A 70365-nucleotide genomic window follows, 5' to 3' on the forward strand; every position below is an offset into this window, starting at 1 on the left:
CTAAGGCTTAAGGCGTGGGCACAAGTGCTGGCTAAGGCTTAAGGCGTGGGCACAAGTGCTGGCTAAGGCTTAAGGCGTGGGCACAAGTGCTGGCTAAGGCTTAAGGCGTGGGCACAAGTGCTGGCTAAGGCTTAAGGCGTGGGCACAAGTGCTGAGTAAGGCTTAAGGCGTGGGCACAAGTGCTGGCTAAGGCTTAAGGCGTGGGCACAAGTGCTGGCTAAGGCTTAAGGCGTGGGCACGAGTGCTGGCTAGGCTTAAGGCAACGGCACGATTGCTGGCTAGGCTTAAGGCAACGGCACGAGTGCTGGCTAGGCTTAAGGCATGGGCACGAGTGCCGGCTAGGCTTAAGGCATGGGCACAAGTGTCGGCTAGGCATAAGGCATGGGCACAAGTGCTGGCTAGGCATGGGCACAAGTGCTGGCTAGGCATAAGGCATGGGCACAAGTGCTGGCTAGGCATAAGGCATGGGCACAAGTGCTGGCTAAGGCTTAAGGCGTGGGCACAAGTGCTGGCTAAGGCTTAAGGCATGGGCACAAGTGCTGGCTAAGGCTTAAGGCATGGGCACAAGTGCTGGCTAAGGCTTAAGGCATGGGCACAAGTGCTGGCTAAGGCTTAAGGCATGGGCACAAGTGCTGGCTAAGGCTTAAGGCATGGGCAAAAATGCTGGCTAAGGCTTAAGGCATGGGCACAAGTGCTGGCTATGGCTTAAGGCATGGGCACAAGTGCTGGCTAAGGCTTAAGGCATGGGCACAAGTGCTGGCTAAGGCTTAAGGCATGGGCACAAGTGCTGGCTAAGGCTTAAGGCATGGGCACGAGTGCCGGCTAGGCATAAGGCATGGGCATAAGTGCTGGCTAGGCATGGGCACAAGTGCTGGCTAGGCATAAGGCATGGGCACAAGTGCTGGCTAGGCATAAGGCATGGGCACAAGTGCTGGCTAAGGCTTAAGGCGTGGGCACAAGTGCTGGCTAAGGCTTAAGGCGTGGGCACAAGTGCTGGCTAAGGCTTAAGGCGTGGGCACAAGTGCTGGCTAAGGCTTAAGGCGTGGGCACAAGTGCTGGCTAAGGCTTAAGGCGTGGGCACAAGTGCTGGCTAAGGCTTAAGGCGCGGGCACAAGTGCTGGCTAAGGCTTAAGGCGTGGGCACAAGTGCTGGCTAAGGCTTAAGGCGTGGGCACAAGTGCTGGCTAAGGCTTAAGGCGTGGGCACAAGTGCTGGCTAAGGCTTACGGCGTTGGCACAACTGCTGGCTAAGGCTTAAGGCGTGGGCACAAGTGCTGGCTAAGGCTTAAGGCGTGGGCACAAGTGCTGGCTAAGGCTTAAGGCGTGGGCACAACTGCTGGCTAAGGCTTAAGGCGTGGGCACAACTGCTGGCTAAGGCTTAAGGCGTGGGCACAAGTGCTGGCTAAGGCTTAAGGCGTGGGCACAAGTGCTGGCTAAGGCTTAAGGCGTGGGCACAAGTGCTGGCTAAGGCTTAAGGCGTGGGCACAAGTGCTGGCTAAGGCTTAAGGCGTGGGCACAAGTGCTGGCTAAGGCTTAAGGCGTGGGCACAACTGCTGGCTAAGGCTTAAGGCGTGGGCACAAGTGCTGGCTAAGGCTTAAGGCGTGGGCACAAGTGCTGGCTAAGGCTTAAGGCGTGGGCACGAGTGCTGGCTAGGCTTAAGGCAACGGCACGATTGCTGGCTAGGCTTAAGGCAACGGCACGAGTGCTGGCTAGGCTTAAGGCATGGGCACGAGTGCCGGCTAGGCTTAAGGCATGGGCACAAGTGTCGGCTAGGCATAAGGCATGGGCACAAGTGCTGGCTAGGCATGGGCACAAGTGCTGGCTAGGCATAAGGCATGGGCACAAGTGCTGGCTAGGCATAAGGCATGGGCACAAGTGCTGGCTAAGGCTTAAGGCGTGGGCACAAGTGCTGGCTAAGGCTTAAGGTGTGGGCACAAGTGCTGGCTAAGGCTTAAGGCGTGGGCACAAGTGCTGGCTAAGGCTTAAGGCGTGGACACAAGTGCTGGCTAAGGCTTAAGGCGTGGGCACAAGTGCTGGCTAAGGCTTACGGCGTGGGCACAAGTGCTGGCTAAGGCTTACGGCGTGGGCACAAGTGCTGGCTAAGGCTTAAGGCATGGGCACGAGTGCTGGCTAGGCTTAAGGCATGGGCACGAGTGCTGGCTAGGCTTAAGGTAACGGCACGAGTGCCGGCTAGGCTTAAGGCATGGGCACGAGTGCCGGCTAGGCATAAGGCATGGGCATAAGTGCTGGCTAGGCATGGGCACAAGTGCTGGCTAGGCATAAGGCATGGGCACAAGTGCTGGCTAGGCATAAGGCATGGGCACAAGTGCTGGCTAAGGCTTAAGGCATGGGCACAAGTGCTGGCTAAGGCTTAAGGCATGGGCACAAGTGCTGGCTAAGGCTTAAGGCATGGGCACAAGTGCTGGCTAAGGCTTAAGGCATGGGCAAAAATGCTGGCTAAGGCTTAAGGCATGGGCACAAGTGCTGGCTATGGCTTAAGGCACGGGCACAAGTGCTGGCTAAGGCTTAAGGCATGGGCACAAGTGCTGGCTAAGGCTTAAGGCATGGGCACAAGTGCTGGCTAAGGATTAAGGCATGGGCACAAGTGCTGGCTAAGGCTTAAGGCATGGGCACAAGTACTGGCTAGGCATAAGGCATGGGCACAAGTGCTGGCTAGGCATAAAGCATGGGCACAAGTGCTGGCTAGGCATAAGACATGGGCCACAAGTGCTGGCTAGGCATAAAGCATGGGCACAAGTGCTGGCTAGGCATAAGGCATGGGCCACAAGTGCTGGCTAGGGATTAAGGCATGGGCACAAGTGCTGGCTAAGGCTTAAGGCATGGGCAAAAATGCTGGCTAAGGCTTAAGGCATGGGCACAAGTGCTGGCTATGGCTTAAGGCATGGGCACAAGTGCTGGCTAAGGCATGGGCACAAGTGCTGGCTAAGGCTTAAGGCATGGGCACAAGTGCTGGCTAAGGCTTAAGGCATGGGCACAAGTGCATGGCTTAAGGCATGGGCACAAGTGCTGGCTAAAGCTTAAGGCATGGGCAAAAGTGCTGGCTAGGCTTAAGGCATGGGCACAAGTGCTGGCTAAGGCTTAAGGCATGGGCACAAGTAATGGCTAGGCATAAGGCATGGGCACAAGTGCTGGCTAGGCATAAAGCATGGGCAGAAGTGCTGGCTAGGCATGAGGCATGGGCCACAAGTGCTGGCTAGGCATAAAGCATGGGCACAAGTGCTGGCTAGGCATAAGGCATGGGCCACAAGTGCTGGCTAGGCATAAAGCATGTGCACAAGTGCTGGCTAGGTATAAGGCATGGGCACAAGTGCTGGCTAAGGCTTAAGGCATGGGCACAAGTGCTTGCTAAGGCTTAAGGCATGGGCACAAGTGCAGGCTAAGGCTTAGGGCATGGGCACAAGTGCTGGCTAAGGCTTAAGGCATGGGCACAAGTGCTGGCTAAGGCTTAAGGCATGGGCACAAGTGCTGGCTAAGGCTTAAGGCATGGGCACAAGTGCTGGCTAAGGCTTAAGGCATGGGCACAAGTGCTGGCTAAGGTTTAAGGCATGGGCAGAAGTGCTGGCTAGGCTTAAGGCATGGGCACAAGTGCTGGCTAGGCTTAAGGCATGGGCACAAGTGCTGGCTAGGCTTAAGGCATGGGCACAAGTGCTGGCTAGGCATAAGGCATGGGCACAAGTGCTGGCTAGGCATAAGGCATGGGCACAAGTGCTGGCTAAGGCTTAAGGCATGGGCACAAGTGCTGGCTAAGGCTAAAGGCATGGGCACAAGTGCTGGCAAAGGCTTGAGGCATGGGCACAAGTGCTTGCTAAGGCTTAAGGCATGGGCACAAGTGCTGGCTAAGGCTAAAGGCATGGGCACAAGTGCTGGCTAGGCTTAAGGCATGGGCACAAGTGCTGGCTATGCTTAAGGCATACGGCTTACTCTTTGCACTCTTTGCATAAAGGGTTAGTGCTGGCTAAGGCTTAAGGCGTGGGCACAAGTGCTGGCTAAGGCTTAAGGCATGGGCACAAGTGCTGGCTAAGGCTTAAGGCATGGGCACAAGTGCTGGCTAAGGCTTAAGGCATGGGCACAAGTGCTGGCTAAGGCTTAAGGCATGGGCACAAGTGCTGGCTAAGGCTTAAGGCATGGGCAAAAATGCTGGCTAAGGCTTAAGGCATGGGCACAAGTGCTGGCTATGGCTTAAGGCATGGGCACAAGTGCTGGCTAAGGCTTAAGGCATGGGCACAAGTGCTGGCTAAGGCTTAAGGCATGGGCACAAGTGCTGGCTAAAGCTTAAGGCATGGGCACAAGTACTGGCTAAGGCTTAAGGCATGGGCACAAGTGCTGGCTAAGGCTTAAGGCATGGGCACAAGTACTGGCTAGGCATAAGGCATGGGCACAAGTGCTGGCTAGGCATAAAGCATGGGCACAAGTGCTGGCTAGGCATAAGACATGGGCCACAAGTGCTGGCTAGGCATAAAGCATGGGCACAAGTGCTGGCTAGGCATAAGGCATGGGCCACAAGTGCTGGCTAAGGATTAAGGCATGGGCACAAGTGCTGGCTAGGCTTAAGGCATGGGCACAAGTGCTGGCTAGGCATAAGGCATGGGCACAAGTGCTGGCTAGGCATAAGGCATGGGCACAAGTGCTGGCTAAGGCTTAAGGCATGGGCACAAGTGCTGGCTAAGGCTTAAGGCATGGGCACAAGTGCTGGCTAAGGCTTAAGGCACGGGCACAAGTGCTTGCTAAGGCTTAAGGCATGGGCACAAGTGCTGGCTAAGGCTAAAGGCATGGGCACAAGTGCTGGCTAGGCTTAAGGCATGGGCACAAGTGCTAGCTATGCTTAAGGCATACGGCTTACTCTTTGCACTCTTTGCATAAAGGGTTAGTGCTGGCTAAGGCTTAAGGCGTGGGCACAAGTGCTGGCTAAGGCTTAAGGCGTGGGCACAAGTGCTGGCTAAGGCTTAAGGCGTGGGCACAAGTGCTGGCTAAGGCTTAAGGCGTGGGCACAAGTGCTGGCTAAGGCTTAAGGCGTGGGCACAAGTGCTGGCTAAGGCTTAAGGCGTGGGCACAAGTGCTGGCTAAGGCTTAAGGCGTGGGCACAAGTGCTGGCTAAGGCTTAAGGCGTGGGCACAAGTGCTGGCTAAGGCTTAAGGCGTGGGCACAAGTGCTGGCTAAGGCTTAAGGCGTGGGCACGAGTGCTGGCTAGGCTTAAGGCAGTGGCACGAGTGCCGGCTAAGCTTAAGACATGGGCACGAGTGTCGGCTAGGCATAAGGCATGGGCACAAGTGCTGGCTAGGCATGGGCACAAGTGCTGGCTAGGCATAAGGCATGGGCACAAGTGCTGGCTTGGCATAAGGCATGGGCACAAGTGCTGGCTAGGCATAAGGCATGGGCACAAGTGCTGGCTAAGGCTTAAGGCGTGGGCACAAGTGCTGGCTAAGGCTTAAGGCGTGGGCACAAGTGCTGGCTAAGGCTTAAGGCGTGGACACAAGTGCTGGCTAAGGCTTAAGGCGTGGGCACAAGTGCTGGCTAAGGCTTACGGCATGGGCACAAGTGCTGGCTAAGGCTTACGGCGTGGGCACAAGTGCTGGCTAAGGCTTAAGGCATGGGCACAAGTGCTGGCTAGGCTTAAGGCATGGGCACGAGTGCTGGCTAGGCTTAAGGCAATGGCACGAGTGCCGGCTAGGCTTAAGGCATGGGCACGAGTGCTGGCTAAGCATAAGGCATGGGCACAAGTGCTGGCTAGGCATAAGGCATGGGCACAAGTGCTGGCTAGGCATAAGGCATGGGCACAAGTGCTGGCTAAGGCTTAAGGCGTGGGCACAAGTGCTGGCTAAGGCTTAAGGCGTGGGCACAAGTGCTGGCTAAGGCTTAAGGCGTGGGCACAAGTGCTGGCTAAGGCTTAAGGCGTGGGCACAAGTGCTGGCTAAGGCTTAAGGCGTGGGCACAACTGCTGGCTAAGGCTTAAGGCGTGGGCACAAGTGCTGGCTAAGGCTTAAGGCGTGGGCACAAGTGCTGGCTAAGGCTTAAGGCGTGGGCACAACTGCTGGCTAAGGCTTAAGGCGTGGGCACAAGTGCTGGCTAAGGCTTAAGGCGTGGGCACAAGTGCTGGCTAAGGCTTAAGGCGTGGGCACAAGTGCTGGCTAAGGCTTAAGGCGTGGGCACAAGTGCTGGCTAAGGCTTAAGGCGTGGGCACAAGTGCTGGCTAAGGCTTAAGGCGTGGGCACAAGTGCTGGCTAAGGCTTAAGGCGTGGGCACAAGTGCTGGCTAAGGCTTAAGGCGTGGGCACAAGTGCTGGCTAAGGCTTAAGGCGTGGGCACAAGTGCTGGCTAAGGCTTAAGGCGTGGGCACAAGTGCTGGCTAAGGCTTAAGGCGTGGGCACAAGTGCTGGCTAAGGCTTAAGGCGTGGGCACGAGTGCTGGCTAGGCTTAAGGCAACGGCACGAGTGCTGGCTAGGCTTAAGGCAACGGCACGAGTGCTGGCTAGGCTTAAGGCATGGGCACGAGTGCCGGCTAGGCTTAAGGCATTGGCACAAGTGCCGGCTAGGCATAAGGCACGGGCACAAGTGCTGGCTAGGCATGGGCACAAGTGCTGGCTAGGCATAAGGCATGGGCACAAGTGCTGGCTAGGCATAAGGCATGGGCACAAGTGCTGGCTAAGGCTTAAGGCATGGGCACAAGTGCCGGCTAGGCTTAAGGCATGGGCATAAGTGCTGGCTAGGCATGGGCACAAGTGCTGGCTAGGCATAAGGCATGGGCACAAGTGCTGGCTAGGCATAAGGCATGGGCACAAGTGCTGGCTAAGGCTTAAGGCATGGGCACAAGTGCTGGCTAAGGCTTAAGGCATGGGCACAAGTGCTGGCTAAGGCTTAAGGCATGGGCACAAGTGCTGGCTAAGGCTTAAGGCATGGGCACAAGTGCTGGCTAAGGCTTATGGCATGGGCAAAAATGCTGGCTAAGGCTTAAGGCATGGGCACAAGTGCTGGCTATGGCTTAAGGCATGGGCACAAGTGCTGGCTAAGGCATGGGCACAAGTGCTGGCTAAGGCTTAATGCATGGGCACAAGTGCTGGCTAAGGCTTAAGGCATGGGCACAAGTGCTGGCTAAGGCTTAAGGCATGGGCACAAGTGCTGGCTAAAGCTAAAGGCATGGGCAAAAGCGCTGGCTAGGCTTAAGGCATGGGCACAAGTGCTGGCTAAGGCTTAAGGCATGGGCACAAGTACTGGCTAGGCATAAGGCATGGGCACAAGTGCTGGCTAGGCATAAAGCATGGGCTTAAGTGCTGGCTAGGCATAAGACATGGGCCACAAGTGCTGGCTAAGGCTTAAGGCGTGGGCACAAGTGCTGGCTAAGGCTTAAGGCGTGGGCACAAGTGCTGGCTAAGGCTTAAGGCGTGGGCACAAGTGCTGGCTAAGGCTTAAGGCGTGGGCACAAGTGCTGGCTAAGGCTTAAGGCGTGGGCACAAGTGCTGGCTAAGGCTTAAGGCGTGGGCACAAGTGCTGGCTAAGGCTTAAGGCGTGGGCACGAGTGCTAGCTAAGGCTTAAGGCGTGGGCACGAGTGCTGGCTAGGCTTAAGGCAACGGCACGAGTGCTGGCTAGGCTTAAGGCAACGGCACGAGTGCTGGCTAGGCTTAAGGCATGGGCACGAGTGCCGGCTAGGCTTAAGGCATTGGCACAAGTGCCGGCTAGGCATAAGGCATGGGCACAAGTGCTGGCTAGGCATGGGCACAAGTGCTGGCTAGGCATAAGGCATGGGCACAAGTGCTGGCTAGGCATAAGGCATGGGCACAAGTGCTGGCTAGGCATAAGGCATGGGCACAAGTGCTGGCTAAGGCGTAAGGCGTGGGCACAAGTGCTGGCTAAGGCTTAAGGCATGGGCACATGTGCTGGCTAAGGCGTAAGGCGTGGGCACAAGTGCTGGCTAAGGCTTAAGGCATGGGCACATGTGCTGGCTAAGGCGTAAGGTGTGGGCACAAGTGCTGCCTAAGGCTTAAGGCGTGGGCACAAGTGCTGGCTAAGGCTTAAGGCATGGGCACAAGTGCTGGCTAAGGCTTAAGGCGTGGGCACAAGTGCTGGCTAAGGCTTAAGGCGTGGGCACAAGTGCTGGCTAAGGCTTAAGGCGTGGGCACAAGTGCTGGCTAAGGCTTAAGGCGTGGGCACAAGTGCTGGCTAAGGCTTAAGGCGTGGGCACAAGTGCTGGCTAAGGCTTAAGGCGTGGGCACAAGTGCTGGCTAAGGCTTAAGGCGTGGGCACAAGTGCTGGCTAAGGCTTAAGGCGTGGGCACAAGTGCTGGCTAAGGCTTAAGGCGTGGGCACGAGTGCTGGCTAGGCTTAAGGCAACGGCATGAGTGCTGGCTAGGCTTAAGGCAACGGCACGAGTGCTGGCTAGGCTTAAGGCATGGGCACGAGTGCCGGCTAGGCTTAAGGCATTGGCACAAGTGCCGGCTAGGCATAAGGCATGGGCACAAGTGCTGGCTAGGCATGGGCACAAGTGCTGGCTAGGCATAAGGCATGGGCACAAGTGCTGGCTAGGCATAAGGCATGGGCACAAGTGCTGGCTAGGCATAAGGCATGGGCACAAGTGCTGGCTAAGGCTTAAGGCATGGGCACAAGTGCCGGCTAGGCTTAAGGCATGGGCATAAGTGCTGGCTAGGCATGGGCACAAGTGCTGGCTAGGCATAAGGCATGGGCACAAGTGCTGGCTAGGCATAAGGCATGGGCACAAGTGCTGGCTAAGGCTTAAGGCATGGGCACAAGTGCTGGCTAAGGCTTAAGGCATGGGCACAAGTGCTGGCTAAGGCTTAAGGCATGGGCACAAGTGCTGGCTAAGGCTTAAGGCATGGGCACAAGTGCTGGCTAAGGCTTAAGGCATGGGCACAAGTGCTGGCTAAGGCTTAAGGCATGGGCACAAGTGCTGGCTAAGGCTTAAGGCATGGGCAAAAATGCTGGCTAAGGCTTAAGGCATGGGCACAAGTGCTGGCTATGGCTTAAGGCATGGGCACAAGTGCTGGCTAAGGCATGGGCACAAGTGCTGGCTAAGGCTTAATGCATGGGCACAAGTGCTGGCTAAGGCTTAAGGCATGGGCACAAGTGCTGGCTAAGGCTTAAGGCATGGGCACAAGTGCTGGCTAAAGCTAAAGGCATGGGCAAAAGCGCTGGCTAGGCTTAAGGCATGGGCACAAGTGCTGGCTAAGGCTTAAGGCATGGGCACAAGTACTGGCTAGGCATAAGGCATGGGCACAAGTGCTGGCTAGGCATAAAGCATGGGCTTAAGTGCTGGCTAGGCATAAGACATGGGCCACAAGTGCTGGCTAGGCATAAAGCATGGGCACAAGTGCTGGCTAGGCATAAGGCATGGGCCACAAGTGCTGGCTAAGGCTTAAGGCATGGGCACAAGTGCTGGCTAAGGCATAAGGCATGGGCACAAGTGCTGGCTAAGGCTTAAGGCATGGGCACAAGTGCTGGCTAGGCATGGGCACAAGTGCTGGCTAGGCATAAGGCATGGGCACAAGTGCTGGCTAAGGCTTAAGGCATGGGCACAAGTGCTGACTACGGCTTAAGGCATGGGCACAAGTGCTGGCTAAGGCTTAAGGCATGGGCACAAGTGCTGGCTAAGGCTTAAGGCATGGGCACAAGTGCTGGCTAAGGCTTAAGGCATGGGCACAAGTGCTGGTTAAGGCTTAAGGCATGGGCACATGTGCTGGCTAAGGCGTAAGGCGTGGGCACAAGTGCTGGCTAAGGCTTAAGGCATGGGCACATGTGCTGGCTAAGGCGTAAGGCGTGGTCACAAGTGCTGCCTAAGGCTTAAGGCGTGGGCACAAGTGCTGGCTAAGGCTTAAGGCATGGGCACAAGTGCTGGCTAAGGCTTAAGGCATGTGCACAAGTGCTGGCTAAGGCTTAAGGCATGGGCACAAGTGCTGGCTAAGGCTTAAGGCATGGGCACAAGTGCTGGCTAAGGCTTAAGGCATGGGCACAAGTGCTGGCTAAGGCTCAAGGCATGGGCAGAAGTGCTGGCTAGGCTTAAGGCATGGGCACAAGTGCTGGCTAGGCTTAAGGCATGGGCACAAGTGCTGGCTAGGCATAAGGCATGGGCACAAGTGCTGGCTAAGGCTTAAGGCATGGGCACAAGTGCTGGCTAAGGCTTAAGGCATGGGCACAAGTGCTGGCTAAGGCTTAAGGCATGGGCACAAGTGCTGGCTAAGGCTTAAGGCATGGGCACAAGTGCTGGCTAAGGCTAAAGGCATGGGCACAAGTGCTGGCTAGGCTTAAGGCATGGGCACAAGTGCTGGCTATGCTTAAGGCATACGGCTTACTCTTTGCACTCTTTGCATAAAGGGTTAGGCACCCATAGGGGTGAAGAGCTAGCTTTCACCCCTCTACTCTGTACTTGGACATTTAGGACTAGATCCTTTGTTGTACAGGGCGGAGCCTCTCCATAACCCCATGCTCCAAGCGACCAGGCACTTCTTGTCTGTCCTCCGTAAATGGGTAATGCCTTCTTCCCCAATTACAGTCGTGCATGCGCATTCAGACGGGACAAGAGCGAAGAGCGTAAAGCCTGCCCTGTGTGCATAACCATCATGTAAATGTAACTAAAGACAGAAAAACAAACATGCAAGGGGCTCAAAAGTGCTGGCTAAGGCTTAAGGCGTGGGCACAAGTGCTGGCTAAGGCTTAAGGCGTGGGCACAAGTGCTGGCTAAGGCTTAAGGCGTGGGCACAAGTGCTGGCTAAGGCTTAAGGCGTGGGCACAAGTGCTGGCTAAGGCTTAAGGCATGGGCACAAGTGCTGGGTAGGCATAAGGCATGGGCACAAGTGCTGGCTAGGCTTAAGGCATGGGCACGAGTGCTGGCTAGGCATGGGCACAAGTGCTGGCTAAGGCTTAAGGCGTGGACACAAGTGCCGGCTAAGCTTAAGACATGGGCACGAGTGCCGGCTAGGCATAAGGCATGGGCACAAGTGCTGGCTAGGCATTGGCACAAGTGCTGGCTAGGCATAAGGCATGGGCACAAGTGCTGGCTAAGGCATGGGCACAAGTGCTGGCTAAGGCTTAAGGCATGGGCACAAGTGCTGGCTAAGGCTTAAGGCATGGGCACAAGTGCTGGCTAAGGCTTAAGGCATGGGCACAAGTGCTGGCTAAGGCTTAAGGCATGGGCACAAGTACTGGCTAGGCATAAGGCATGGGCACAAGTGCTGGCTAGGCATAAAGCATGGGCACAAGTGCTGGCTAGGCATAAGACATGGGCCACAAGTGCTGGCTAGGCATAAAGCATGGGCACAAGTGCTGGCTAGGCATAAGGCATGGGCCACAAGTGCTGGCTAAGGCTTAAGGCATGGGCACAAGTGCTGGCTAAGGCATAAGGCATGGGCACAAGTGCTGGCTAAGGCTTAAGGCATGGGCACAAGTGCTGGCTAGGCATGGGCACAAGTGCTGGCTAGGCATAAAGCATGGGCACAAGTGCTGGCTAGGCATAAGGCATGGGCACAAGTGCTGGCTAAGGCTTATGGCATGGGCACAAGTGCTGACTACGGCTTAAGGCATGGGCACAAGTGCTGGCTAAGGCTTAAGGCATGGGCACAAGTGCTGGCTAAGGCTTAAGGCATGGGCACAAGTGCTGGCTAAGGCTTAAGGCATGGGCACAAGTGCTGGTTAAGGCTTAAGGCATGGGCACATGTGCTGGCTAAGGCGTAAGGCGTGGGCACAAGTGCTGGCTAAGGCTTAAGGCATGGGCACATGTGCTGGCTAAGGCGTAGGGCGTGGGCACAAGTGCTGCCTAAGGCTTAAGGCGTGGGCACAAGTGCTGGCTAAGGCTTAAGGCGTGGGCACAAGTGCTGGCTAAGGCTTAAGGCGTGGGCACAAGTGCTGGCTAAGGCTTAAGGCGTGGGCACAAGTGCTGGCTAAGGCTTAAGGCGTGGGCACAAGTGCTGGCTAAGGCTTAAGGCGTGGGCACAAGTGCTGGCTAAGGCTTAAGGCGTGGGCACAAGTGCTGGCTAAGGCTTAAGGCGTGGGCACAAGTGCTGGCTAAGGCTTAAGGCGTGGGCACAAGTGCTGGCTAAGGCTTAAGGCGTGGGCACGAGTGCTGGCTAGGCTTAAGGCAACGGCACGAGTGCTGGCTAGGCTTAAGGCAACGGCACGAGTGCTGGCTAGGCTTAAGGCATGGGCACGAGTGCCGGCTAGGCTTAAGGCATTGGCACAAGTGCCGGCTAGGCATAAGGCATGGACACAAGTGCTGGCTAGGCATGGGCACAAGTGCTGGCTAGGCATAAGGCATGGGCACAAGTGCTGGCTAGGCATAAGGCATGGGCACAAGTGCTGGCTAGGCATAAGGCATGGGCACAAGTGCTGGCTAAGGCGTAAGGCGTGGGCACAAGTGCTGGCTAAGGCTTAAGGCATGGGCACATGTGCTGGCTAAGGCGTAAGGCGTGGGCACAAGTGCTGGCTAAGGCTTAAGGCATGGGCACATGTGCTGGCTAAGGCGTAAGGCGTGGGCACAAGTGCTGCCTAAGGCTTAAGGCGTGGGCACAAGTGCTGGCTAAGGCTTAAGGCATGGGCACAAGTGCTGGCTAAGGCTTAAGGCGTGGGCACAAGTGCTGGCTAAGGCTTAAGGCGTGGGCACAAGTGCTGGCTAAGGCTTAAGGCGTGGGCACAAGTGCTGGCTAAGGCTTAAGGCGTGGGCACAAGTGCTGGCTAAGGCTTAAGGCGTGGGCACAAGTGCTGGCTAAGGCTTAAGGCGTGGGCACAAGTGCTGGCTAAGGCTTAAGGCGTGGGCACAAGTGCTGGCTAAGGCTTAAGGCGTGGGCACAAGTGCTGGCTAAGGCTTAAGGCGTGGGCACGAGTGCTGGCTAGGCTTAAGGCAACGGCACGAGTGCTGGCTAGGCTTAAGGCAACGGCACGAGTGCTGGCTAGGCTTAAGGCATGGGCACGAGTGCCGGCTAGGCTTAAGGCATTGGCACAAGTGCCGGCTAGGCATAAGGCATGGGCACAAGTGCTGGCTAGGCATGGGCACAAGTGCTGGCTAGGCATAAGGCATGGGCACAAGTGCTGGCTAGGCATAAGGCATGGGCACAAGTGCTGGCTAGGCATAAGGCATGGGCACAAGTGCTGGCTAAGGCTTAAGGCATGGGCACAAGTGCCGGCTAGGCTTAAGGCATGGGCATAAGTGCTGGCTAGGCATGGGCACAAGTGCTGGCTAGGCATAAGGCATGGGCACAAGTGCTGGCTAGGCATAAGGCATGGGCACAAGTGCTGGCTAAGGCTTAAGGCATGGGCACAAGTGCTGGCTAAGGCTTAAGGCATGGGCACAAGTGCTGGCTAAGGCTTAAGGCATGGGCACAAGTGCTGGCTAAGGCTTAAGGCATGGGCACAAGTGCTGGCTAAGGCTTAAGGCATGGGCAAAAATGCTGGCTAAGGCTTAAGGCATGGGCACAAGTGCTGGCTATGGCTTAAGGCATGGGCACAAGTGCTGGCTAAGGCATGGGCACAAGTGCTGGCTAAGGCTTAATGCATGGGCACAAGTGCTGGCTAAGCCTTAAGGCATGGGCACAAGTGCTGGCTAAGGCTTAAGGCATGGGCACAAGTGCTGGCTAAAGCTAAAGGCATGGGCAAAAGCGCTGGCTAGGCTTAAGGCATGGGCACAAGTGCTGGCTAGGCATAAAGCATGGGCTTAAGTGCTGGCTAGGCATAAGACATGGGCCACAAGTGCTGGCTAGGCATAAAGCATGGGCACAAGTGCTGGCTAGGCATAAGGCATGGGCCACAAGTGCTGGCTAAGGCTTAAGGCATGGGCACAAGTGCTGGCTAAGGCATAAGGCATGGGCACAAGTGCTGGCTAGGCATGGGCACAAGTGCTGGCTAGGCATAAGGCATGGGCACAAGTGCTGGCTAAGGCTTAAGGCATGGGCACAAGTGCTGACTACGGCTTAAGGCATGGGCACAAGTGCTGGCTAAGGCTTAAGGCATGGGCACAAGTGCTGGCTAAGGCTTAAGGCATGGGCACAAGTGCTGGCTAAGGCTTAAGGCATGGGCACAAGTGCTGGTTAAGGCTTAAGGCGTGGGCACATGTGCTGGCTAAGGCGTAAGGCGTGGGCACAAGTGCTGGCTAAGGCTTAAGGCATGGGCACATGTGCTGGCTAAGGCGTAAGGCGTGGTCACAAGTGCTGCCTAAGGCTTAAGGCGTGGGCACAAGTGCTGGCTAAGGCTTAAGGCATGGGCACAAGTGCTGGCTAAGGCTTAAGGCATGTGCACAAGTGCTGGCTAAGGCTTAAGGCATGGGCACAAGTGCTGGCTAAGGCTTAAGGCATGGGCACAAGTGCTGGCTAAGGCTTAAGGCATGGGCACAAGTGCTGGCTAAGGCTCAAGGCATGGGCAGAAGTGCTGGCTAGGCTTAAGGCATGGGCACAAGTGCTGGCTAGGCTTAAGGCATGGGCACAAGTGCTGGCTAGGCATAAGGCATGGGCACAAGTGCTGGCTAAGGCTTAAGGCATGGGCACAAGTGCTGGCTAAGGCTTAAGGCATGGGCACAAGTGCTGGCTAAGGCTTAAGGCATGGGCACAAGTGCTGGCTAAGGCTTAAGGCATGGGCACAAGTGCTGGCTAAGGCTAAAGGCATGGGCACAAGTGCTGGCTAGGCTTAAGGCATGGGCACAAGTGCTGGCTATGCTTAAGGCATACGGCTTACTCTTTGCACTCTTTGCATAAAGGGTTAGGCACCCATAGGGGTGAAGAGCTAGCTTTCACCCCTCTACTCTGTACTTGGACATTTAGGACTAGATCCTTTGTTGTACAGGGCGGAGCCTCTCCATAACCCCATGCTCCAAGCGACCAGGCACTTCTTGTCTGTCCTCCGTAAATGGGTAATGCCTTCTTCCCCAATTACAGTCGTGCATGCGCATTCAGACGGGACAAGAGCGAAGAGCGTAAAGCCTGCCCTGTGTGCATAACCATCATGTAAATGTAACTAAAGACAGAAAAACAAACATGCAAGGGGCTCAAAAGTGCTGGCTAAGGCTTAAGGCGTGGGCACAAGTGCTGGCTAAGGCTTAAGGCGTGGGCACAAGTGCTGGCTAAGGCTTAAGGCGTGGGCACAAGTGCTGGCTAAGGCTTAAGGCGTGGGCACAAGTGCTGGCTAAGGCTTAAGGCATGGGCACAAGTGCTGGGTAGGCATAAGGCATGGGCACAAGTGCTGGCTAGGCTTAAGGCATGGGCACGAGTGCTGGCTAGGCATGGGCACAAGTGCTGGCTAAGGCTTAAGGCGTGGACACAAGTGCCGGCTAAGCTTAAGACATGGGCACGAGTGCCGGCTAGGCATAAGGCATGGGCACAAGTGCTGGCTAGGCATGGGCACAAGTGCTGGCTAGGCATAAGGCATGGGCACAAGTGCTGGCTAAGGCATGGGCACAAGTGCTGGCTAAGGCTTAAGGCATGGGCACAAGTGCTGGCTAAGGCTTAAGGCATGGGCACAAGTGCTGGCTAAGGCTTAAGGCATGGGCACAAGTGCTGGCTAAGGCTTAAGGCATGGGCACAAGTACTGGCTAGGCATAAGGCATGGGCACAAGTACTGGCTAGGCATAAAGCATGGGCACAAGTGCTGGCTAGGCATAAGACATGGGCCACAAGTGCTGGCTAGGCATAAAGCATGGGCACAAGTGCTGGCTAGGCATAAGGCATGGGCCACAAGTGCTGGCTAAGGCTTAAGGCATGGGCACAAGTGCTGGCTAGGCATGGGCACAAGTGCTGGCTAGGCATAAAGCATGGGCACAAGTGCTGGCTAGGCATAAGGCATGGGCACAAGTGCTGGCTAAGGCTTAAGGCATGGGCACAAGTGCTGACTACGGCTTAAGGCATGGGCACAAGTGCTGGCTAAGACTTAAGGCATGGGCACAAGTGCTGGCTAAGGCTTAAGGCATGGGCACAAGTGCTGGCTAAGGCTTAAGGCGTGGGCACAAGTGCTGGCTAAGGCTTAAGGCGTGGGCACAAGTGCTGGCTAAGGCTTAAGGCGTGGGCACAAGTGCTGGCTAAGGCTTAAGGCGTGGGCACAAGTGCTGGCTAAGGCTTAAGGCGTGGGCACAAGTGCTGGCTAAGGCTTAAGGCGTGGGCACAAGTGCTGGCTAAGGCTTAAGGCGTGGGCACAAGTGCTGGCTAAGGCTTAAGGCGTGGGCACGAGTGCTGGCTAGGCTTAAGGCAACGGCACGAGTGCTGGCTAGGCTTAAGGCAACGGCACGAGTGCTGGCTAGGCTTAAGGCATGGGCACGAGTGCCGGCTAGGCTTAAGGCATTGGCACAAGTGCCGGCTAGGCATAAGGCATGGGCACAAGTGCTGGCTAGGCATGGGCACAAGTGCTGGCTAGGCATAAGGCATGGGCACAAGTGCTGGCTAGGCATAAGGCATGGGCACAAGTGCTGGCTAGGCATAAGGCATGGGCACAAGTGCTGGCTAAGGCGTAAGGCGTGGGCACAAGTGCTGGCTAAGGCTTAAGGCATGGGCACATGTGCTGGCTAAGGCGTAAGGCGTGGGCACAAGTGCTGGCTAAGGCTTAAGGCATGGGCACATGTGCTGGCTAAGGCGTAAGGCGTGGGCACAAGTGCTGCCTAAGGCTTAAGGCGTGGGCACAAGTGCTGGCTAAGGCTTAAGGCGTGGGCACAAGTGCTGGCTAAGGCTTAAGGCGTGGGCACAAGTGCTGGCTAAGGCTTAAGGCGTGGGCACAAGTGCTGGCTAAGGCTTAAGGCGTGGGCACAAGTGCTGGCTAAGGCTTAAGGCGTGGGCACAAGTGCTGGCTAAGGCTTAAGGCGTGGGCACAAGTGCTGGCTAAGGCTTAAGGCGTGGGCACAAGTGCTGGCTAAGGCTTAAGGCGTGGGCACAAGTGCTGGCTAAGGCTTAAGGCGTGGGCACAAGTGCTGGCTAAGGCTTAAGGCGTGGGCACGAGTGCTGGCTAGGCTTAAGGCAACGGCACGAGTGCTGGCTAGGCTTAAGGCAACGGCACGAGTGCTGGCTAGGCTTAAGGCATGGGCACGAGTGCCGGCTAGGCTTAAGGCATTGGCACAAGTGCCGGCTAGGCATAAGGCATGGGCACAAGTGCTGGCTAGGCATGGGCACAAGTGCTGGCTAGGCATAAGGCATGGGCACAAGTGCTGGCTAGGCATAAGGCATGGGCACAAGTGCTGGCTAGGCATAAGGCATGGGCACAAGTGCTGGCTAAGGCTTAAGGCATGGGCACAAGTGCCGGCTAGGCTTAAGGCATGGGCATAAGTGCTGGCTAGGCATGGGCACAAGTGCTGGCTAGGCATAAGGCATGGGCACAAGTGCTGGCTAGGCATAAGGCATGGGCACAAGTGCTGGCTAAGGCTTAAGGCATGGGCACAAGTGCTGGCTAAGGCTTAAGGCATGGGCACAAGTGCTGGCTAAGGCTTAAGGCATGGGCACAAGTGCTGGCTAAGGCTTATGGCATGGGCACAAGTGCTGGCTAAGGCTTAAGGCATGGGCAAAAATGCTGGCTAAGGCTTAAGGCATGGGCACAAGTGCTGGCTATGGCTTAAGGCATGGGCACAAGTGCTGGCTAAGGCATGGGCACAAGTGCTGGCTAAGGCTTAATGCATGGGCACAAGTGCTGGCTAAGGCTTAAGGCATGGGCACAAGTGCTGGCTAAGGCTTAAGGCATGGGCACAAGTGCTGGCTAAAGCTAAAGGCATGGGCAAAAGCGCTGGCTAGGCTTAAGGCATGGGCACAAGTGCTGGCTAAGGCTTAAGGCATGGGCACAAGTACTGGCTAGGCATAAGGCATGGGCACAAGTGCTGGCTAGGCATAAAGCATGGGCTTAAGTGCTGGCTAGGCATAAGACATGGGCCACAAGTGCTGGCTAGGCATAAAGCATGGGCACAAGTGCTGGCTAGGCATAAGGCATGGGCCACAAGTGCTGGCTAAGGCTTAAGGCATGGGCACAAGTGCTGGCTAAGGCATAAGGCATGGGCACAAGTGCTGGCTAAGGCTTAAGGCATGGGCACAAGTGCTGGCTAGGCATGGGCACAAGTGCTGGCTAGGCATAAGGCATGGGCACAAGTGCTGGCTAAGGCTTAAGGCATGGGCACAAGTGCTGACTACGGCTTAAGGCATGGGCACAAGTGCTGGCTAAGGCTTAAGGCATGGGCACAAGTGCTGGCTAAGGCTTAAGGCATGGGCACAAGTGCTGGCTAAGGCTTAAGGCATGGGCACAAGTGCTGGTTAAGGCTTAAGGCATGGGCACATGTGCTGGCTAAGGCGTAAGGCGTGGGCACAAGTGCTGGCTAAGGCTTAAGGCATGGGCACATGTGCTGGCTAAGGCGTAAGGCATGGGCACAAGTGCTGGCTAAGGCTTAAGGCATGGGCACAAGTGCTGGCTAAGGCTTAAGGCATGGGCACAAGTGCTGGCTAAGGCTCAAGGCATGGGCAGAAGTGCTGGCTAGGCTTAAGGCATGGGCACAAGTGCTGGCTAGGCTTAAGGCATGGGCACAAGTGCTGGCTAGGCATAAGGCATGGGCACAAGTGCTGGCTAAGGCTTAAGGCATGGGCACAAGTGCTGGCTAAGGCTTAAGGCATGGGCACAAGTGCTGGCTAAGGCTTAAGGCATGGGCACAAGTGCTGGCTAAGGCTTAAGGCATGGGCACAAGTGCTGGCTAAGGCTAAAGGCATGGGCACAAGTGCTGGCTAGGCTTAAGGCATGGGCACAAGTGCTGGCTATGCTTAAGGCATACGGCTTACTCTTTGCACTCTTTGCATAAAGGGTTAGGCACCCATAGGGGTGAAGAGCTAGCTTTCACCCCTCTACTCTGTACTTGGACATTTAGGACTAGATCCTTTGTTGTACAGGGCGGAGCCTCTCCATAACCCCATGCTCCAAGCGACCAGGCACTTCTTGTCTGTCCTCCGTAAATGGGTAATGCCTTCTTCCCCAATTACAGTCGTGCATGCGCATTCAGACGGGACAAGAGCGAAGAGCGTAAAGCCTGCCCTGTGTGCATAACCATCATGTAAATGTAACTAAAGACAGAAAAACAAACATGCAAGGGGCTCAAAAGTGCTGGCTAAGGCTTAAGGCGTGGGCACAAGTGCTGGCTAAGGCTTAAGGCGTGGGCACAAGTGCTGGCTAAGGCTTAAGGCGTGGGCACAAGTGCTGGCTAAGGCTTAAGGCGTGGGCACAAGTGCTGGCTAAGGCTTAAGGCATGGGCACAAGTGCTGGGTAGGCATAAGGCATGGGCACAAGTGCTGGCTAGGCTTAAGGCATGGGCACGAGTGCTGGCTAGGTATGGGCACAAGTGCTGGCTAAGGCTTAAGGCGTGGACACAAGTGCCGGCTAAGCTTAAGACATGGGCACGAGTGCCGGCTAGGCATAAGGCATGGGCACAAGTGCTGGCTAGGCATGGGCACAAGTGCTGGCTAGGCATAAGGCATGGGCACAAGTGCTGGCTAAGGCATGGGCACAAGTGCTGGCTAAGGCTTAAGGCATGGGCACAAGTGCTGGCTAAGGCTTAAGGCATGGGCACGAGTGCTGGCTAGGCTTAAGGCAACGGCACGAGTGCTGGCTAGGCTTAAGGCAACGGCACGAGTGCTGGCTAGGCTTAAGGCATGGGCACGAGTGCCGGCTAGGCTTAAGGCATTGGCACAAGTGCCGGCTAGGCATAAGGCATGGGCACAAGTGCTGGCTAGGCATGGGCACAAGTGCTGGCTAGGCATAAGGCATGGGCACAAGTGCTGGCTAGGCATAAGGCATGGGCACAAGTGCTGGCTAGGCATAAGGCATGGGCACAAGTGCTGGCTAAGGCTTAAGGCATGGGCACAAGTGCCGGCTAGGCTTAAGGCATGGGCATAAGTGCTGGCTAGGCATGGGCACAAGTGCTGGCTAGGCATAAGGCATGGGCACAAGTGCTGGCTAGGCATAAGGCATGGGCACAAGTGCTGGCTAAGGCTTAAGGCATGGGCACAAGTGCTGGCTAAGGCTTAAGGCATGGGCACAAGTGCTGGCTAAGGCTTAAGGCATGGGCACAAGTGCTGGCTAAGGCTTAAGGCATGGGCACAAGTGCTGGCTAAGGCTTAAGGCATGGGCAAAAATGCTGGCTAAGGCTTAAGGCATGGGCACAAGTGCTGGCTATGGCTTAAGGCATGGGCACAAGTGCTGGCTAAGGCATGGGCACAAGTGCTGGCTAAGGCTTAATGCATGGGCACAAGTGCTGGCTAAGGCTTAAGGCATGGGCACAAGTGCTGGCTAAGGCTTAAGGCATGGGCACAAGTGCTGGCTAAAGCTAAAGGCATGGGCAAAAGCGCTGGCTAGGCTTAAGGCATGGGCACAAGTGCTGGCTAAGGCTTAAGGCATGGGCACAAGTACTGGCTAGGCATAAGGCATGGGCACAAGTGCTGGCTAGGCATAAAGCATGGGCTTAAGTGCTGGCTAGGCATAAGACATGGGCCACAAGTGCTGGCTAGGCATAAAGCATGGGCACAAGTGCTGGCTAGGCATAAGGCATGGGCCACAAGTGCTGGCTATGGCTTAAGGCATGGGCACAAGTGCTGGCTAAGGCATAAGGCATGGGCACAAGTGCTGGCTAAGGCTTAAGGCATGGGCACAAGTGCTGGCTAGGCATGGGCACAAGTGCTGGCTAGGCATAAGGCATGGGCACAAGTGCTGGCTAAGGCTTAAGGCATGGGCACAAGTGCTGACTACGGCTTAAGGCATGGGCACAAGTGCTGGCTAAGGCTTAAGGCATGGGCACAAGTGCTGGCTAAGGCTTAAGGCATGGGGACAAGTGCTGGCTAAGGCTTAAGGCATGGGCACAAGTGCTGGTTAAGGCTTAAGGCATGGGCACATGTGCTGGCTAAGGCGTAAGGCGTGGGCACAAGTGCTGGCTAAGGCTTAAGGCATGGGCACATGTGCTGGCTAAGGCGTAAGGCATGGGCACAAGTGCTGGCTAAGGCTTAAGGCATGGGCACAAGTGCTGGCTAAGGCTTAAGGCATGGGCACAAGTGCTGGCTAAGGCTCAAGGCATGGGCAGAAGTGCTGGCTAGGCTTAAGGCATGGGCACAAGTGCTGGCTAGGCTTAAGGCATGGGCACAAGTGCTGGCTAGGCATAAGGCATGGGCACAAGTGCTGGCTAAGGCTTAAGGCATGGGCACAAGTGCTGGCTAAGGCTTAAGGCATGGGCACAAGTGCTGGCTAAGGCTTAAGGCATGGGCACAAGTGCTGGCTAAGGCTTAAGGCATGGGCACAAGTGCTGGCTAAGGCTAAAGGCATGGGCACAAGTGCTGGCTAGGCTTAAGGCATGGGCACAAGTGCTGGCTATGCTTAAGGCATACGGCTTACTCTTTGCACTCTTTGCATAAAGGGTTAGGCACCCATAGGGGTGAAGAGCTAGCTTTCACCCCTCTACTCTGTACTTGGACATTTAGGACTAGATCCTTTGTTGTACAGGGCGGAGCCTCTCCATAACCCCATGCTCCAAGCGACCAGGCACTTCTTGTCTGTCCTCCGTAAATGGGTAATGCCTTCTTCCCCAATTACAGTCGTGCATGCGCATTCAGACGGGACAAGAGCGAAGAGCGTAAAGCCTGCCCTGTGTGCATAACCATCATGTAAATGTAACTAAAGACAGAAAAACAAACATGCAAGGGGCTCAAAAGTGCTGGCTAAGGCTTAAGGCGTGGGCACAAGTGCTGGCTAAGGCTTAAGGCGTGGGCACAAGTGCTGGCTAAGGCTTAAGGCGTGGGCACAAGTGCTGGCTAAGGCTTAAGGCGTGGGCACAAGTGCTGGCTAAGGCTTAAGGCGTGGGCACAAGTGCTGGCTAAGGCTTAAGGCATGGGCACAAGTGCTGGGTAGGCATAAGGCATGGGCACAAGTGCTGGCTAGGCTTAAGGCATGGGCACGAGTGCTGGCTAGGCATGGGCACAAGTGCTGGCTAAGGCTTAAGGCGTGGACACAAGTGCCGGCTAAGCTTAAGACATGGGCACGAGTGCCGGCTAGGCATAAGGCATGGGCACAAGTGCTGGCTAGGCATGGGCACAAGTGCTGGCTAGGCATAAGGCATGGGCACAAGTGCTGGCTAAGGCATGGGCACAAGTGCTGGCTAAGGCTTAAGGCATGGGCACAAGTGCTGGCTAAGGCTTAAGGCATGGGCACAAGTGCTGGCTAAGGCTTAAGGCATGGGCACAAGTGCTGGCTAAGGCTTAAGGCATGGGCACAAGTACTGGCTAGGCATAAGGCATGGGCACAAGTACTGGCTAGGCATAAAGCATGGGCACAAGTGCTGGCTAGGCATAAGACATGGGCCACAAGTGCTGGCTAGGCATAAAGCATGGGCACAAGTGCTGGCTAGGCATAAGGCATGGGCCACAAGTGCTGGCTAAGGCTTAAGGCATGGGCACAAGTGCTGGCTAAGGCATAAGGCATGGGCACAAGTGCTGGCTAAGGCTTAAGGCATGGGCACAAGTGCTGGCTAGGCATGGGCACAAGTGCTGGCTAGGCATAAAGCATGGGCACAAGTGCTGGCTAGGCATAAGGCATGGGCACAAGTGCTGGCTAAGGCTTAAGGCATGGGCACAAGTGCTGACTAAGGCTTAAGGCATGGGCACAAGTGCTGGCTAAGGCTTAAGGCATGGGCACAAGTGCTGGCTAAGGCTTAAGGCATGGGCACAAGTGCTGGCTAAGGCTTAAGGCATGGGCACAAGTGCTGGTTAAGGCTTAAGGCATGGGCACATGTGCTGGCTAAGGCGTAAGGCGTGGGCACAAGTGCTGGCTAAGGCTTAAGGCATGGGCACATGTGCTGGCTAAGGCGTAAGGCGTGGGCACAAGTGCTGGCTAAGGCTTAAGGCATGGGCACAAGTGCTGGCTAAGGCTTAAGGCATGGGCACAAGTGCTGGCTAAGGCTTAAGGCATGGGCACAAGTGCTGGCTAAGGCTTAAGGCATGGGCACAAGTGCTGGCTAAGGCTTAAGGCATGGGCACAAGTGCTGGCTAAGGCTTAAGGCATGGGCACAAGTGCTGGCTAAGGCTCAAGGCATGGGCAGAAGTGCTGGCTAGGCTTAAGGCATGGGCACAAGTGCTGGCTAGGCTTAAGGCATGGGCACAAGTGCTGGCTAGGCATAAGGCATGGGCACAAGTGCTGGCTAAGGCTTAAGGCATGGGCACAAGTGCTGGCTAAGGCTTAAGGCATGGGCACAAGTGCTGGCTAAGGCTTAAGGCATGGGCACAAGTGCTGGCTAAGGCTTAAGGCATGGGCACAAGTGCTGGCTAAGGCTTAAGGCATGGGCACAAGTGCTGGCTAAGGCTAAAGGCATGGGCACAAGTGCTGGCTAAGGCTAAAGGCATGGGCACAAGTGCTGGCTAGGCTTAAGGCATGGGCACAAGTGCTGGCTATGCTTCAGGCATACGGCTTACTCTTTGCACTCTTTGCATAAAGGGTTAGGCACCCATAGGGGTGAAGAGCTAGCTTTCACCCCTTACTCTGTACTTGGACATTTAGGACTAGATCCTTTGTAGTACAGGGCGGAGCCTCTCCATAACCCCATGCTCCAAGCGACCAGGCACTTCTTGTCTGTCCTCCGTAAATGGGTAATGCCTTCTTCCCCAATTACAGTCGTGCATGCGCATTCAGACGGGACAAGAGCGAAGAGCGTAAAGCCTGCCCTGTGTGCATAACCATCATGTAAATGTAACTAAAGACAGAAAAACAAACATGCAAGGGGCTCAAAAGTGCTGGCTAAGGCTTAAGGCGTGGGCACAAGTGCTGGCTAAGGCTTAAGGCGTGGGCACAAGTGCTGGCTAAGGCTTAAGGCGTGGGCACAAGCGCTGGCTAAGGCTTAAGGCGTGGGCACAAGTGCTAGCTAAGGCTTAAGGCATGGGCACAAGTGCTGGCTAAGGCTTAAGGCGTGGGCACAAGTGCTGGGTAAGGCTTAAGGCGTGGGCACAAGTGCTGGCTAAGGCTTAAGGCGTGGGCACAAGTGCTGGCTAAGGCTTAAGGCGTGGGCACAAGTGCTGGCTAAGGCTTAAGGCGTGGGCACAAGTGCTGGCTAAGGTTTAAGGCGTGGGCACAAGTGCTGGCTAAGGCTTAAGGCATGGGAACAAGTGCTGGGTAAGGCTTAAGGCATGGGCACAAGTGCTGGCTAAGGTTTAAGGCGTGGGCACAAGTGCTGGCTAAGGATTAAGGCGTGGGCACGAGTGCAGGCTAAGGCTTAAGGCGTGGGCGCGAGTGCAGGGTAAGGCTTAAGGCAACGGCACGAGTGATGGCTAGGCTTAAGGCAACGGCACGAGTGATGGCTAGGCATAAGGCATGGGCACAAGTGCTGGCTAGGCTTAAGGCATGGGCACAAGTGCTGGCTAGGCATGGGCACAAGTGCTGGCTAAGGCTTAAGGCGTGGGCACAAGTGCCGGCTAAGCTTAAGACATGGGCACGAGTGCCGGCTAAGCTTAAGACATGGGCACGAGTGCCGGCTAGGCATAAGGCATGGGCACAAGTGCTGGCTAGGCATGGGCACAAGTGCTGGCTAGGCATAAGGCATGGGCACAAGTGCTGGCTAGGCATAAGGCATGGGCACAAGTGCTGGCTAAGGCATGGGCACAAGTGCTGGCTAAGGCTTAAGGCATGGGCACAAGTGCTGGCTAAGGCTTAAGGCATGGGCACAAGTGCTGGCTAAGGCTTAAGGCATGGGCACAAGTGCTGGCTAAAGCTTAAGGCATGGGCAAAAGTGCTGGCTAGGCTTAAAGCATGGGCACAAGTGCTGGCTAAGGCTTAAGGCATGGGCACAAGTACTGGCTAGGCATAAGGCATGGGCACAAGTGCTGGCTAGGCATAAGGCATGGGCACAAGTGCTGGCTAGGCATAAGACATGGGCCACAAGTGCTGGCTAGGCATAAAGCATGGGCACAAGTGTTGGCTAGGCATAAGGCATGGGCCACAAGTGCTGGCTAAGGCTTAAGGCATGGGCACAAGTGCTGGCTAAGGCATAAGGCATGGGCACAAGTGCTGGCTAAGGCTTAAGGCATGGGCACAATTGCTGGCTAGGCATGGGCACAAGTGCTGGCTAGGCATAAAGCATGGGCACAAGTGCTGGCTAGGCATAAGGCATGGGCACAAGTGCTGGCTAAGGCTTAAGGCATGGGCACAAGTGCTGACTAAGGCTTAAGGCATGGGCACAAGTGCTGGCTAAGGCTTAAGGCATGGGCACAAGTGCTGGCTAAGGCTTAAGGCATGGGCACAAGTGCTGGCTAAGGCTTAAGGCATGGGCACAAGTGCTGGCTAAGGCTTAAGGCATGGGCACAAGTGCTGGCTAAGGCTTAAGGCATGGGCAAAAATGCTGGCTAAGGCTTAAGGCATGGGCACAAGTGCTGGCTATGGCTTAAGGCATGGACACAAGTGCTGGCTAAGGCATGGGCACAAGTGCTGGCTAAGGCTTAATGCATGGGCACAAGTGCTGGCTAAGGCTTAAGGCGTGGGCACAAGTGCTGGCTAAGGCTTAAGGCGTGGGCACAACTGCTGGCTAAGGCTTAAGGCGTGGGCACAAGTGCTGGCTAAGGCTTAAGGCGTGGGCACAAGTGCTGGCTAAGGCTTAAGGCGTGGGCACAAGTGCTGGCTAAGGCTTAAGGCGTGGGCACAAGTGCTGGCTAAGGCTTAAGGCGTGGGCACAAGTGCTGGCTAAGGCTTAAGGCGTGGGCACAAGTGCTGGCTAAGGCTTAAGGCGTGGGCACAAGTGCTGGCTAAGGCTTAAGGCGTGGGCACAAGTGCTGGCTAAGGCTTAAGGCGTGGGCACAAGTGCTGGCTAAGGCTTAAGGCGTGGGCACAAGTGCTGGCTAAGGCTTAAGGCGTGGGCACAAGTGCTGGCTAAGGCTTAAGGCGTGGGCACGAGTGCTGGCTAGGCTTAAGGCAACGGCACGAGTGCTGGCTAGGCTTAAGGCAACAGCACGAGTGCTGGCTAGGCTTAAGGCATGGGCACGAGTGCCGGCTAGGCTTAAGGCATGGGCACAAGTGCCGGCTAGGCATAAGGCATGGGCACAAGTGCTGGCTAGGCATGGGCACAAGTGCTGGCTAGGCATAAGGCATGGGCACAAGTGCTGGCTAGGCATAAGGCATGGGCACAAGTGCTGGCTAAGGCTTAAGGCATGGGCACAAGTTCTGGCTAGGCTTAAGGCATGGGCACGAGTGCCGGCTAGGCATAAGGCATGGGCATAAGTGCTGGCTAGGCATGGGCACAAGTGCTGGCTAGGCATAAGGCATGGGCACAAGTGCTGGCTAGGCATAAGGCATGGGCACAAGTGCTGGCTAAGGCTTAAGGCATGGGCACAAGTGCTGGCTAAGGCTTAAGGCATGGGCACAAGTGCTGGCTAAGGCTTAAGGCATGGGCACAAGTGCTGGCTAAGGCTTAAGGCATGGGCACAAGTGCTGGCTAAGGCTTAAGGCATGGGCAAAAATGCTGGCTAAGGCTTAAGGCATGGGCACAAGTGCTGGCTATGGCTTAAGGCATGGGCACAAGTGCTGGCTAAGGCATGGGCACAAGTGCTGGCTAAGGCTTAATGCATGGGCACAAGTGCTGGCTAAGGCTTAAGGCATGGGCACAAGTGCTGGCTAAGGCTTAAGGCATGGGCACAAGTGCTGGCTAAAGCTAAAGGCATGGGCAAAAGTGCTGGCTAGGCTTAAGGCATGGGCACAAGTGCTGGCTAAGGCTTATGGCATGGGAACAAGTACTGGCTAGGCATAAGGCATGGGCACAAGTGCTGGCTAGGCATAAAGCATGGGCACAAGTGCTGGCTAGGCATAAGACATGGGCCACAAGTGCTGGCTAGGCATAAAGCATGGGCACAAGTGCTGGCTAGGCATAAGGCATGGGCCACAAGTGCTGGCTAAGGCTTAAGGCATGGGCACAAGTGCTGGCTAAGGCATAAGGCATGGGCACAAGTGCTGGCTAAGGCTTAAGGCATGGGCACAAGTGCTGGCTAGGCATGGGCACAAGTGCTGGCTAGGCATAAGGCATGGGCACAAGTGCTGGCTAAGGCTTAAGGCATGGGCACAAGTGCTGACTACGGCTTAAGGCATGGGCACAAGTGCTGGCTAAGGCTTAAGGCATGGGCACAAGTGCTGGCTAAGGCTTAAGGCATGGGCACAAGTGCTGGCTAAGGCTTAAGGCATGGGCACAAGTGCTGGTTAAGGCTTAAGGCATGGGCACATGTGCTGGCTAAGGCGTAAGGCGTGGGCACAAGTGCTGGCTAAGGCTTAAGGCATGGGCACATGTGCTGGCTAAGGCGTAAGGCGTGGGCACAAGTGCTGCCTAAGGCTTAAGGCGTGGGCACAAGTGCTGGCTAAGGTTTAAGGCATGGGCACAAGTGCTGGCTAAGGCTTAAGGCATGTGCACAAGTGCTGGCTAAGGCTTAAGGCATAGGCACAAGTGCTGGCTAAGGCTTAAGGCATGGGCACAAGTGCTGGCTAAGGCTTAAGGCATGGGCACAAGTGCTGGCTAAGGCTCAAGGCATGGGCAGAAGTGCTGGCTAGGCTTAAGGCATGGGCACAAGTGCTGGCTAGGCTTAAGGCATGGGCACAAGTGCTGGCTAGGCATAAGGCATGGGCACAAGTGCTGGCTAAGGCTTAAGGCATGGGCACAAGTGCTGGCTAAGGCTTAAGGCATGGGCACAAGTGCTGGCTAAGGCTTAAGGCATGGGCACAAGTGCTGGCTAAGGCTTAAGGCATGGGCACAAGTGCTGGCTAAGGCTAAAGGCATGGGCACAAGTGCTGGCTAGGCTTAAGGCATGGGCACAAGTGCTGGCTATGCTTAAGGCATACGGCTTACTCTTTGCACTCTTTGCATAAAGGGTTAGGCACCCATAGGGGTGAAGAGCTAGCTTTCACCCCTCTACTCTGTACTTGGACATTTAGGACTAGATCCTTTGTTGTACAGGGCGGAGCCTCTCCATAACCCCATGCTCCAAGCGACCAGGCACTTCTTGTCTGTCCTCCGTAAATGGGTAATGCCTTCTTCCCCAATTACAGTCGTGCATGCGCATTCAGACGGGACAAGAGCGAAGAGCGTAAAGCCTGCCCTGTGTGCATAACCATCATGTAAATGTAACTAAAGACAGAAAAACAAACATGCAAGGGGCTCAAAAGTGCTGGCTAAGGCTTAAGGCGTGGGCACAAGTGCTGGCTAAGGCTTAAGGCGTGGGCACAAGTGCTGGCTAAGGCTTAAGGCGTGGGCACAAGTGCTGGCTAAGGCTTAAGGCGTGGGCACAAGTGCTGGCTAAGGCTTAAGGCATGGGCACAAGTGCTGGGTAGGCATAAGGCATGGGCACAAGTGCTGGCTAGGCTTAAGGCATGGGCACGAGTGCTGGCTAGGCATGGGCACAAGTGCTGGCTAAGGCTTAAGGCGTGGGCACAAGTGCCGGCTAAGCTTAAGACATGGGCACGAGTGCCGGCTAGGCATAAGGCATGGGCACAAGTGCTGGCTAGGCATGGGCACAAGTGCTGGCTAGGCATAAGGCATGGGCACAAGTGCTGGCTAGGCATAAGGCATGGGCACAAGTGCAGGCTAAGGCATGGGCACAAGTGCTGGCTAAGGCTTAAGGCATGGGCACAAGTGCTGGCTAAGGCTTAAGGCATGGGCACAAGTGCTGGCTAAGGCTTAAGGCATGGGCACAAGTGCTGGCTAAGGCTTAAGGCATGGGCACAAGTGCTGGCTAAAGCTTAAGGCATGGGCAAAAGTGCTGGCTAGGCTTAAGGCATGGGCACAAGTGCTGGCTAAGGCTTAAGGCATGGGCACAAGTACTGGCTAGGCATAAGGCATGGGCACAAGTACTGGCTAGGCATAAAGCATGGGCACAAGTGCTGGCTAGGCATAAGACATGGGCCACAAGTGCTGGCTAGGCATAAAGCATGGGCACAAGTGCTGGCTAGGCATAAGGCATGGGCCACAAGTGCTGGCTAAGGCTTAAGGCATGGGCACAAGTGCTGGCTAAGGCATAAGGCATGGGCACAAGTGCTGGCTAAGGCTTAAGGCATGGGCACAAGTGCTGGCTAGGCATGGGCACAAGTGCTGGCTAGGCATAAAGCATGGGCACAAGTGCTGGCTAGGCATAAGGCATGGGCACAAGTGCTGGGTAAGGCTTAAGGCATGGGCACAAGTGCTGGCTAGGCATAAAGCATGGGCACAAGTGCTGGCTAAGGCTTAAGGCATGGGCACAAGTGCTGGGTAAGGCTTAAGGCATGGGCACAAGTGCTGGCTAAGGTTTAAGGCGTGGGCACAAGTGCTGGCTAAGGATTAAGGCGTGGGCACGAGTGCAGGCTAAGGCTTAAGGCGTGGGCAAAAGTGCTGGCTAGGCTTAAGGCATGGGCACAAGTGCTGGCTAAGGCTTAAGGCATGGGCACAAGTACTGGCTAGGCATAAGGCATGGGCACAAGTGCTGGCTAGGCATAAAGCATGGGCACAAGTGCTGGCTAGGCATAAGACATGGGCCACAAGTGCTGGCTAGGCATAAAGCATGGGCACAAGTGTTGGCTAGGCATAAGGCATGGGCCACAAGTGCTGGCTAAGGCTTAAGGCATGGGCACAAGTGCTGGCTAAGGCATAAGGCATGGGCACAAGTGCTGGCTAAGGCTTAAGGCATGGGCACAAGTGCTGGCTAGGCATGGGCACAAGTGCTGGCTAGGCATAAAGCATGGGCACAAGTGCTGGCTAGGCATAAGGCATGGGCACAAGTGCTGGCTAAGGCTTAAGGCATGGGCACAAGTGCTGACTAAGGCTTAAGGCATGGGCACAAGTGCTGGCTAAGGCTTAAGGCATGGGCACAAGTGCTGGCTAAGGCTTAAGGCATGGGCACAAGTGCTGGCTAAGGCTTAAGGCATGGGCACAAGTGCTGGCTATGGCTTAAGGCATGGACACAAGTGCTGGCTAAGGCATGGGCACAAGTGCTGGCTAAGGCTTAATGCATGGGCACAAGTGCTGGCTAAGGCTTAAGGCATGGGCACAAGTGCTGGCTAAGGCTTAAGGCATGGGCACAAGTGCTGGTTAAAGCTAAAGGCATGGGCAAAAGTGCTGGCTAGGCTTAAGGCATGGGCACAAGTGCTGGCTAAGGCTTAAGGCATGGGCACAAGTACTGGCTAGGCATAAGGCATGGGCACAAGTGCTGGCTAGGCATAAAGCATGGGCACAAGTGCTGGCTAGGCATAAGACATGGGCCACAAGTGCTGGCTAGGCATAAAGCATGGGCACAAGTGCTGGCTAGGCATAAGGCATGGGCCACAAGTGCTGGCTAAGGCTTAAGGCATGGGCACAAGTGCTGGCTAAGGCATAAGGCATGGGCACAAGTGCTGGCTAAGGCTTAAGGCATGGGCACAAGTGCTGGCTAGGCATGGGCACAACTGCTGGCTAAGCATAAGGCATGGGCAAAAGTGCTGGCTAAGGCTTAAGGCATGGGCACAAGTGCTGACTAAGGCTTAAGGCATGGGCACAAGTGCTGGCTAAGGCTTAAGGCATGGGCACAAGTGCTGGCTAAGGCTTAAGGCATGGGCACAAGTGCTGGCTAAGGCTTAAGGCATGGGCACAAGTGCTGGTTAAGGCTTAAGGCATGGGCACATGTGCTGGCTAAGGCGTAAGGCGTGGGCACAAGTGCTGGCTAAGGCTTAAGGCATGGGCACATGTGCTGGCTAAGGCGTGGGCACAAGTGCTGCCTAAGGCTTAAGGCGTGGGCACAAGTGCTGCCTAAGGCTTAAGGCGTGGGCACAAGTGCTGGCTAAGGCTTAAGGCATGGGCACAAGTGCTGGCTAAGGCTTAAGGCATGTGCACAAGTGCTGGCTAAGGCTTAAGGCATGGGCACAAGTGCTGGCTAAGGCTTAAGGCATGGGCACAAGTGCTGGCTAAGGCTTAAGGCATGGGCACAAGTGCTGGCTAAGGCTCAAGGCATGGGCAGAAGTGCTGGCTAGGCTTAAGGCATGGGCACAAGTGCTGGCTAGGCTTAAGGCATGGGCACAAGTGCTGGCTAAGGCTTAAGGCATGGGCACAAGTGCTGGCTAAGGCTTAAGGCATGGGCACAAGTGCTGGCTAAGGCTTAAGGCATGGGCACAAGTGCTGGCTAAGGCTTAAGGCATGGGCACAAGTGCTGGCTAAGGCTAAAGGCATGGGCACAAGTGCTGGCTAGGCTTAAGGCATGGGCACAAGTGCTGGCTATGCTTAAGGCATACGGCTTACTCTTTGCACTCTTTGCATAAAGGGTTAGGCACCCATAGGGGTGAAGAGCTAGCTTTCACCCCTCTACTCTGTACTTGGACATTTAGGACTAGATCCTTTGTTGTACAGGGCGGAGCCTCTCCATAACCCCATGCTCCAAGCGACCAGGCACTTCTTGTCTGTCCTCCGTAAATGGGTAATGCCTTCTTCCCCAATTACAGTCGTGCATGCGCATTCAGACGGGACAAGAGCGAAGAGCGTAAAGCCTGCCCTGTGTGCATAACCATCATGTAAATGTAACTAAAGACAGAAAAACAAACATGCAAGGGGCTCAAAAGTGCTGGCTAAGGCTTAAGGCGTGGGCACAAGTGCTGGCTAAGGCTTAAGGCGTGGGCACAAGTGCTGGCTAAGGCTTAAGGCGTGGGCACAAGTGCTGGCTAAGGCTTAAGGCGTGGGCACAAGTGCTAGCTAAGGCTTAAGGCATGGGCACAAGTGCTGGCTAAGGCTTAAGGCATGGGCACAAGTGCTGGGTAAGGCTTAAGGCGTGGGCACAAGTGCTGGCTAAGGCTTAAGGCGTGGGCACAAGTGCTGGCTAAGGCTTAAGGCGTGGGCACAAGTGCTGGCTAAGGCTTAAGGCGTGGGCACAAGTGCTGGCTAAGGTTTAAGGCGTAGGCACAAGTGCTGGCTAAGGCTTAAGGCATGGGCACAAGTGCTGGGTAAGGCTTAAGGCATGGGTACAAGTGCTGGCTAAGGTTTAAGGCGTGGGCACAAGTGCTGGCTAAGGATTAAGGCGTGGGCACGAGTGCAGGCTAAGGCTTAAGGCGTGGGCGCGAGTGCAGGGTAAGGCTTAAGGCAACGGCACGAGTGATGGCTAGGCATAAGGCATGGGCACAAGTGCTGGCTAGGCTTAAGGCATGGGCACAAGTGCTGGCTAGGCATGGGCACAAGTGCTGGCTAAGGCTTAAGGCGTGGGCACAAGTGCCGGCTAAGCTTAAGACATGGGCACGAGTGCCGGCTAAGCTTAAGACATGGGCACGAGTGCCGGCTAGGCATAAGGCATGGGCACAAGTGCTGGCTAGGCATGGGCACAAGTGCTGGCTAGGCATAAGGCATGGGCACAAGTGCTGGCTAGGCATAAGGCATGGGCACAAGTGCTGGCTAGGCATAAGGCATGGGCACAAGTGCTGGCTAAGGCATGGGCACAAGTGCTGGCTAAGGCTTAAGGCATGGGCACAAGTGCTGGCTAAGGCTTAAGGCATGGGCACAAGTGCTGGCTAAGGCTTAAGGCATGGGCACAAGTGCTGGCTAAGGCTTAAGGCATGGGCACAAGTGCTGGCTAAAGCTTAAGGCATGGGCAAAAGTGCTGGCTAGGCTTAAGGCATGGGCACAAGTGCTGGCTAAGGCTTAAGGCATGGGCACAAGTACTGGCTAGGCATAAGGCATGGGCACAAGTGCTGGCTAGGCATAAAGCATGGGCACAAGTGCTGGCTAGGCATAAGACATGGGCCACAAGTGCTGGCTAGGCATAAAGCATGGGCACAAGTGCTGGCTAGGCATAAGGCATGGGCCACAAGTGCTGGCTAAGGCTTAAGGCATGGGTACAAGTGCTGGCTAAGGCATAAGGCATGGGCACAAGTGCTGGCTAAGGCTTAAGGCATGGGCACAAGTGCTGGCTAGGCATGGGCACTAGTGCTGGCTAGGCATAAAGCATGGGCACAAGTGCTGGCTAGGCATAAGGCATGGGCACAAGTGCTGGCTAAGGCTTAAGGCATGGGCACAAGTGCTGACTAAGGCTTAAGGCATGGGCACAAGTGCTGGCTAAGGCTTAAGGCATGGGCACAAGTGCTGGCTAAGGCTTAAGGCATGGGCACAAGTGCTGGCTAAGGCTTAAGGCATGGGCACAAGTGCTGGCTAAGGCTTAAGGCATGGGCACAAGTGCTGGTTAAGGCTTAAGGCATGGGCACATGTGCTGGCTAAGGCGTAAGGCGTGGGCACAAGTGCTGGCTAAGGCTTAAGGCATGGGCACATGTGCTGGCTAAGGCGTAAGGCGTGGGCACAAGTGCTGGCTAAGGCTTAAGGCATGGGCACAAGTGCTGGCTAAGGCTTAAGGCATGGGCACAAGTGCTGGCTAAGGCTTAAGGCATGGGCACAAGTGCTGGCTAAGGCTTAAGGCATGGGCACAAGTGCTGGCTAAGGCTTAAGGCATGGGCACAAGTGCTGGCTAAGGCTTAAGGCATGGGCACAAGTGCTGGCTAAGGCTTAAGGCATGGGCACAAGTGCTGGCTAAGGCTCAAGGCATGGGCAGAAGTGCTGGCTAGGCTTAAGGCATGGGCACAAGTGCTGGCTAGGCTTAAGGCATGGGCACAAGTGCTGGCTAGGCATAAGGCATGGGCACAAGTGCTGGCTAAGGCTTAAGGCATGGGCACAAGTGCTGGCTAAGGCTTAAGGCATGGGCACAAGTGCTGGCTAAGGCTTAAGGCATGGGCACAAGTGCTGGCTAAGGCTTAAGGCATGGGCACAAGTGCTGGCTAAGGCTAAAGGCATGGGCACAAGTGCTGGCTAGGCTTAAGGCATGGGCACAAGTGCTGGCTATGCTTAAGGCATACGGCTTACTCTTTGCACTCTTTGCATAAAGGGTTAGGCACCCATAGGGGTGAAGAGCTAGCTTTCACCCCTCTACTCTGTACTTGGACATTTAGGACTAGATCCTTTGTTGTACAGGGCGGAGCCTCTCCATAACCCCATGCTCCAAGCGACCAGGCACTTCTTGTCTGTCCTCCGTAAATGGGTAATGCCTTCTTCCCCAATTACAGTCGTGCATGCGCATTCAGACGGGACAAGAGCGAAGAGCGTAAAGCCTGCCCTGTGTGCATAACCATCATGTAAATGTAACTAAAGACAGAAAAACAAACATGCAAGGGGCTCAAAAGTGCTGGCTAAGGCTTAAGGCGTGGGCACAAGTGCTGGCTAAGGCTTAAGGCGTGGGCACAAGTGCTGGCTAAGGCTTAAGGCGTGGGCACAAGTGCTGGCTAAGGCTTAAGGCGTGGGCACAAGTGCTGGCTAAGGCTTAAGGCATGGGCACAAGTGCTGGGTAAGGCTTAAGGCATGGGCACAAGTGCTGGCTAAGGTTTAAGGCGTGGGCACAAGTGCTGGCTAAGGCTTAAGGCGTGGGCACGAGTGCAGGCTAAGGCTTAAGGCGTGGGCACGAGTGCAGGCTAAGGCTTAAGGCAACGGCACGAGTGATGGCTAGGCATAAGGCATGGGCACAAGTGCTGGCTAGGCTTAAGGCATGGGCACAAGTGCCGGCTAGGCATAAGGCATGGGCACAAGTGCTGGCTAGGTATGGGCACAAGTGCTGGCTAGGCATAAGGCATGGGCACAAGTGCTGGCTAGGCATAAGGCATGGGCACAATTGCTGGCTAAGGCTTAAGGCGTGGGCACAAGTGCTGGCTAAGGCTTAAGGCGTGGGCACAAGTGCCGGCTAAGCTTAAGACATGGGCACGAGTGCCGGCTAGGCATAAGGCATGGGCACAAGTGCTGGCTAGGCATGGGCACAAGTGCTGGCTAGGCATAAGGCATGGGCACAAGTGCTGGCTAGGCATAAGGCATGGGCACAAGTGCTGGCTAAGGCATGGGCACAAGTGCTGGCTAAGGCTTAAGGCATGGGCACAAGTGCTGGCTAAGGCTTAAGGCATGGGCTCAAGTGCTGGCTAAGGCTTAGGGCATGGGCACAAGTGCTGGCTAAGGCTTAAGGCATGGGCACAAGTGCTGGCTAAAGCTTAAGGCATGGGCAAAAGTGCTGGCTAGGCTTAAGGCATGGGCACAAGTGCTGGCTAAGGCTTAAGGCATGGGCACAAGTACTGGCTAGGCATAAGGCATGGGCACAAGTGCTGGCTAGGCATAAAGCATGGGCACAAGTGCTGGCTAGGCATAAGACATGGGCCACAAGTGCTGGCTAGGCATAAAGCATGGGCACAAGTGCTGGCTAGGCATAAGGCATGGGCACAAGTGCTGGCTAAGGCTTAAGGCATGGGCACAAGTGCTGACTAAGGCTTAAGGCATGGGCACAAGTGCTGGCTAAGGCTTAAGGCATGGGCACAAGTGCTGGCTAAGGCTTTAGGCATGGGCACAAGTGCTGGCTAAGGCTTAAGGCATGGGCACAAGTGCTGGTTAAGGCTTAAGGCATGGGCACATGTGCTGGCTAAGGCGTAAGGCGTGGGCACAAGTGCTGGCTAAGGCTTAAGGCATGGGCACATGTGCTGGCTAAGGCGTAAGGCGTGGGCACAAATGCTGGCTAAGGCTTAAGGCATTGGCACAAGTGCTGGCTAAGGCTTAAGGCATGGGCACAAGTGCTGGCTAAGGCTTAAGGCATGGGCACAAGTGCTGGCTAAGGCTTAAGGCATGGGCACAAGTGCTGGCTAAGGCTTAAGGCATGGGCACAAGTGCTGGCTAAGGCTAAAGGCATGGGCACAAGTGCTGGCTAGGCTTAAGGCATGGGCACAAGTGCTGGCTATGCTTAAGGCATACGGCTTACTCTTTGCACTCTTTGCATAAAGGGTTAGGCACCCATAGGGGTGAAGAGCTAGCTTTCACCCCTCTACTCTGTACTTGGACATTTAGGACTAGATCCTTTGTTGTACAGGGCGGAGCCTCTCCATAACCCCATGCTCCAAGCAACCAGGCACTTCTTGTCTGTCCTCCGTAAATGGGTAATGCCTTCTTCCCCAATTACAGTCGTGCATGCGCATTCAGACGGGACAAGAGCGAAGAGCGTAAAGCCTGCCCTGTGTGCATAACCATCATGTAAATGTAACTAAAGACAGAAAAACAAACATGCAAGGGGCTCAAAAGTGCTGGCTAAGGCTTAAGGCGTGGGCACAAGTGCTGGCTAAGGCTTAAGGCGTGGGCACAAGTGCTGGCTAAGGCTTAAGGCGTGGGCACAAGTGCTGGCTAAGGCTTAAGGCGTGGGCACAAGTGCTGGCTAAGGCTTAAGGCGTGGGCACAAGTGCTGGCTAAGGCTTAAGGCGTGGGCACAAGTGCTGGCTAAGGCTTAAGGCGTGGGCACAAGTGCTGGCTAAGGCTTAAGGCATGGGCACAAGTGCTGGCTATGCTTAAGGCATACGGCTTACTCTTTGCACTCTTTGCATAAAGGGTTAGGCACCCATAGGGGTGAAGAGCTAGCTTTCACCCCTCTACACTGTACTTGGACATATAGGACTAGATCCTTTGTTGTACAGGGCGGAGCTTCTCCATAACCCCATGCTCCAAGCGACCAGGCACTTCTTGTCTGTCCTCCGCAAATGGGTAATGCCTTCTTCCCCAATTACAGTCGTGCATGCGCATTCAGACGGGACAAGAGCGAAGAGCGTAAAGCCTGCCCTGTGTGCATAACCATCATGTAAATGTAACTAAAGACAGAAAAACAAACATGCAAGGGGCTCAAAAGTGCTGGCTAAGGCTTAAGGCGTGGGCACAAGTGCTGGCTAAGGCTTAAGGCGTGGGCACAAGTGCTGGCTAAGGCTTAAGGCGTGGGCACAAGTGCTGGCTAAGACTTAAGGCGTGGGCACAAGTGCTGGCTAAGGCTTAAGGCGTGGGCACAAGTGCTGGCTAAGGCTTAAGGCGTGGGCACAAGTGCTGGCTAAGGCTTAAGGCGTGGGCACAAGTGCTGGCTAAGGCTTAAGGCATGGGCACAAGTGCTGGCTAAGGCTTAAGGCGTGGGCACAAGTGCTGGCTAAGGCTTAAGGCGTGGGCACAAGTGCTGGCTAAGGCTTAAGGCGTGGTCACAAGTGCTGACTAAGGCTTAAGGCGTGGGCACAAGTGCTGGCTAAGGCTTAAGGCGTGGGCACAAGTGCTGGCTAAGGCGTGGGCACAAGTGCTGGCTAAGGCTTACGGCGTGGGCACAAGTGCTGGCTAAGGCTTAAGGCATGGGCACAAGTGCTGGCTAAGGCTTAAGGCGTGGGCACAAGTGCTGGCTAAGGTTTAAGGCGTGGGCACAAGTGCTGGCTAAGGCTTAAGGCGTGGGCACGAGTGATGGCTAAGGCTTAAGGCAACGGCACGAGTGCTGGCTGGGCTTAAGGCATGGGCACGAGTGCTGGCTAGGCATGGGCACAAGTGCTGGCTAGGCATAAGGCATGGGCACAAGCGCTGGCTAGGCATAAGGCGTGGGCACAAGCGCTGGCTAGGCATAAGGCGTGGGCACAAGCGCTGGCTAAGGCTTAAGGCGTGGGCACAAGAGCTGGCTAAGGCTTAAGGTGTGGGCACAAGTGCTGGCTAAGGCTTAAGGCGTGGGCACAAGTGCTGGCTAAGCCTTACGGCGTGGGCACAAGTGCTGGCTAAGGCTTACGGCGTGGGCACAAGTGCTGGCTAAGGCTTAAGGCATGGGCACAAGTGCTGGCTAAGGCTGACGGCGTCGGCACAAGTGCTGGCTAAGGCTTACGGCGTCGGCACAATTGCTGGCTAAGGCTTACGGCGTGGGCACAAGTGCTGGCTAAGGCTTACGGCGTGGGCACAAGTGCTGGCTAAGGCTTACGGCGTGGGCACAAGTGCTGGCTAAGGCTTACGGCGTGGGCACAAGTGCTGGCTAAGGCTTACGGCGTGGGCACAAGTGCTGGCTAAGGCTTAAGGCGTGGGCACGAGTGCTGGCTAAGGCTTAAGGCGTGGGCACGAGTGCTGGCTAAGGCTTAAGGCGTGGGCACGAGTGCTGGCTAAGGCTTAAGGCAACGGCACAAGTGCTGGCTAAGGCTTAAGGCATGGGCACAAGTGCTGGCTAGGCATAAGGCATGGGCACAAGTGCTGGCTAGGCATAAGGCATGGGCACAAGTGCTGGCTAAGGCTTAAGGCATGGGCACAAGTGCTGGCTAAGGCTTAAGGCATGGGCACAAGTGCTGGCTAAGGCTTAAGGCATGGGCACATGTGCTGGCTAAGGCTTAAGGCATGGGCACAAGTGCTGGCTAAGGCTTAAGGCATGGGCACAAGTGCTGGCTAAGGCTTAAGGCATGGGCACAAGTGCTGGCTATGGCTTAAGGCATGGGCACAAGTGCTGGCTAAGGCTTAAGGCATGGGCACAAGTGCTGGCTAAGGCTTAAGGCATGGGCACAAGTGCTGGCTAAGGCTTAAGGCATGGGCACAAGTGATGGCTAAAGCTTAAGGCATGGGCAAAAGTGCTGGCTAGGCTTAAGGCATGGGCACAAGTGCTGGCTAAGGCTTAAGGCATGGGTACAAGTGCTGGCTTGGCATAAGGCATGGGCACAAGTGCTGGCTAGGCATAAAGCATGGGCACAAGTGCTGGCTAGGCATAAGGCATGGGCCACAAGTGCTGGCTAAGGCTTAAGGCATGGGCACAAGTGCTGGCTAAGGCATAAGGCATAGGCACAAGTGCTGGCTAGGCATAAAGCATGGGCACAAGTGCTGGCTAGGCATAAGACATGGGCCACAAGTGCTGGCTAAGGCTTAAGGCATGGGCACAAGTGCTGGCTAAGGCTTAAGGCATGGGCACAAGTACTGGCTAGGCATAAGGCATGGGCACAAGTGCTGGCTAGGCATAAAGCATGGGCACAAGTGCTGGCTAGGCATAAGGCATGGGCCACAAGTGCTGGCTAAGGCTTAAGGCATGGGCACAAGTGCTGGCTAAGGCTTAAGGCATGGGCACAAGTGCTGGCTAGGCATAAGGCATGGGCACAAGTGTTGGCTAGGCATAAAGCATGGGCACAAGTGCTGGCTAGGCATAAGGCATGGGCACAAGTGCTGGCTAAGGCTTAAGGCATGGGCACAAGTGCTGGCTAAGGCTTAAGGCATGGGCACAAGTGCTGGCTAAGGCTTAAGGCATGGGCACAAGTGCTGGCTAAGGCTTAAGGCATGGGCACAATTGCTGGCTAAGGCTTAAGGCATGGGCACAAGAGCTGGCTAAGGCTTAAGGCATGGGCACAAGTGCTGGCTAAGGCTTAAGGCATGGGCACAAGTGCTGGCTAAGGCTTAAGGCATTGGGACAAGTGCTGGCTAAGGCTTAAGGCATGGGCACAAGTGCTGGCTAAGGCTTAAGGCATGGGCACAAGTGCTGGCTAAGGCTTAAGGCATGGGCACAAGTGCTGGCTAAGGCTTAAGGCATGGGCACAAGTGCTGGCTAAGGCTTAAGGCATGGGCACAAGTGCTGGCTAAGGCTTAAGGCATGGGCACAAGTGCTGGCTAAGGCTTAAGGCATGGGCACAAGTGCTGGCTAAGGCATAAGGCATGGGCACAAGTGCTGGTTAGGCATAAAGCATGGGCACAAGTGCTGGCTAGGCATAAGGCATGGGCCACAAGTGCTGGCTAAGGCTTAAGGCATGGGCACAAGTGCTGGCTAAGGCTTAAGGCATGGGCACAAGTACTGGCTAGGCATAAGGCATGGGCACAAGTGCTGGCTAGGTATAAAGCATGGGCACAAGTGCTGGCTAGGCATAAGGCATGGGCCACAAGTGCTGGCTAAGGCTTAAGGCATGGGCACAAGTGCTGGCTAAGGCTTAAGGCATGGGCACAAGTGCTGGCTAAGGCTTAAGGCATGGGCACAAGTGCTGGCTAGGCATAAGGCATGGGCACAAGTGCTGGCTAGGCATAAAGCATGGGCACAAGTGCTGGCTAGGCATAAGGCATGGGCACAAGTGCTGGCTAAGGCTCAAGGCATGGGCACAAGTGCTGGCTAAGGCTTAAGGCATGGGCACAAGTGCTGGCTAAGGCTTAAGGCATGGGCACAAGAGCTGGCTAAGGCTTAAGGCATGGGCACAAGTGCTGGCTAAGGCTTAAGGCATGGGCACAAGTGCTGGCTAAGGCTTAAGGCATTGGGACAAGTGCTGGCTAAGGCTTAAGGCATGGGCACAAGTGCTGGCTAAGGCTTAAGGCATGGGCACAAGTGCTGGCTAAGGCTTAAGGCATGGGCACAAGTGCTGGCTAAGGCTTAAGGCATGGGCACAAGTGCTGGCTAAGGCTTAAGGCATGGGCACAAGTGATGGCTAAGGCTTAAGGCATGGGCACAAGTGCTGGCTAAGGCTTAAGGCATGGGCACAAGTGCTAGCTAAGGCATAAGGCATGGGCACAAGTGCTGGCTAGGCATAAAGCATGGGCACAAGTGTTGGCTAGGCATAAGGCATGGGCCACAAGTGCTGGCTAAGGCTTAAGGCATGGGCACAAGTGCTGGCTAAGGCTTAAGGCATGGGCACAAGTACTGGCTAGGCATAAGGCATGGGCACAAGTGCTGGCTAGGCATAAAGCATGGGCACAAGTGCTGGCTAGGCATAAGGCATGGGCCACAAGTGCTGGCTAAGGCTTAAGGCATGGGCACAAGTGCTGGCTAAGGCTTAAGGCATGGGTACAAGTGCTGGCTAGGCATAAGGCATGGGCACAAGTGCTGGCTAGGCATAAAGCATGGGCACAAGTGCTGGCTAGGCATAAGGCATGGGCACAAGTGCTGGCTAAGGCTTAAGGCATGGGCACAAGTGGTGGCTAAGGCTTAAGGCATGGGCACAAGTGCTGGCTAAGGCTTAAGGCATGGGCACAAGCGCTGGCTAAGGCTTAAGGCATGGGCACAAGAGCTGGCTAAGGCTTAAGGCATGGGCACAAGTGCTGGCTAAGGCTTAAGGCATGGGCACAAGTGCTGGCTAAGGCTTAAGGCATTGGGACAAGTGCTGGCTAAGGCTTAAGGCATGGGCACATGTGCTGGCTAAGGCTTAAGGCATGGGCACAAGTGCTGGCTAAGGCTTAAGGCATGGGCACAAGTGCTGGCTAAGGCTTAAGGCATGGGCACAAGTGCAGGCTAAGGCTTAAGGCATGGGCACAAGTGCTGGCTAAGGCTTACGGCATGGGCACAAGTGCTGGCTAAGGCTTAAGGCATGGGCACAAGTGCTGGCTAAGGCTTAAGGCATGGGCACAAGTGCTGGCTAAGGCTAAAGGCATGGGCACAAGTGCTGGCTAGGCTTAAGGCATGGGCACAAGTGCTGTCTATGCTTAAGGCATACGGCTTACTCTTTGCACTCTTTGCATAAAGGGTTAGGCACCCATAGGGGTGAAGAGCTAGCTTTCACCCCTCTACTCTGTACTTGGACATTTAGGACTAGATCCTTTGTTGTACAGGGCGGAGCCTCTCCATAACCCCATGCTCCAAGCAACCAGGCACTTCTTGTCTGTCCTCCGTAAATGGGTAATGCCTTCTTCCCCAATTACAGTCGTGCATGCGCATTCAGACGGGACAAGAGCGAAGAGCGTAAAGCCTTCCCTGTGTGCATAACCATCATGTAAATGTAACTAAAGACAGAAAAACAAACATGCAAGGGGCTCAAAAGTGCTGGCTAAGGCTTAAGGCGTGGGCACAAGTGCTGGCTAAGGCTTAAGGCGTGGGCACAAGTGCTGGCTAAGGCTTAAGGCGTGGGCACAAGTGCTGGCTAAGGCTTAAGGCGTGGGCACAAGTGCTGGCTAAGGCTTAAAGCGTGGGCACAAGTGCTGGCTAAGGCTTAAGGCGTGGGCACAAGTGCTGGCTAAGGCTTAAGGCGTGGGCACAAGTGCTGGCTAAGGCTTAAGGCGTGGGCACAAGTGCTGGCTAAGGCTTAAGGCGTGGGCACAAGTGCTGGCTAAGGCTTAAGGCGTGGGCACAAGTGCTGGCTAAGGCTTAAGGCGTGGGCACAAGTGCTGGTTAGGCTTAAGGCGTGGGCACAAGTGCTGGCTAAGGCTTAAGGCGTGGGCACAAATGCTGGCTAAGGCTTAAGGCGTGGGCACAAGTGCTGGCTAAGGCTTAAGGCGTGGGCACAAGTGCTGGCTAAGGCTTAAAGCGTGGGCACAAGTGCTGGCTAAGGCTTAAGGCGTGGGCACAAGTGCTGGCTAAGGCTTAAGGCGTGGGCACAAGTGCTGGCTAAGGCTTAAGGCGTGGGCACAAGTGCTGGCTAAGGCTTAAGGCGTGGGCACAAGTGCTGGCTAAGGCTTAAGGCGTGGGCACAAGTGCTGGCTAAGGCTTAAGGCGTGGGCACAAGCGCTGGCTAAGGCGTGGGCACAAGTGCTGGCTAAGGCTTACGGCGTGGGCACAAGTGCTGGCTAAGGCTTAAGGCGTGGGCACAAGTGCTGGCTAAGGCTTAAGGCGTGGGCACAAGTGCTGGCTAAGGTTTAAGGCCTGGGCACAAGTGCTGGCTAAGGCTTAAGGCGTGGGCACGAGTGCAGGCTAAGGCTTAAGGCGTGGGCACGAGTAATGGCTAAGGCTTAAGGCAACGGCACGAGTGATGGCTAGGCATAAGGCATGGGCACAAGTGCTGGCTAGGCATAAGGCATGGGTACAAGTGCTGGCTAAGGCTTAAGGCATGGGCACAAGTGCTGGCTAAGGCTTAAGGCGTGGGCACAAGTGCTGGCTAAGGCTTAAGGCGTGGGCACAAGTGCTGGCTAAGGCTTAAGGCGTGAGCACAAGTGCTGGCTAAGGCTTAAGGCGTGGGCACAAGTGCTGGCTAAGGCTTAAGGCGTGGGCACAAGTGCTGGCTAAGGCTTAAGGCGTGGGCACAACGGCTGGCTAAGGCTTAAGGCATGGGCACAAGTGCTGGCTAGGCATAAGGCATGGGCACAAGTGCTGGCTAGGCATAAGGCATGGGCACAAGTGCTGGCTAAGGCTTAAGGCGTGGGCACAACGGCTGGCTAAGGCTTAAGGCATGGGCAAAAGTGCTGGCTAGGCTTAAGGCATGGGCACAAGTGCTGGCTAGGCATAAGGCATGGGCACAAGTGCTGGCTAGGCATAAAGCATGGGCACAAGTGCTGGCTAGGCATAAGGCATGGGCACAAGTGCTGGCTAAGGCTTAAGGCATGGGCACAAGTGCTGGCTAAGGCTTAAGGCATAGGCACAAGTGCTTGCTAAGGCTTAAGGCATGGGCACAAGTGCTGGCTAAGGCTAAAGGCATGGGCACAAGTGCTGGCTAGGCTTAAGGCATGGGCACAAGTGCTGGCTATGCTTAAGGCATACGGCTTACTCTTTGCACTCTTTGCATAAAGGGTTAGGCACCCATAGGGGTGAAGAGCTAGCTTTCACCCCTCTACACTGTACTTGGACATATAGGACTAGATCCTTTGTTGTACAGGGCGGAGCTTCTCCATAACCCCATGCTCCAAGCGACCAGGCACTTCTTGTCTGTCCTCCGTAAATGGGTAATGCCTTCTTCCCCAATTACAGTCGTGCATGCGCATTCAGACGGGACAAGAGCGAAGAGCGTAAAGCCTGCCCTGTGTGCATAACCATCATGTAAATGTAACTAAAGACAGAAAAACAAACATGCAAGGGGCTCAAAAGTGCTGGCTAAGGCTTAAGGCGTGGGCACAAGTGCTGGCTAAGGCTTAAGGCGTGGGCACAAGTGCTGGCTAAGGCTTAAGGCATGGGCACAAGTGCTGGCTAAGGCTTAAGGCGTGGGCACAAGTGCTGGCTAAGGCTTAAGGCGTGGGCACAAGTGCTGGCTAAGGCTTAAGGCATGGGCACAAGTGCTGGCTAAGGCTTAAGGCGTGGGCACAAGTGCTGGCTAAGGCTTAAGGCATGGGCACAAGTGCTGGCTAAGGCTGAAGGCATGGGCACAAGTGCTGGCTAAGGCTTAAGGCATTGGGACAAGTGCTGGCTAAGGCTTAAGGCATGGGCACAAGTGCTGGCTAAGGCTTAAGGCATGGGCACAAGTGCTGGCTAGGCAAAAGGCATGGGCACAAGTGTTGGCTAGGCATAAAGCATGGGCACAAGTGCTGGCTAGGCATAAGGCATGGGCACAAGTGCTGGCTAAGGCTTAAGGCATGGGCACAAGTGCTGGCTAAGGCTTAAGGCATGGGCACAAGTGCTGGCTAAGGCTTAAGGCATGGGCACAAGTGCTGGCTAAGGCTTAAGGCATGGGCACAAGTGCTGGCTAAGGCTTAAGGCATTGGGACAAGTGCTGGCTAAGGCTTAAGGCATGGGCACAAGTGCTGGCTAAGGCTTAAGGCATGGGCACAAGTGCTGGCTAAGGCTTAAGGCATGGGCACAAGTGCTGGCTAAGGCTTAAGGCATGGGCACAAGTGCTGGCAAAAGGCTTAAGGCATGGGCACAAGTGCTGGCTAAGGCTTAAGGCATGGGCACAAGTGCTGGCTAAGGCTTAAGGCATGGGCACAAGTGCTGGCTAAGGCATAAGGCATGGGCACAAGTGCTGGCTAGGCATAAAGCATGGGCACAAGTGCTGGCTAGGCATAAGGCATGGGCCACAAGTGCTGGCTAAGGCTTAAGGCATGGGCACAAGTGCTGGCTAAGGCTTAAGGCATTGGCACAAGTACTGGCTAGGCATAAGGCATGGGCACAAGTGCTGGCTAGGCATAAAGCATGGGCACAAGTGCTGGCTAGGCATAAGGCATGGGCCACAAGTGCTGGCTAAGGCTTAAGGCATGGGCACAAGTGCTGGCTAAGGCTTAAGGCATGGGCACAAGTGCTGGCTAGGCATAAGGCATGGGCACAAGTGCTGGCTAGGCATAAAGCATGGGCACAAGTGCTGGCTAGGCATAAGGCATGGGCACAAGTGCTGGCTAGGGCTTAAGGCATGGGCACAAGTGCTGGCTAAGGCTTAAGGCATGGGCACAAGTGCTGGCTAAGGCTTAAGGCATGGGCACAAGTGCTGGCTAAGGCTTAAGGCATGGGCACAAGAGGTGGCTAAGGCTTAAGGCATGGGCACAAGTGCTGGCTAAGGCTTAAGGCATGGGCACAAGTGCTGGCTAAGGCTTAAGGCATTGGGACAAGTGCTGGCTAAGGCTTAAGGCATGGGCACAAGTGCTGGCTAAGGCTTAAGGCATGGGCACAAGTGCTGGCTAAGGCTTAAGGCATGGGCACAAGTGCTGGCTAAGGCTTAAGGCATGGGCACAAGTGCTGGCTAAGGCTTAAGGCATGGGCACAAGTGCTGGCTAAGGCTTAAGGCATGGGCACAAGTGCTGGCTAAGGCTTACGGCATGGGCACAAGTGCTGGCTAAGGCTTAAGGCATGGGCACAAGTGCTGGCTAAGGTTTAAGGCATGGGCACAAGTGCTGGCTAAGGCTAAAGGCATGGGCACAAGTGCTGGCTAGACTTAAGGCATGGGCACAAGTGCTGGCTATGCTTAAGGCATACGGCTTACTCTTTGCACTCTTTGCATAAAGGGTTAGGCACCCATAGGGGTGAAGAGCTAGCTTTCACCCCTCTACTCTGTCCTTGGACATTTAGGACTAGATCCTTTGTTGTACAGGGCGGAGCCTCTCCATAACCCCATGCTCCAAGCAACCAGGCACTTCTTGTCTGTCCTCCGTAAATGGGTAATGCCTTCTTCCCCAATTACAGTCGTGCATGCGCATTCAGACGGGACAAGAGCGAAGAGCGTAAAGCCTGCCCTGTGTGCATAACCATCATGTAAATGTAACTAAAGACAGAAAAACAAACATGCAAGGGGCTCAAAAGTGCTGGCTAAGGCTTAAGGCGTGGGCACAAGTGCTGGCTAAGGCTTAAGGCGTGGGCACAAGTGCTGGCTAAGGCTTAAGGCGTGGGCACAAGTGCTGGCTAAGGCTTAAGGCGTGGGCACAAGTGCTGGCTAAGGCTTAAGGCGTGGGCACAAGTGCTGGCTAAGGCTTAAGGCGTGGGCACAAGTGCTGGCTAAGGCTTAAGGCGTGGGCACAAGTGCTGGCTAAGGCTTAAGGCGTGGGCACAAGTGCTGGCTAAGGCTTAAGGCGTGGGCACAAGTGCTGGTTAGGCTTAAGGCGTGGGCACAAGTGCTGGCTAAGGCTTAAGGCGTGGGCACAAGTGCTGGCTAAGGCTTAAGGCGTGGGCACAAGTGCTGGCTAAGGCTTAAAGCGTGGGCACAAGTGCTGGCTAAGGCTTAAGGCGTGGGCACAAGTGCTGGCTAAGGCTTAAGACGTGGGCACAAGTGCTGGCTAAGGCTTAAGGCGTGGGCACAAGTGCTGGCTAAGGCTTAAGGCGTGGGCACAAGTGCTGGCTAAGGCTTAAGGCGTGGGCACAAGTGCTGGCTAAGGCTTAAGGCGTGGGCACAAGTGCTGGCTAAGGCTTAAGGCGTGGGCACAAGCGCTGGCTAAGGCGTGGGCACAAGTGCTGGCTAAGGCTTACGGCGTGGGCACAAGTGCTGGCTAAGGCTTAAGGCGTGGGCACAAGTGCTGGCTAAGGCTTAAGGCGTGGGCACAAGTGCTGGTAAGGTTTACGGTGTGGGCACAAGTGCTGGCTAAGGCTTAAGGCGTGGGCACGAGTGCAGGCTAAGGCTTAAGGCGTGGGCACGAGTGATGGCTAAGGCTTAAGGCAACGGCACGAGTGATGGCTAGGCATAAGGCATGGGCACAAGTGCTGGCTAGGCATAAGGCATGGGTACAAGTGCTGGCTAAGGCTTAAGGCATGGGCACAAGTGCTGGCTAAGGCTTAAGGCGTGGGCACAAGTGCTGGCTAAGGCTTAAGGCGTGGGCACAAGTGCTGGCTAAGGCTTAAGGCGTGGGCACAAGTGCTGGCTAAGGCTTAAGGCGTGGGCACAAGTGCTGGCTAAGGCTTAAGGCGTGGGCACAACAGCTGGCTAAGGCTTAAGGCATGGGCACAAGTGCTGGCTAAGGCTTAAGCCATGGGCACAAGTGCTGGTTAAGCTTAAGGCGTGGGCACAAGTGCTGGCTAAGGCGTGGGCACAAGTGCTGGCTAAGGCTTACGGCGTGGGCACAAGTGCTGGCTAAGGCTTAAGGCATGGGCACAAGTGCTGGCTAAGGCTTAAGGCGTGGGCACAAGTGCTGGCTAAGGCTTAAGGCGTGGGCACAAGTGCTGGCTAAGGTTTAAGGCGTGGGCACAAGTGCTGGCTAAGGCTTAAGGCGTGGGCACGAGTGCAGGCTAAGGCTTAAGGCGTGGGCACGAGTGATGGCTAAGGCTTAAGGCAACGGCACGAGTGATGGCTAGGCATAAGGCGTGGGCACAAGTACTGGCTAGGCTGAAGGCATGGGCACAAGTGCCGGCTAGGCATAAGGCATGGGCACAAGTGCTGGCTAGGTATGGGCACAAGTGCTGGCTAGGCATAAGGCATGGGCACGAGTGCTGGCTAGGCATAAAGCATGGGCACAAGTGCTGGCTAAGGCTTAAGGCGTGGGCACAAGTGCTGGCTAAGGCTTAAGGCGTGGGCACAAGTGCTGGCTAAGGCTTAAGGCGTGGGCACAAGTGCCGGTTAAGCTTAAGACGTGGGCACGAGTGCCGACTAGGCATAAGGCATGGGCACAAGTGCTGGCTAGGCATGGGCACAAGTGCTGGCTAGGCATAAGGCATGGTCACAAGTGCTGGCTAGGCATAAAGCATGGGCACAAGAGCTGGCTAAGGCTTAAGGCGTGGGCACGAGTGCTGGCTAGGCTTAAAGCAACAGCACAAGTGCTGGCTAGGCATAAGGCATGGGCACAAGTGCTGGCTAAGGCTTAAGGCATGGGCACAAGTGCTGGATAAGGCTTAAGGCATGGGCACAAGTGCTTGCTAAGGCTTAAGGCATGGTCACAAGTGCTGGCTAAGGCTAAAGGCATGGGCACAAGTGCTGGCTAGGCTTAAGGCATGGGCACAAGTGCTGGCTATGCTTAAGGCATATGGCTTACTCTTTGCACTCTTTGCATAAAGGGTTAGGCACCCATAGGGGTGAAGAGCTAGCTTTCACCCCTCTACACTGTACTTGGACATATAGGACTAGATCCTTTGTTGTACAGGGCGGAGCTTCTCCATAACCCCATGCTCCAAGCGACCAGGCACTTCTTGTCTGTCCTCCGTAAATGGGTAATGCCTTCTTCCCCAATTACAGTCGTGCATGAGCATTCAGACGGGACAAGAGCGAAGAGCGTAAAGCCTGCCCTGTGTGCATAACCATCATGTAAATGTAACTAAAGACAGAAAAACAAACATGCAAGGGGCTCAAAAGTGCTGGCTAAGGCTTAAGGCGTGGGCACAAGTGCTGGCTAAGGCTTAAGGCGTGGGCACAAGTGCTGGCTAAGGCTTAAGGCGTGGGCACAAGTGCTGGCTAAGGCTTAAGGCGTGGGCACAAGTGCTGGCTAAGGCTTAAGGCGTGGGCACAAGTGCTGGCTAAGGCTTAAGGCGTGGGCACAAGTGCTGGCTAAGGCTTAAGGCGTGGGCACAAGTGCTGGCTAAGGCTTAAGGCGTGGGCACAAGTGCTGGCTAGGCTTAAGGCGTGGGCACAAGTGCTGGCTAAAGCTTAAGGCGTGGGCACAAGTGCTGGCTAAGGCTTAAGGCGTGGGCACAAGTGCTGGCTAAGGCTTAAGGCGTGGGCACAAGTGCTGGCTAAGGCTTAAGGCGTGGGCACAAGTGCTGGCTAAGGCTTAAGGCGTGGGCACAAGTGCTGGCTAAGGCGTGGGCACAAGTGCTGGCTAAGGCTTACGGCGTGGGCACAAGTGCTGGCTAAGGCTTAAGGCATGGGCACAAGTGCTGGCTAAGGCTTAAGGCGTGGGCACAAGTGCTGGCTAAGGTTTAAGGCGTGGGCACAAGTGCTGGCTAAGGCTTAAGGCGTGGGCACGAGTGCAGGCTAAGGCTTAAGGCGTGGGCACGAGTGATGGCTAAGGCTTAAGGCAACGGCACGAGTGATGGCTAGGCATAAGGCGTGGGCACAAGTGCTGGCTAGGCTGAAGGCATGGGCACAAGTGCCGGCTAGGCATAAGGCATGGGCACAAGTGCTGGCTAGGTATGGGCACAAGTGCTGGCTAGGCATAAGGCATGGGCACGAGTGCTGGCTAGGCATAAAGCATGGGCACAAGTGCTGGCTAAGGCTTAAGGCGTGGGCACAAGTGCTGGCTAAGGCTTAAGGCGTGGGCACAAGTGCTGGCTAAGGCTTAAGGCGTGGGCACAAGTACCGGTTAAGCTTAAGACGTGGGCACGAGTGCCGACTAGGCATAAGGCATGGGCACAAGTGCTGGCTAGGCATGGGCACAAGTGCTGGCTAGGCATAAGGCATGGTCACAAGTGCTGGCTAGGCATAAAGCATGGGCACAAGAGCTGGCTAAGGCTTAAGGCGTGGGCACGAGTGCTGGCTAGGCTTAAAGCAACAGCACGAGTGTTGGATAGGCTTAAGGCAACGGCACGAGTGCTGGCTGGAATTAAGGCATGGGCACAAGTGCTGGCTAGGCATGGGCACAAGTGCTGGCTAGGCATAAGGCATGGGCACAAGCGCTGGCTAGGCATAAGGCGTGGGCACAAGTGCTGGCTAAGGCTTAAGGCGTGGGCACAAGTGCTGGCTAAGGCTTAAGGCGTGGGCACAAGTGCTGGCTAAGGCTTACGGCGTGGGCACAAGTGCTGGCTAAGGCTTACGGCGTGGGCACAAGTGCTGGCTAAGGCTTAAGGCGTGGGCACAAGTGCTGGCTAAGGCTTACGGCGTCGGCACAAGTGCTGGCTAAGGCTTACGGCGTCGGCACAAGTGCTGGCTAAGGCTTACGGCGTGGGCACAAGTGCTGGCTAAGGCTTACGGCGTGGGCACAAGTGCTGGCTAAGGCTTAAGGCGTGGGCACGAGTGCTGGCTAAGGCTTAAGACGTGGGCACGAGTGCTGGCTAAGGCTTAAGGCGTGGGCACGAGTGCTGGCTAAGGCTTAAGGCGTGGGCACGAGTGCTGGCTAAGGCTTAAGGCGTGGGCACGAGTGCTGGCTAGGCTTAAGGCATAGGCACAAGTGCTGGCTAGGCTTAAGGCATGGGCACAAGTGCTGGCTAGGCATAAGGCATGGGCACAAGTGCTGGCTAGGCATAAGGCATGGGCACAAGTGCTGGCTAGGCATAACGCATGGGCACAAGTGCTGGCTAAGGCTTAAGGCGTGGGCACAAGTGCTGGCTAAGGCTTAAGGCGTGGGCACAAGTGCTGGCTAAGGCTTAAGGCGTGGGCACAAGTGCTGGCTAAGGCTTAAGGCGTGGACACAAGTGCTGGCTAAGGGTTAAGGCGTGGGCACAAGTGCTGGCTAAGGCTTACGGCGTGGGCACAAGTGCTGGCTAAGACTTACGGCGTGGGCACAAGTGCTGGCTAAGGCTTACGGCGTGGGCACAAGTGCTGGCTAAGGCTTAAGGCGTGGGCACGAGTTGCTGGCTAGGCTTAAGGCATGGGCACGAGTGCTGGCTAGGCTTAAGGCAACGGCACGAGTGCCGGCTAGGCTTAAGGCATGGGCACGAGTGCCGGCTAGGCATAAGGCATGGGCACGAGTGCTGGCTAGGCATGGGCACAAGTGCTGGCTAGGCATAAGGCATGGGCACAAGTGCTGGCTAGGCATAAGGCATGGGCACAAGTGCTGGCTAAGGCTTAAGGCATGGGCACAAGTGCTGGCTAAGGCTTAAGGCATGGGCACAAGTGCTGGCTAAGGCTTAAGGCATGGGCACAAGTGCTGGCTAAGGCTTAAGGCATGGGCACAAGTGCTGGCTAAGGCTTAAGGCATGGGCAAAAATGCTGGCTAAGGCTTAAGGCATGGGCACAAGTGCTGGCTATGGCTTAAGGCATGGGCACAAGTGCTGGCTATGGCTTAAGGCATGGGCACAAGTGCTGGCTAAGGCTTAAGGCGTGGGCACAAGTGCTGGCTAAGACTTAAGGCATGGGCACAAGTGCTGGCTAAGGCTTAAGGCGTGGGCACAAGTGCTGGCTAAGGCTTAAGGCGTGGGCACAAGTGCTGGCTAAGGCTTAAGGCGTGGGCACAAGTGCTGGCTAAGGCTTAAGGCATGGGCAGAAGTGCTGGCTAGGCTTAAGGCATGGGCACAAGTGCTGGCTAGGCATAAGGCATGGGCACAAGTGCTGGCTAGGCTTAAGGCATGGGCACAAGTGCTGGCTAGGCATAAGGCATGGGCACAAGTGCTGGCTAAGGCTTAAGGCATGGGCACAAGTGCTGGCTAAGGCTTATGGCATGGGCACAAGTGCTTGCTAAGGCTTAAGGCATGGGCACAAGTGCTGGCTAAGGCTAAAGGCATGGGCACAAGTGCTGGCTAGGCTTAAGACATGGGCACAAGTGCTGGCTATGCTTAAGGCATACGGCTTACTCTTTGCACTCTTTGCATAAAGGGTTAGGCACCCATAGGGGTGAAGAGCTAGCTTTCACCCCTCTACACTGTACTTGGACATATAGGACTAGATCCTTTGTTGTACAGGGCGGAGCTTCTCCATAACCCCATGCTGAAAGCGACCAGGCACTTCTTGTCTGTCCTCCGTAAATGGGTAATGCCTTCTTCCCCAATTACAGTCGTGCATGCGCATTCAGACGGGACAAGAGCGAAGAGCGTAAAGCCTGCCCTGTGTGCATAACCATCATGTAAATGTAACTAAAGACAGAAAAACAAACATTCAAGGGGCTCAAAAGTGCTGGCTAAGGCTTAAGGCGTGGGCACAAGTGCTGGCTAAGGCTTAAGGCGTGGGCACAAGTGCTGGCTAAGGCTTAAGGCGTGGGCACAAGTGCTGGCTAAGGCTTAAGGCGTGGGCACAAGTGCTGGCTAAGGCTTAAGGCGTGGGCACAAGTGCTGGCTAAGGCTTAAGGCGTGGGCACAAGTGCTGGCTAAGGCTTAAGGCGTGGGCACAAGTGCTGGCTAAGGCTTAAGGCGTGGGCACAAGTGCTGGCTAAGGCTTAAGGGGTGGGCACAAGTGCTGGCTAAGGCTTAAGGCGTGGGCACAAGTGCTGGTTAGGCTTAAGGCGTGGTCACAAGTGCTGGCTAATGCTTAAGGCGTGGGCACAAATGCTGGCTAAGGCTTAAGGCGTGGGCACAAGTGCTGGCTAAGGCTTAAGGCGTGGGCACAAGTGCTGGCTAAGGCTTAAGGCGTGGGCACAAGTGCTGGCTAAGGCGTGGGCACAAGTGCTGGCTAAGGCGTGGGCACAAGTGCTGGCTAAGGCTTACGGCGTGGGCACAAGTGCTGGCTAAGGCTTAAGGCATGGGCACAAGTGCTGGCTAAGGTTTAAGGCGTGGGCACAAGTGCTGGCTAAGGTTTAAGGCGTGGGCACAAGTGCTGGCTAAGGCTTAAGGCGTGGGCACGAGTGCAGGCTAAGGCTTAAGGCGTGGGCACGAGTGATGGCTAAGGCTTAAGGCAACGGCACGAGTGATGGCTAGGCATAAGGCATGGGCACAAGTGCTGGCTAGGCTGAAGGCATGGGCACAAGTGCCGGCTAGGCATAAGGCATGGGCACAAGTGCTGGCTAGGTATGGGCACAAGTGCTGGCTAGGCATAAGGCATGGGCACAAGTGCTGGCTAGGCATAAGGCATGGGCACAAGTGCTGGCTAAGGCTTAAGGCGTGGGCACAAGTGCTGGCTAAGGCTTAAGGCGTGGGCACAAGTGCTGGCTAAGGCTTAAGGCGTGGGCACAAGTGCCGGTTAAGCTTAAGACGTGGGCACGAGTGCCGACTAGGCATAAGGCATGGGCACAAGTGCTGGCTAGGCATGGGCACAAGTGCTGGCTAGGCATGGGCACAAGTGCTGGCTAGGCATATGGCATGGTCACAAGTGCTGGCTAGGCATAAGGCATGGGCACAAGAGCTGGCTAAGGCTTAAGGCGTGGGCACAAGTGCTGGCTAAGGCTTAAGGCGTGGGCACGAGTGCTGGCTAGGCTTAAGGCAACAGCACGAGTGCTGGATAGGCTTAAGGCAACGGCACGAGTGCTGGCTGGGCTTAAGGCATGGGCACAAGTGCTGGCTAGGCATGGGCACAAGTGCTGGCTAGGCATAAGGCATGGGCACAAGCGCTGGCTAGGCATAAGGCATGGGCACAAGCGCTGGCTAGGCATAAGGCGTGGGCACAAGCGCTGGCTAGGCATAAGGCGTGGGCACAAGACCTGGCTAAGGCTTAAGGCGTGGGCACAAGTGCTGGCTAAGGCTTAAGGCGTGGGCACAAGTGCTGGCTAAGGCTTACGGCGTGGGCACAAGTGCTGGCTAAGGCTTACGGCATGGGCACAAGTGCTGGCTAAGGCTTAAGGCGTGGGCACAAGTGCTGGCTAAGGCTTACGGCGTCGGCACAAGTGCTGGCTAAGGCTTACGGCGTGGGCACAAGTGCTGGCTAAGGCTTACGGCGTGGGCACAAGTGCTGGCTAAGGCTTACGGCGTGGGCACAAGTGCTGGCTAAGGCTTACGGCGTGGGCACAAGTGCTGGCTAAAGCTTAAGGCGTGGGCACAAGTGCTGGCTAAGGCTTAAGGCGTGGGCACGAGTGCTGGCTAAGGCTTAAGGCGTGGGCACGAGTGCTGGCTAAGGCTTAAGGCGTGGGCACGAGTGCTGGCTAAGGCTTAAGGCGTGGGCACGAGTGCTGGCTAGGCTTAAGGCATGGGCACGAGTGCTGGCTAGGCTTAAGGCATGGGCACAAGTGCTGGCTAGGCATAAGGCGTGGGCACAAGTGCTGGCTAGGCATAAGGCGTGGGCACAAGTGCTGGCTAAGGCTTAAGGCGTGGGCACAAGTGCTGGCTAAGGCTTAAGGCGTGGGCACAAGTGCTGGCTAAGGCTTAAGGCGTGGGCACAAGTGCTGGCTAAGGCTTAAGGCATGGGCACGAGTTGCTGGCTAGGCTTAAGGCATGGGCACGAGTGCTGGCTAGGCTTAAGGCAACGGCACGAGTGCCGGCTAGGCTTAAGGCATGGGCACGAGTGCCGGCTAGGCATAAGGCATGGGCACGAGTGCTGGCTAGGCATGGGCACAAGTGCTGGCTAGGCATAAGGCATGGGCACAAGTGCTGGCTAGGCATAAAGCATGGGCAAAAGTGCTGGCTAAGGCTTAAGGCATGGGCACAAGTGCTGGCTAAGGCTTAAGGCATGGGCACAAGTGCTGGCAAAGGCTTAAGGCATGGGCACAAGTGCTGGCTAAGGCTTAAGGCATGGGCACAAGTGCTGGCTAAGGCTTAAGGCATGGGCACAAGTGCTGGCTAAGGCTTAAGGCATGGGCACAAGTGCTGGCTAAGGCTTAAGGCATGGGCAAAAATGCTGGCTAAGGCTTAAGGCATGGGCACAAGTGCTGGCTATGGCTTAAGGCATGGGCACAAGTGCTGGCTAAGGCTTAAGGCATGGGCACAAGTGCTGGCTAAGGCTTAAGGCATGGGCACAAGTGCTGGCTAAGGCTTAAGGCATGGGCACAAGTGCTGGCTAAGGCTTAAGGCATGGGCACAAGTGATGGCTAAAGCTTAAGGCATGGGCAAAAGTGCTGGCTAGGCTTACGGCATGAGCACAAGTGCTGGCTAAGGCTTAAGGCATGGGCACAAGTGCTGGCTTGGCATAAGGCATGGGCACAAGTGCTGGCTAGGCATAAAGCATGGGCACAAGTGCTGGCTAGGCATAAGGCATGGGCCACAAGTGCTGGCTAAGGCTTAAGGCATGGGCACAAGTGCTGGCTAAGGCATAAGGCATGGGCACAAGTGCTGGCTAGGCATAAAGCATGGGCACAAGTGCTGGCTAGGCATAAGAAATGGCCACAAGTGCTGGCTAAGGCTTAAGGCATGGGCACAAGTGCTGGCTAAGGCTTAAGGCATGGGCACAAGTGCTGGCTAGGCATAAGGCATGGGCACAAGTGCTGGCTAGGCATAAAGCATGGGCACAAGTGCTGGCTAGGCATAAGGCATTGGCCACAAGTGCTGGCTAAGGCTTAAGGCATGGGCACAAGTGCTGGCTAAGGCTTAAGGCATGGGCACAAGTGCTGGCTAGGCATAAGGCATGGGCACAAGTGCTGGCTAGGCATAAAGCATGGGCACAAGTGCTGGCTAGGCATAAGGCATGGGCACAAGTGCTGGCTAAGGCTTAAGGCATGGGCACAAGTGCTGACTAAGGCTTAAGGCATGGGCACAAGTGCTGGCTAAGGCTTAAGGCATGGGCACACGTGCTGGCTAAGGCTTAAGGCATGGGCACAAGAGCTGGCTAAGGCTTAAGGCATGGGCACAAGTGCTGGCTAAGGCTTAAGGCATAGGCACAAGTGCTGGCTAAGGCTTAAGGCATTGGGACAAGTGCTGGCTAAGGCTTAAGGCATGGGCACAAGTGCTGGCTAAGGCTTAAGGCATGGGCACAAGTGCTGGCTAAGGCTTAAGGCATGGGCACAAGTGCTGGCTAAGGCTTAAGGCATGGGCACAAGTGCTGGCTAAGGCTTAAGGCATGGGCACAAGTGCTGGCTAAGGCTTTAGGCATGGGCACAAGTGCTGGCTAAGGCTTAAGGCATGGGCACAAGTGCTGGCTAAGGCTTAAGGCATGGGCACAAGTGCTGGCTAAGGCTTACGGCATGGGCACAAGTGCTGGCTAAGGCTTAAGGCATGGGCACAAGTGCTGGCTAAGGCTTAAGGCATGGGCACAAGTGCTGGCTAAGGCTAAAGGCATGGGCACAAGTGCTGGCTAGGCTTAAGGCATGGGCACAAGTGCTGGCTAGGCTTAAGGCATACGGCTTACTCTTTGCATAAAGGGTTAGGCACCCATAGGGGTGAAGAGCTAGCTTTCACCCCTCTACTCTGTACTTGGACATTTAGGACTAGATCCTTTGTTGTACAGGGCGGAGCCTCTCCATAACCCCATGCTCCAAGCAACCCGGCACTTCTTGTCTGTCCTCCGTAAATGGGTAATGCCTTCTTCCCCAATTACAGTCGTGCATGCGCATTCAGACGGGACAAGAGCGAAAAGCGTAAAGCCTGCCCTGTGTGCATAACCATCATGTAAATGTAACTAAAGACAGAAAAACAAACATGCAAGGGGCTCAAAAGTGCTGGCTAAGGCTTAAGGCGTGGGCACAAGTGCTGGCTAAGGCTTAAGGCATGGGCACAAGTGCTGGCTAGGCATAAAGCATGGGCACAAGTGCTGGCTAGGCATAAGGCATGGGCACAAGTGCTGGCTAAGGCTTTAGGCATGGGCACAAGTGCTGGCTAAGGCTTAACGCATGGGCACAAGTGCTGGCTAAGGCTTAAGGCATGGGCACAAGTGCTGGCTAAGGCTTAAGGCATGGGCACAAGTGCTGGCTAAGGCTTAAGGCGTGGGCACAAGTGCTGGCTAAGGCTTAAGGCATGGGCACAAGTGCTGGCTAAGGCTTAAGGCATGAGCACAAGTGCTGGCTAAGGCTTAAGGCATGGGCACAAGTGCTGGCTAAAGCTTAAGGCATGGGCACAAGTGCTGGCTAAGGCTTAAGGCATGGGCACAAGTGCTGGCTAAGGCTTAAGGCATGGGCACAAGTGCTGGCTAAGGCTTAAGGCATGGGCACAAGTGCTGGCTAAGGCTTAAGGCATGGGCAGAAGTGCTGGCTAAGGCTTAAGGCATGGGCACAAGTGCTGGCTAAGGCTTAAGACATGGGCACAAGTGCTGGCTAAGGCTTAAGGCATGGGCACAAGTGCTGGCTAAGGCTTAAGGCACTACAACACAGAGCTCAAACATACATAGTTAAACAATAGAGAGCGGGCAATGCAGAGCACCCCACGGAGCAGAAAATGCAGAGTGAGCAATGCAGAGTCCTCCCTCCCCAACGCAACAAAGAACAAATGCAGTGGCCCCCAGGAAGTACACACAATGCACTAAACACACAGCTCAAACATACACAGTATACAATGCATAGCGGGCAATGCAGAGCGCCCCACAGAGCGGGCAATGCAGGGCGCCCCACAGAGCGGGCAATGCAGAGTCCTCCCTCCCCACCACAACAAAGAGCAAATGCAGAGGTCCCAGGAAGTACACAATGCACTACACAACACAGAGCTCAAACATACACAGTACACAAAGCAGGGCGCCCCACAGAGCGGGCAATGCAGGGCGCCCCACAGAGCGGGCAATGCAGGGCGCCCCACAGAGCGGGCAATGCAGGGCGCCCCACAGAGCGGGCAATGCAGGGCACTCCACAGAGCGGGCAATGCAAGGCGCCCCACAGAGCAGGCAATGCAGGGCGCTCCACAGAGCGGGCAATGCAGAGCGCTCCACAGAGCGGGCAATGCAGAGTCCTCCCTCCCCATTGCAACAGAGAGTAAATGCAGAGGCCCTCAAGAAGAACACAATGCAGTACACAAAGCAGAGCTCACATATACGGTACACAGTGAAGAGCGGAGAATGCGGAGAGCCCCAAGGAAGGGGCCAATGCAGAGCACCCCACAGAGCGGGCAATGCAGAGCGCTCCACAGAGCGGGCAATACAGAGCGGGCAATGCAGAGCGCCCCAATGCGGGCAATGCAGAGCGCCCCACAGAGCGGGCAATGCAGAGTCCTCCCTCCCCACCACAACAAAGAGCAAATGCAGAGGTCGCCAGGAAGTACACAATGCACTACACAACGCAGGGCGCCCCACAGAGCGGGCAATGCAGAGTCCTCCCTCCCCATCACAACAAAGAGCAAATGCAGAGGTCCCCAGGAAGTACACAATGCACTACACAACACAGAGCTCAAACATACACAGTACACAATGCAGGGCGCCCCACAGAGCGGGCAATGCAGAGTCCTCCCTCCCCACCACAACAAAGAGCAAATGCAGAGGTCCCAGGAAGTACACAATGCACTACACAACACAGAGCTCAAACATACACAGTACACAATGCAGGGCGCCCCACAGAGCGAGCAATGCAGGGCGCCCCACAGAGCGGGCAATGCAGGGCGCTCCACAGAGCGGGCAATGCAGAGCGCCGCACAGAGCGGGCAATGCAGGGCGCCCCACTGAGCGGGCAATGCAGAGCGCTCCACAGAGGGGGCAATGCAGAGTCCTCCCTCCCCATTGCAACAGAGAGCAAATGCAGAGGCCCACAAGAAGAACACACAATGCAGTACACAAAGCAGAGCTCACATATACGGTACACAGTGAAGAGCAGAGAATGCGGAGAGCCCCAAGGAAGGGGCCAATGCAGAGCACCCCACAGAGCGGGCAATGCAGAGCGCCCCACAGAGCGGGCAATGCAGAGTCCTCCCTCCCCACCACAACAAAGAGCAAATGCAGAGGTCGCCAGGAAGTACACAATGCACTACACAACGCAGGGCGCCCCACAGAGCGGGCACTGCAGAGCACCCCACAGAGAGGGCAATACAGAGTGGGCAATGCAGAGCGCCCCAGAGCGGGCAATGAAGAGCGCCCCACAGAGCGGGCAATGCAGAGTCCTCCCTCCCCACCACAACAAAGAGCAAATGCAGAGGTCCCCAGCAAGTACACAATGCACTACACAACGCAGGGCACCCCACAGAGCGGGCAATGCAGGGGGCCCCACAGAGCGGGCCATGCAGGGCGCCCCACAGAGCGGGCCATGCAGGGCGCCCCACAGAGCGGGCAATGCAGAGCACCCCACAGAGAGGGCAATACAGAGCGGGCCATGCAGGGCGCCCCACAGAGCGGGCCATGCAGGGCGCCCCACAGAGCGGGCCATGCAGGGCGCCCCACAGAGCGGGCCATGCAGGGCGCCCCACAGAGCGGGCCATGCAGGGCGCCCCACAGAGCGGGCCATGCAGGGCGCCCCACAGAGCGGGCCATGCAGGGCGCCCCACAGAGCGGGCCATGCAGGGCGCCCCACAGAGCGGGCAATGCAGGGCGCCCCACAGAGCGGGCAATGCAGGGCGCCCCACAGAGCGGGCCATGCAGGGCGCCCCACAGAGCGGGCAATGCAGGGCGCCCCACAGAGCGGGCAATGCAGGGCGCCCCACAGAGCGGGCAATGCAGGGCGCCCCACAGAGCGGGCAATGCAGGGCGCCCCACAGAGCGGGCAATGCAGGGCGCCCCACAGAGCGGGCAATGCAGGGCGCCCCACAGAGCGGGCAATGCAGGGCGCCCCACAGAGCGGGCAATGCAGGGCGCCCCACAGAGCGGGCAATGCAGGGCGCCCCACAGAGCGGGCAATGCAGGGAGCCCCACAGAGCGGGCAATGCAGGGCGCCCCACAGAGCGGGCAATGCAGGGCGCCCCACAGAGCGGGCAATGCAGGGCGCCCCACAGAGCGGGCAATGTAGAGTCCTCCCTCCCCATTGCAACAGAGAGCAAATGCAGAGGCCCCCAAGAAGAACACACAATGCAGTACACAAATAAGAGCTCACATATACGGTACATAGTGAAGAGCAGAGAATGCGGAGAGCCCCAAGGAAGGGGCCAATGCAGAGCACCCCACAGAGCGGGCAATACAGAGCGGGCAATGCAGAGCGCCCCAGAGCGGGCAATGCAGAGCGCCCCAGAGCGGGCAATGCAGAGTCCTCCCTGCACTACACAACGCAGGGCGCCCCACAGAGCAGGCAATGCAGGGCGCCCCACAGAGCGGGCAATGCAGGGCGCCCCGCAGAGCGGGCAATGCAGGGCGCCCCGCAGAGCGGGCAATGCAGGGCGCCCCGCAGAGCGGGCAATGCAGGGCGCCCCGCAGAGCGGGCAATGCAGGGCGCCCCGCAGAGCGGGCAATGCAGGGCGCCCCGCAGAGCGGGCAATGCAGGGCGCCCCTCAGAGCGGGCAATGCAGGGCGCCCCTCAGAGCGGACAATGCAGGGCGCCCCACAGAGCGGGCAATGCAGGGCGCCCCACAGAGCGGGCAATGCAGGGCGCCCCACAGAGCGGGCTATGCAGGGCGCTCCACAGAGCGGGCAATGCAGAGCGCCGTACAGAGTGGGCAATGCAGAGCGCTCCACAGAGGGGGCAATGCAGAGTCCTCCCTCCCCATTGCAACAGAGAGCAAATGCAGAGGCCCCCAAGAAGAACACACAATGCAGTACACAAAGCAGAGCTCACATATACGGTACACAGTGAAGAGCAGAGAATGCGGAGAGCCCCAAGGAAGGGGCCAATGCAGAGCACCCCACAGAGCGGGCAATGCAGAGCACCCCACAGAGCGGGCAATGCAGAGTCCTCCCTCCCCACCACAACAAAGAGCAAATGCAGAGGTCGCCAGGAAGTACACAATGCACTACACAATGCAGGGCGCCCCACAGAGCGGGCAATGCAGGGCGCCCCACAGAGCGGGCAATGCAGGGCGTCCCACAGAGCGGGCAATGCAGGGCGCCCCACAGAGCGGGCAATGCAGGGCGCCCCACAGAGCGGGCAATCTAGAGTCCTCCCTCCCCATTGCAACAGAGAGCAAATGCAGAGGCCCCCAAGAAGAACACACAATGCAGTACACAAATAAGAGCTCACATATACGTTACATAGTGAAGAGCAGAGAATGCGGAGAGCCCCAAGGAAGGGGCCAATGCAGAGCACCCCACAGAGCGGGCAATACAGAGCGGGCAATGCAGAGCGCCCCACAGAGCGGGCAATGCAGGGCGCCCCACAGAGCGGGCAATGCAGGGCGCCCCACAGAGCGGGCAATGCAGGGCGCCCCGCAGAGCGGGCAATGCAGGGCGCCCCGCAGAGCGCGGGCAATGCAGGGCGCCCCGCAGAGCGCGGGCAATGCAGGGCGCCCCGCAGAGCGCGGGCAATGCAGGGCGCCCCGCAGAGCGCGGGCAATGCAGGGCGCCCCGCAGAGCGGGCAATGCAGGGCGCCCCGCAGAGCGGGCAATGCAGGGCGCCCCGCAGAGCGGGCAATGCAGGGCGCCCCGCAGAGCGGGCAATGCAGGGCGCCCCGCAGAGCGGGCAATGCAGGGCGCCCCGCAGAGCGGGCAATGCAGGGCGCCCCCCAGAGCGGGCAATGCAGGGCGCCCCACAGAGCGGGCAATGCAGGGCGCCCCACAGAGCGGGCAATGCAGGGCGCCCCACAGAGCGGGCAATGCAGGGCGCCCCACAGAGCGGGCAATGCAGGGCGCCCCACAGAGCGGGCAATGCAGGGCGCCCCACAGAGCGGGCAATGCAGGGCGCCCCACAGAGCCGGCAATGCAGAGTCCTCCCTCCCCACCACAACAAAGAGCAAATGCAGAGGTCCCCAGGAAGTACACAATGCACTACACAACACATAGCTCAAACATACACAGTATACAATGCAGGGAGCCCCAAGGAGAGGGGAATGCGGGGAGCCCCAAGGAAGCGGCCAATGCAGAGCGCCCCACGGAGAGGGCAATGCAGAGGCCCCCAAGAAAAACACAATGCAGTATACAGAGATCACATTTACAGTACACAGTGAAGAGCGGGCAATGAGGGGCTCCCCACGGAGAGGGGAATGCAGAGCACCCCACTGAGCGGCCAATGCAGAGCGACCCACGGAACGGTCAATGCAGAGGCCCCCAAGAACAACACAATGCAGTACACAAAGAAGAGCTCACATATACAGTACACAGTGAAGAGCCGGCAATGAGGGGCTCCCCACGGAGAGGGGAATGCAGAGCACCCCATGGAGCGGCCAATGCAGAGCGACCCACGGAGCGGTCAATGCAGAGGCCCCCAAGAACAACACACAATGCAGTACACAAAGCAGAGCTCACATATACAGTACACAGTGAAGAGAGGGCAATGAGGGGCTCCCCACGGAGAGGGGAATGCAGAGCACACCACGGAGCGGTTAATGCAGAGGCCCCCAAGAACACACAATGCAGTACACAAAGCAGAGCTCACATATACAGTACACAGTGAAGAGCGGGCAATGAGGGGCTCCCACGGAGAGGGGAATGCAGAGCACCCCACGGAGCGGTCAATGCAGAGGCCCCCAAGAACACACAATGCAGTACACAAAGCAGAGCTCACATATACAGTACACAGTGAAGAGCGGGCAATGAGGGGCTCCCCACGGAGAGGGGAATGCAAAGCACCCCACGGAGCGGCCAATGCAGAGGACAATTAAGAGGCCCCCAAGTAGTACACACAATGCAGTACACAACGCAGTGCTCACATATACAGTACACAATGAAAAGCGGCAATAAGGGGCTCCGCACAGAGCGGCCAATGCAGAGGCCCTCAAGAAAAACAATGCAGTATACAGAGATCACATATACAGTACACAGTGAAGAGCGGGCAATGAGGGGCTCTCCACGGAGAGGGGAATGCAAAGCACCCCGCGGAGCGGCCAATGCAGAGGACAATTAAGAGGCCCCCAAGTAGTACACACAATGCAGTACACAACGCAGTGCTCACATAAACAGTAAACAATGAAAAGCGGCAATGAGGGGCTCCCCACAGAGCGGCCAATGCAGAGGCCCTCAAGAAAAACAATGCAGTATACAGAGATCACATATACAGTACACAGTGAAGAGCGGGCAATGAGGGGCTCCCCACGGAGAGGTGAATGCAGGGAGTCCCAAGGAAGCGGCCAATGCAGAGCGCCCCACGGAGAGGACAATTAAGAGGCCCCCAAGTAGTACACACAATGCAGTACACAAGGCAGTGCTCACATATACAGTACACAATGAAAAGCGGCAATAAGGGGCTCCGCACAGAGCGGCCAATGCAGAGGCCCTCAAGAAAAACAATGCAGTATACAGAGATCACATATACAGTACACAATGAAAAGCGGCAATGAGGGGCTCCGCACGGAGGTAGGTAGAGAACACAACGCAGCCAATGAAACAATTACAAAAAATACATTGCTTTCGTATCCCCATTTCTCCGCTGCTCCTCAGCAGGGTGGCGCGCACTGCAGTGACGTTGAGGCCAGTGTGGCGCGCAGTGACGTAAAGGGAGCGTAGCCGGACGCTCTCTCTCCTCCATCATCGCTTTCATGTGTATCGGCATGTATCGCGCTGATACAGATGAATGCGCGATGGAAGAACCTGGCAACGGGCCCTAGAAAAATGCCAAGTGTGCCAGCCCAATCAGGGCGTGCAGCAGGTCTTACCTTGCTCTGACGTGCGGCCCGGTTGGCGTGCTCCCGCGCTTTTGACATGTATAACAATGCACGTGGCAGGCATTTATAGAGCGCGGCACCGGAAATGACACGTGCACCGGAAATGCGTCATCTCTGATGCCGTGTCACGTGGGTGACAAGGCATTGTGGGCAGTCCCGTAGAATGACAGCGCATGCGCCATATGCTACGGCCGCGCGCAACTGGCGCATGCGCAGTAGCTAGGGCTACTGCGCGCCGCCCTAGACTGTAATAGCAGGTGGGTTGGGGCGTGTTTCGCTGGGAGAGCACCCGCCCAGCATGCGCTGTCATTCTACGGGACTGCCCACAATGCCTTGTTGTTAGTGATCTCCTAAGCGGCGGAAGGAGAGGCAGCAGCTGCACCGGAACTACTTTGATGTAGCATTGTTTAATCCCAGTCATGTTTCTATAACGGGAGGGTTGTGGTTAAATCCCAGTCGGCTAAAGGACCTGGTCCTTCTGTGCACTGGGATTTAGCCGACTTGGATTTAGCCTGCTCTATATAAGAATGCTAAATCCCAGTAGATAGAAGGCCCCTGACTGTATATAGACATATATGGATCCTGTCATGTGATTTTTTTTGAGCCGCAGACTAAATATGACATCTGATTACACATTCATTTATATGTGACAATTATACGCAAGAATTTTCCCCTTAATCCCAGTGTGTACAATACTCTGCGCCAATCTCATCTGCGTCCCGTTTTATTTTCTGGTGATCATTTTTGTAGATCACACGACCACAGATTTTTTTTCCATGCATGCACCTAGGAGTGTTTTAACCCTCGGGCGATTTTCCGTTTTTTAACATTTTTTTTCCTTCCCATAACTTATTTTTCCATCCACATCGCCGTTGGGATTTTTTTTTTTTTATTTTGGCGGGACGTTATTATTGATACCATTTTGGCGCGGATACCATGTTTTGATCACCTCTTATTTCATTTTATTGCAATGTTGCGGCGACAAAAAAAAACGTAATTATGGCGTTTCGAGTTTACTTCTCGTTATGCCGTTTACCAATCAGATTATTTTATATTTTGATTGGTCAGACCTTTCTGAACACATCAATTCCCAATTTATTTATTTTTTTTTAATGGAGCAAAAGCGATTTTTTTTTTCTTATATTTTTATGATATATGACATAACTTGTAGATCACACAACCACAGATTTTTTTCCATGCATGCACCTAGGAGTGATTTAACTCTCCGGCGATTTTCATTTTTTTTTATATTTTTTTTCCTGCCCATAACTTATTTTTCCATCCACATCGCCTTTGGGATTTTTTTTTATTTTGGCGGGACGTTCTTATTGATACCATTTTGGCGCGGATACCATGTTTTGATCACCTCTTATTTTATTGCAATGTTGCGGCAACCAAAAAAAAGTCATTATGGCGTTTCGAGTTTTTTTTCTCTTTGTGCCGTTTACTGATCAGATTATTTTACATTTTGATTGGTCAGACCTTTCTGAACACGTCAATTCCAAATTTACAATTTTTTTTTTTTTTTAAATGGAGCAAAAGTGATATATTTTTTTTTAATATTTTTATGATATATGATGCAACTACATCATGCGTTGTGAAGGGGTCAAGTCTATAACTATTGGCCAAATGGACCAGGTCCTTCTGCCGACTTGGATTTAGCCTGCTCTCTGTGAGAAAGCTAAATCCCGGTCGGCTAAAGGACCAGGTCCCTGTGAGTGTTTTAACACTAGATCTAGCAGGCTAAGGGACCAGATCCTTCTGCCAATTTGGATTTAGCCTGCTCTCTGTGAGAAAGCTAAATCCCAGTTGGCTAAAGGACCAGGTCCCTGTGAGTGTTTTAACACTAGATTTAGCAGGCTAAGGGACCAGGTCCTTCTGCCAACTTGGATTTAGCCTGCTCTCTGTGAGAAAGCTAAATCCCAGTCGGCTAAAGGACCAGGTCCCTGTGAGTGTTTTAACACTAGATTTAGCAGGCTAAGGGACCAGGTCCTTCTGCCAACTTGGATTTAGTCTGCTCTATGTGAGAAAGCTAAATCCCAGTTGGCTAAAGGACCAGGTCCCAGTGAGTGTTTTAATACTATAGGAGGCTAAAGGACCAGGTCCTTCTGCCAACTTGAATTTAGCCTGCTCTCTGTGAGAAAGCTAAATCCCGGTCGGCTAAAGGACCAGGTCCCTGTGAGTGTTTTAACACTAAATACATAGTAACATAGTAACATAGTTAGTAAGGCCGAAAAAAGACATTTGTCCATCCAGTTCAGCCTATATTCCATCATAATAAATACCCAGATCTACGTCCTTCTACAGAACCTAATAATTGTATGATACAATATTGTTCTGCTCCAGGAAGACATCCAGGCCTCTCTTGAACCCCTCGACTGAGTTCGCCATCACCACCTCCTCAGGCAAGCAATTCCAGATTCTCACTGCCCTAACAGTAAAGAATCCTCTTCTATGTTGGTGGAAAAACCTTCTCTCCTCCAGACGCAAAGAATGCCCCCTTGTGCCCGTCACCTTCCTTGGTATAAACAGATCCTCAGCGAGATATTTGTATTGTCCCCTTATATACTTATACATGGTTATTAGATCGCCCCTCAGTCGTCTTTTTTCTAGACTAAATAATCCTAATTTCGCTAATCTATCTGGGTATTGTAGTTCTCCCATCCCCTTTATTAATTTTGTTGCCCTCCTTTGTACTCTCTCTAGTTCCATTATATCCTTCCTGAGCACCGGTGCCCAAAACTGGACACAGTACTCCATGTGCGGTCTAACTAGGGATTTGTACAGAGGCAGTATAATGCTCTCATCATGTGTATCCAGACCTCTTTTAATGCACCCCATGATCCTGTTTGCCTTGGCAGCTGCTGCCTGGCACTGGCTGCTCCAGGTAAGTTTATCATTAACTAGGATCCCCAAGTCCTTCTCCCTGTCAGATTTACCCAGTGGTTTCCCGTTCAGTGTGTAATGGTGATATTGATTCCCTCTTCCCATGTGTATAACCTTACATTTATCATAAATCTAGCAGGCTAAGGGACCAGGTCCTTCTGCCAACTTGGATTTAGCCTGCTCTCTGTGAGTGTTTTAATACTAGATCTAGCAGACTAAATGACCAGGTCCTTCTGCCAGCTTGAATTTAGCCTGCTCTCTGTGAGAAAGCTAAATCACAGTCGGCTAAAGGACTAGGTCCCTGTGAGTGTGTGAGTGTTTTAATACTAGACCTAGCAGGCTAGAGGACCAGGTCCTTCTTTCAACTTGGATTTATCCTGGTCTCTGTGAGAAAACTAAATCCCAGTTGGCTAAAGGACCAGGTGCCTGTGAGTGTTTTAATACTATAGGAGGCTAAAGGACCAGGTCCTTCTGCCAGCTTGAATTTAGCCTGCTCTCTGTGAGAAAGCTAAATCCCATTCGGCTAAGGCCTCTTTCTCACTTCCTTTTCTTGCAATCCGTCGCAATCCGTCATTTTGGGCAAAAATGGATCCTGCAAATGTTCTCGCAGGATGCGTTTTTTTTACCATAAACTTGTATTAGCGACGGATCGCGACGGATTGCCACACGTCGCGTCCGTCGTGCTACGGATCCGTCGTGTTTTGGTGGACCGTCGTCACAAAAAAATGTTCAATGTAACGTGTTTTTGTACATCGCGTCCGCCATTTTCGACCGCGCATGCGCGGCCGAAACTCCGCCCCCTCCTCCCCAGACTGCAGAATGGGCAGCGGATGCGTCGAAAAACTGCATCCACTGCCCACGTCGTGCAAAACTTTCACAACGTCCGTCGGTACGTCGGCCCGACGCATTGCGACGAAAGATGATCTACTAGATCTAGCAGGCTAAAGGACCAGGTCCTTCTGCCAACTTGAATTTAGCCTGCTCACTGTGAGAAAGCTAAATCCAAGTGGGATAAAGGACCAGGTCCCTTGAAGTGGTTTAATGCCAGACTTAGGCTAGGGTCACATTGCGTTATGTGACCGCGATTAATGGACTATGTTACACCGCGGCATAACGCGGTGTAACGTAGTCCGTTAATGCCGCCATAGCCTGTAATGGCGAACGCATCGCTAGCGCACGCCCACATTGGGCGAGCGCTAGCGATGTGCCGTCATTTGAGTGTCGGACCGCGAACACTGTTTGCAGCGTTCGCGGTCCGTTCCTCGCTAGTGCAGATCGGGGATCTGCACTAGCGGGATCGGCTAATGCGATCCCTTTTGGGACATTGCGTTAGCGCAGTCCATAGCGCTATGCGCTAAACGGACTGCCCTAACGCAATGTGACCCTAGCCTTAGTAAGCTAAAACACCAGGTCCTTCTGCCCACTTAGATTTAGCTTGCTGTATGTAACAAATTCTAGTGGGCAACGCAGTCCAACAGTGATTCACCATCTGATGCACTGTAATGATTCCACTGGTTCACTGTCGGACTTCCGTACTGTAGTGCCCCTGTGTCATGCAGGAGGCAGTCCGGCAATCCAACCTACTACAATGTTTCCGCCAGGTTATGCATATTGCCGGTCACTGTGCTCCTTGAGTTCACCTCAAGTGACAGTTGACAGCTCAGAGGGTTCTGTGATAACCGCAAACTGTAATCTCCAGTGACCTCACAGGTGGTGGCTTCCATGCCACCCTTAGGCCGGGGTCACACTCGGCGTAAGACAATACGGTCCGTAATTTACGGCCGTAATACGCAGAAAAGTCCCCAAAATAGTGGTCCGTATCTCCTCCGTAGGCAGGGTGTGTCAGCGTATTTTGCGCATGGCATCCTCCGTATGTAATCCGTATGGCATCCGTACTGCGAGATTTTCTCGCAGGCTTGCAAAACCGACCTATGGCCATACAATGGATCCATGTGCTCAAAAAAATCGTAACAACATATATACTGTCTATATATATATATATATATATATATATATATATATATATGTCAGTAGACACATATATGTATATATATTAATATTTCATCCAGCGCGAGATAGCAAAAGCCGGCAATTGAATTATCGGCTTTAAAGCTATCTCCTTCCTAAGCCCGACATGATATGAGACATGGTTTATACAATGAATGAACAAAACGCACCAGCCCATTTCCTCAGGTTACCAATGGGCCACATTCCAAGCTCAATATAAACATATTGACCATAAGGTAATAAACCCTAGTCACGAAGTGTATTCTTTAAGACAAAATCTTTATTTAACATACATAAAACAACATATAAATATTAAAACAGAACTAAAGAAATATAACACCCGCACTGCCGTAATTAGTTAGACCCTTATGACTCAGGGGTGTATGTAGTATACTGTATATGCCTTTTGTCAGAAAAAAACATCAATCTCCATGAGCGTTCCACCTGGGTGCTGCTCCAGAGAGAAAACAGTTCATATAGAAGTGTCCAAAAGGAAAAAAGTGAGAGCGCACTCACCGGTGGTGAACTTCAGCGATTTATTTACACATAGTTACGTGATGCAGGGAGGGTGGTGAACACAGGCAGGACGACAGCTGTTTCGTGCTATACAGCACTTCGACAATGTGAGTCACAAGAAGATATTTTATCATTAAGTACAAAAACTTTGGAACATAAATTATTTAACATCGCTGAAAGAGAAGTAAATCTTTTCTGGACAAACAACTCCTTACAATCTTATATAGAGTGTGGAAGGGTCCCTCGAGGCCTGAGAGTGATGAAAGAAATGTCTCAGTTTAAGGAAAACGAAATTTTCAGAAAAGAATGGGAGAAAATTCTCTTAAAATGTTCACAGGACCTTTTACAATTAGTACTGAAACAAAACATCATTAATTATGAATCTACCAAATTGGAACTCAACAAAACAATGGACGAATTAAAAACGAGGTTATCAGAAACCCAATGGACTACAGTAGATAAGAAACTAGATGCTAAATTGGTGCTTCTACAAAACGATATCAAACAAAGAAAGAGGGACAAGTTCATCCGTGATAAGAATGACTTCGAGAGTGGCAAAGCATTTTCTTGGAATAAAAACATCCAACCACATAATTACCATAAAAATCCGAGGAAAAGGTTTTTTAAAAGAGGATATGCGTGGAGGAAAAACCAAAATAAAAAAGACTACCTCACTACGGACTCTGACTCTAGCGCCGGGGAAGATTTGGTAACAGCACCTGGACCATCCACTTCGGCTTCTACTCGCTATTCAGATAGTGCGTCTTTCCCTTTAGACGGAGGACACGCCGTGGAGGCAAAAGAAGGGGCAGGCAACAACGAACGGAAAAGGAAACAGGTCTCTTGGAGACCACCGCATTAGATGACAATAGGAATGCGGTCATTAATTTGACTGATTTCTCTTTGAATGAGGCACACTTGTCGGTTTTGTCAAAGGGTTTGAATTACTGTTTACCCGAAAAATTCAGTATAGTGGATTTCAAAATAGATCTTTATAAGGCTGTAAGAAAAATTCATTTGTTTAAATCATTTGCACAGAGCACGGGAGAGGGTAAAAAACATAATGTCAATCATACGGATTTTCCAGCGGAACAACCCTGCAAAATGGGTCCGTTAGGCTTCATATTGTCAAATGATTCATCTGATAATATACAACAAGATGCAGAGCTACTTTTAAGCCTTACTAATGAGTCTCGGCCGGGCAAAAATAAAAATACAACTCCGGTAATACCTTTCAATAAAGGAGTAAAGTCCACATATGTTCCTCCAGTATCCCCTGGAAATCCAATAGATATCTTTGAAGCTCAGGTAATTAAAGATATAGAAGCCTTATTGTATAACAAGCCTGCCAAAAATTTAAAACCAGGAGAACTGAAAGCCATAAAGGAGATACAAGAACGCTCTGACATTGTAGTACACAGAGCTGATAAAGGTGGGAATACTGTTCTTCTACAGAGGGAAGTCTATATAAAAGAAGCTTTAAAACAACTGTCAGACAGAAAAACATATGAAATATTAAAAGGGGACCCCACCTTTAAAATTCAAAATTCTTTGCGGTCTTTTTTGAGATTTTATGTGGAGAGCGGCACTATGTCTAAAAAACAAGCTGAGAAACTGTTTCCAGAATATCCCAGAAAGCCGCATTGGTACCATTTACCTAAAATCCACAAATCTCTAAAAGAACCGCCGGGGCGCCCGATCGTGTCCGGGGTGGGTTCGATAACTGAACCCCTATCTGCATATATAGATTGGCTTCTACGCCCCCTGTTATGTGATACACCGTCATATATAAAAGATACCAAAGATTTCCTAAAAGCCTTAAATGGTTTTGATTGGCAGGATAGCTTCTCCCTAGCCTCAATAGACGTAGAAAACCTCTATACCCGGATTCCACAAGACCTGGGAATAGAGGCTATTCAAGAAGTTCTGAAAAGTACCCCCACGGATGAAAACACTATTTCTTTTATTTGCAAGGGCCTTGCATTTATTTTGAGGAGTAACACATTCAAATTTGACGACACCTGGTACAGACAGGTGGAAGGTACAGCCATGGGTACTCCCGTTTCATGTACCCTGGCTAACCTTTTCCTGTCTGTATTTGAGGAAAGGTACATATATTCTTCAAAAAATCCATATTTGAAACACATGAAATTCTATGTCAGATTCGTGGATGACATGTTCGTGGTGTGGGATGGGGACCAGGTTTCTTTCACTCAATTTGTGGAGTACCTGGAAC

The sequence above is a fragment of the Ranitomeya imitator genome, chromosome 6, assembly GCF_032444005.1.
Source record: "Ranitomeya imitator isolate aRanImi1 chromosome 6, aRanImi1.pri, whole genome shotgun sequence".
Classification (NCBI taxonomy): domain Eukaryota; kingdom Metazoa; phylum Chordata; class Amphibia; order Anura; family Dendrobatidae; genus Ranitomeya; species Ranitomeya imitator.